Source organism: Chaetodon trifascialis, chromosome 18 (assembly GCF_039877785.1).
Source record: "Chaetodon trifascialis isolate fChaTrf1 chromosome 18, fChaTrf1.hap1, whole genome shotgun sequence".
NCBI classification, from domain to species: domain Eukaryota; kingdom Metazoa; phylum Chordata; class Actinopteri; order Chaetodontiformes; family Chaetodontidae; genus Chaetodon; species Chaetodon trifascialis.
In genome coordinates, this window is record NC_092073.1 from 21,972,068 (window position 1) to 22,044,156 (window position 72,089).

Here is a 72,089-nt window from a genome sequence, read left to right on the forward strand (position 1 = left end):
GCCTTGCTGACCTTCCAAGATTATGTAATTTATTTACAGAAAAAGTATTTCTTCACCTGTAGATGCTTGCACAAAATGATGTTCTTTGGTTTTCTACGCTGACATTTTAAGGAGCAGTTGACAAGATCAATAGGACCATGGAATCTAGACAGTAAATATGAAGCTACTTGCAGGTGGCAGTTAGCTTAGCTCAGCATAAAAACACAGGGAACACAGGAAATAGTGGGAAACAGTCTGTCCCTGTCCAAGGGGGACAGAACAGCTTCTCTAAAGCTTCCTGTTTGTTTAAACCAAACAAAAAAGTGTAAAAACAATAAGTTGTGGTTTTGTGGGAGCTGTTTTCAGCCTTATGCTAAGCAGCTTTCTGGCTGCAGCTTAATATTTAAAGGGCAGATGTGAGAGTGGTATCGATCTTCTAACGCCGCAAGAAAGCAAATGCACAAAATATGTGTACAGCTCTGATGTCCTTGTGTCAACCACTGTTTGGCTTATTCAGACACTTTGATGGTGAGCTGCTTGGCATTCAGTTCAAAGCCATCTGCTGGTGAACACGTCGAAAAATAACTCTCAAATTAGTTTTGAACTCGTGACCTTCCAGATTATTTGACAAGACAGGATTTGCTGCTGTGAGAGAATGTGAGAGAACTAGTCGAAATGGAAAGAAGAAAGTAGATGGCACCCTTGGGCCTCTAGTTGTGTCATTTTGTTCTTCTCTGTGCCAGTCCTCATTCCCTTTGGGCTCTATTACAGCCTACACCGACTCCTGCTGCCCGGCCAGATACAAACATAATCCCTCTGTGGTTTAGTGAAGCCAGCAGCTCGGGGCAGGGAGCATGTTTAACATCTCGATTCTTCTTATTCCACCGTGGGGGAAGCAGTTTTGGCAAGATCGTGCTCCAAGATCAACACGAGGTTGACGGCCATCTGGTCTACAGCTCTGAAAATCCTCAAATGGCAAATACCACCCACAGCCTGGGCTCTGTGTCCCTGCAAACACAGCAGCGGCGGGCTCCAACAATCAGTCAGGCAGGCCGGCCCAACGGCAGACCGGCAGCCCCAGACCAAACTAGGGAGATTAGATCAAACAAACGATCCCGTGTGTGGGAAGGTGGCACGTCTCTTTAAACAGAGAGGTGACTGGCTTTGTACTCTTTTATTTATAGCAGCGTTTATCTGAGGCAGAATAGACTTTGTGAAGGCCAGGAGGCTCAGTCATCCGAGGGAGCAGAGTTTGTGAGGCAGTCAAGGCTGTGTTGCACCACCCTCCACGCTGGATGGAGGAGAGCTGTGCACAGAGGTACCATTATCCTCCTTCGCTAACATGCCCCCTCTGGATTATCATTTCTATGAGAGCTGCTATAAATCATTTTTACTGCAATGGAAACATCTATTGTGATTGCCTGCCCTTCTATTGGCAAATGTCATTGTCATAATAATACCTGGGAGGGTTCGCTTTAGTGTGATTATGAGTGCCACGCTGATGCCACTCGATGGGCAGCACCAAATAATCTGAGTGAGAAGCATCCTCAGGGGGAGGATGACTTTTACACAGCAGTTACCAGCTCATGTGATCTGTGTGAAACTTTCTGAATGGAAAGTTGAGCACAAACAGGGCGAATATCAACAGTTGTGTTCATCAAAGACTGAAAATGTATTTTATCGGCTGGCCATGAAGTCTGTTTTCAGTTTCGATCATTTCGCAGTGGAAATTTCTGACTTTGTGCTTTTCTCACGGGTCTGAAGCAGCCAGGGCTGAGAATAAGTGATGTCATATTGCTTTAGCACAGGTCGTTTGCTTGTCTATTAAATTTGATGCCTCACGATTATGATTAGCACAGTTGTGAGTGTTTAACCAAAAATTTTGCTTGTTGATCGTTGCTTCTTAAGTCCTGAATATCAAAGCTGAGTGAAGGACTTTTACATAAATGCTAAATCAGTTTTGTGCCAACAGGAAATGATAGAAGACCTGAGAGAGATTATCAACCTGCAAACTTGAAATCAAGAGAAAGTAAAAAGGATTTCAAATATGTAATATTTCTGAGATTTTCCTGCATCTACTTCAGCACCATGTTTTGAATTTGTGCAGCTGAGACAAGCTCATCTCCCTCCTCTGTGCACTACAATGTGGAACAACCCTGTTTCCTAAAGATTATGTGTATACTGAGCGGATGATGTTCACTGGCAACCTTTTCTTTTCCACTCGACGAACTGTTGTGTTGTGGTTGGTTCACAATGGACGGTGGCCATAAGGAGGAAAGTGGGTTTAGGTTTAGACAACAAAGAAAAACAAGGGTTAAGGAATAAAGGCGTGCCAAGTCAAACTGGTCAGATATGGTTGTTTGCAGCCAAAGCGAAGCCAAACAGAAGCGTTCACAGCCTTCTCTTGTAGTTTCTCGCCATAGAGCCACTCTGCGGCTCACACTCGCTTTGCATTGAGTTTTCAGGTGACACACTGCATAACGCAACATCTCGTAAGTGCTTGAGGTCTCAATGTTCCACCTGCTCATACTGTCTCTGAAGAGACTCCTTCAGGAGACCAATCCAGTGTGACTGATGGTGGGATTTTTCTCATTATGCAGATAAAAAAAAAATCATAATCCAGGCGGTATTACATTTCTTTCCAACACTTCTACTGTTGCAAATTAGTGGTATGTAGACATGATTTTGCAGAGGTGAATGTGTCAGTGGAGCTGATTTACTTTTACAGTATTCTGCTCAAAAACACACCACGCACTCATAACCTGCTCAGTTTTAGTACGTAGTAGAATTTCATGCTCTTACAGTAGGTGTGTAGGTAATTGCTGAAAAGCGGATATTTGCTTAAGTGCACCGCAACCCAAGAAACAGGCAAATCACACCAGCTCTATGCGAAAGCAGAAATATCCTCAGCTTGAATTCTGCAGAACGCTGAAACCAGCTCCCAGCAGCTTTTTGTAAACAACATTAGTAGAATGTTGCATGCACAGCAACCGAGCAGCGCACAGAGAAATTCTGCTGTTGGGGGCCTGGGATGCGTCATCCTGAGTTAAGGATGTGTCAGCAACGAGGACGGCTTCCTGCTCCCCCATCGCCCTCCGCTGCAGCCGATACATCTCTATAACTCCTTTCCCACTCGCGTTTTTCCCTCTTCTGTCCTCCAATCTACGCAGCCAAGTTTTCTTTCGCGTCTCTGGACAGAGCGTCCACGCCGTCTCTCTGGTTAGCTGCTCATTGATCAGAGCCCTGCCTGTTTAGCTAATTGTCGGCAATTGCGAGCGGTGTGTAATTCATCCCCGGGGCGCGATCCATCAGCCGATCGATCGTATTGACGGGCAGAAGTCTCCACGTCTCGACATGTGTTCATCACAGTGCCGCAGAGAGGGACAGATGGATGTTTGTCACGTTGAATATGGAACAATGCATTGAAGTGGGGCGAAAGTAATATGATTATGAGTTATTCCCTCTGTATAGGAGTATTAGATTATTAACTTTAACATGTTGTTTCTTACCTCTTGCCTTGAGTATCCTTATCTTCTTTTGTTTATGGCTAATATGACTTCACTATTTAAAAGGCAGAAATCTGCTATTTTTTCTACGATTAGAGAGGGAAATTTCACACTAAATGATCACTTTATCTATTTATACTGGTTCTCATTTATAAAGAAAAAATATTTGCTTGTTCTGGCTCCTCAATTTTGATGATTTGCTTTCTCATATCATTATTAATTGAGAGTATTTAGGTATGGTAGTGCTGGTTAGCCAAAACAAGCATTTTTGAGATGAATATTTTAATGATTTATCAATTAATCAAGACAATTATTCGTAGGTTCATCAATGATGAAAATAAGAAGCAGGTGGAGCCCTAGTTGATAGCTGCCCTGTTTTTTTGTTTTTTTTTCAGTTATATGATTAAGTGTAATTCTGTAAACAACACCAGGTGCAGCACACCTTTCTTGATGGACATACGGCGCTTTAGAAAAGCTGAAAGCATTGCCACAAATCATTGTGTGAGTAATGAACAGCAGGGCCCAAGACTCATTTTTTGATGGAGATGAATTACTGAGAAAGAAAGAATGGAAGACCAAAAAAAACCCCAAAAAAAACAACAACAACACAAAAGCAGCCGAGACACCAACTGACAACACAGGCTCAGCGCTCGGATCTGAAAGTCCAAGTCTCTGACAACAGAGATGGCAGCGCCTGCACCGGGTGACAGGCCCGATCCATTTGGCGCCGGCGAAGACACAAACACAAGCTGTCTAAAGGGAGTAAGGTAGACTTCAATCAGCTAAAAGGTGATAAAACATAATTAATTCAATCACCCACTCACTCTGGCTCTCCCTCCTTCTCCCTGTCCTCTGAGAGAAAGAAAAAAAAACAACAGTGAGCCTTTTTTTGTGTGTGTTGTTCATGAAGGGATGCATTCACACGAGCAAGTTAATGAGAAACTGCATTCAGTTTCTTTCAGAGGAGCCACCTCTTTCTGTTTGTCCAGAGCTCAATAACAAGCTTGAGTCTGATTCTGTGCACTTTCACAAGCTAATGCAGCCCATGCTATTAAACACACACTCGCCCATCATTACCTGTGCACGTGGACAAAAACAGACCCTCTTTGCACTTCAGCCTTCACTCATCAAGAGACCTGGAAAATGATAAATGATAGGCCGTGTGAGAGATAAAAGACTGTCGAGGAGAGCAAGCGTATATATGTTTGGACTTGTGTGTCTGTTGAGCGCAATGCAAAGTAAACCAGCGATGCTCAGTGCCCCCACACTGCCTGAGAGAGCATTAACACCCCAGCCAGCCCAGCCTTCGTCCGTCAGGGTCAAGTAGGCCGTGATTACTCCACCGCGCCACGCTCCAAATCCCCTCGCAAGAAAAATAAGAGTGTGAGCTGGAGAAACATGCTGCGAGGGAGGGGGCTGAGCTAGCATCAGATTTCTTGTCAGCCTGGTGTGAAATATGCGCCGGGAAAATTAGTTGTCTGTGAAGATCTCGACGGCCTGGAGGTAGATGTGGAGAGATCAGAGAAGTGTGTGCTTTGTTAGTGAGTGCGTACACCTTTCGGAGCCATAATGAGCGAGCAGGTAAAGTGCATGAGCGAACCTGAGATGTTCATTTTCAGGCCATGCAGGCGGCGCATATCCCTGAGAACTGGTGCACCGGTGAAAGCAGAACCCACTTCCCCCGAGGCACTTGTTTCCCACTAGAGCAAGGTGTGAGGAATGAGAACAATAGCTGTTGAAGGCAGAGTCATGTTTCAGCACAATTGCTGCCCACTGTAATACAAGGCTGCAACATCCTGTCTCCCATGACAACCAAGCCCTACGCTCCAGGGACCGGTCGCTAACACAGGAGAAGGTTTGTCCTCCCCGGTGTTAACCTGACCACTGTGGATACCTGCCTCTACTGATGACGTGGTGAACAGACTCACGGAGGAAAACAACAGCCTCCTGTTAACAAGACGAACGGCTGCAGCAAATCAATACAAGCCAGTGGCTTTTAGAAAAGGCATTATTTTAAGCTATTTTCCCTTAAAGGAGTGTGATCACATGGCTTTCATTAGTCTGACTCACAATTAAATACTGGCAGTGGGTTTTTAAAGGTCTGACGTTTTCACAGGGCTTCAGGAAATCTGTTTTATTTTTTACATATTCTGATTTCTGCGTTTTACAATTTACGTTTCACAGTTGATTCTGTTTTTATCATCAAATTCCCCGATTCTGTCGGTGTGTTCTGCACTGCCTGTTGGATCAGATGACCTATTTTTACAGAGCCACTAATCAATTTTAATGTAATTAATAGTACACTTTATAGGAACCGGGACTCAAATGACTACACATAACGTGGAAGAGGTTGCTTGCAGCTGACAAACCCACTGAGAATAATCACCAACTCTGTAGCTCTGCGTAGCTTTTAGCCTCTTAGAGCAAGTTTTGGGGTTTTAGGAAACCTTAATTCTGTGTTCAGTCTCACAACTATTGGTTTTAGAAATCCCTTTGCCAGCAGCAACTGTTATAATAGATAAAAAACAAAAAAGTTTTGCTAAGTCATTGCCTACCTGCCCAGCAACGAATGACAGACAAAGCTAGCAGCTAGCTAGCTGGTGGATAAAGTGGTAGCAAATGAGTCGGATATTTTTAATGCTTGACAGCTAAAATGTGAGTGATTATTGGACTTCAGTTCATTAAACACAAACGTAAATTGTGCTGTGTTTGTTTACTTTTTGCTAACATGTTAGCTAAAACTTGTTAGCGTCGTTCAGCTCAGAAATAGTTTGAATTTAAGAAAACAACGGTGTAACTCTAAAACTACACCGATTAGTGTCCTTTATGTTAGCAAAGGGCTTGTGAGAGGGGTTGTGTATTGTTAGCATAAGCGGCTGAATAAAGGCGGAACATCTAGCAGCTAACAAACCACGTATTTCTCATGTTTTTCTTAGAAATTGGTGGAGACCAAACCAGAGCAAAAAGGACACTGAATACTGGACTTCTATTCATCACGTGACTCTCAAGGTATGATAATGGTGCTCTGAGTTTGCTGAATTTTTCATTAGACAATGTTTTAGCTAGCTAGCTAGCCAAAACAAGACTTGTCAGGGATGTGAGACAACAGCCGGTTCTTACCTCCAGTGGCTGAGAACCACAAAGGCAGCTTTAAGCAAAAATAACTACATGTAGTTCAATGTTTCCAGCTTCTGAAATATTATCTAAACCATGAAGATACATTAAACCTTTAACGCAGTTAACTTGTACTTATTGTTTGCTGCTCTTTAAAGCTGATGACTCACCCTGTTGGGAACTTATTAGCAAACAAAACATTACTGAGCAATTAGATGAAAAAGAAAACATGTAAAGAAAGTAAAAATCTAATTGCATAAATTCATTTTATGTCACAAATGATTAAAACTTAATAGCAGCAAACTCATATCATTCTAAACTCACTTGATATTGTTTTTGACCTGAAAAGTTTATGGTCTTTAGTTTGTGCGACTAAAATAATATGTAGACCGATTTTTAATGGCCTTACTCTCCACCTGATGACAGATCACATCATCACAGTGCAATGTAGCATAGCCCGCATGCAGGACAGCACATTATAATCCCATTATAAACAAGTCATTTAGTTTGAATTGAGTCTTATAATGTTGTTTTTCTAAAACCGGGTCAAAAATATCTGCCAGTGGTGTGGTATCATAATGAATACAATCATAGTTTTACTTGTTTCTAAAGCTGTTTTGCCTGTTAGGAGAATTTCTAAACTGTAATAAATGGACAAAAATCACCTAGAAAAGTGTTTAAGAAACAATTAAAATTACAAGATGGATGTCTTCCAAAGCCAAAATACAGTTCTTGTTGCTTTTTTTGTGCAGCAGTGGGTGATGCTGCCCATCAACAAAGAGGGAGCAAGAAAGAAAAGGGAGCATAATAGTCAGACACACAATGAGAAGGAGAGCGAAGGGAAACACGGGGAGGTTTCTGTCTCAATGTGGATAATTACATTTCTACCTTTCTCTGGCAGTTACATTGCCTTAATGCTGGTAATTAATTTCATTATTTTTGGCCCTGGCTGTTGAGTGCAGATTAGTTCTCTCTGAGTTGTGGGGATAAACACACAGTAATTGCTTATTACTCTCAGAGCCCACATTAGATTATACTAAAGCCAGCAAATTACAAAATATCCAATCACCTTTAGCTAAAATTCAAAACCTGTTGTTATTGTTGTCACTTGTTTTCATTTGTCCAATATGTCTTTTATTGTGTGTTGGACACTGTGGATACACTCATAGCAACAACGTCAATGTTCAATGTCTCATTCACTCTCAGAACAGAGAGCATCTTCCAGGTCATCAAACTCACCTCCAGTCCTTGAGTCTTTTTTTTCTCCTGCGCTACTTTCGGTTATCAGAGCGTTGTTGCCCTTTTTCAGTTTGCTGAGTTAATTCATACCCGCGAGCTGGCCACTGCAAACACAGTCTGCTCCTGCTGACCGAGCAGCAACAGGCTGGGGATGAAGCACCTCTCTCGTGGGGAGCTCAGTCGTTCTTCTGACTGAGTAGCTGTCAGCTGGACTCGAACCGGCAAACCTCTGGGCACAACGCTCGCTCCTCCACATCTATCCAATAATGAACTGGTGTGTGAAGTCGACTTCTACCACAGTTTTACTCTGAAAATCAACATGTTCTTCATAAATAACTCCATGGGATATTATGAGCTCAGATTGCCGTTTCCCATCATACCTATTAATGCTCTCTAAAACCTTGTCAACATCTTTCTCATTACAGAATGAGCAGAATAATGAGTGAGTCGAAAAAGACTTGCGATGAAGCAGGAATATCATCAATACTATCCACCACTAACCTTGTCTAAACACTTGCACACTTGTTTTTTTAAGGCAACGAGAACGCAACTGTTCTTATTTTCAGGTGATTATATGCAAACAAAAACTGCCAATGGATCCCCCAAAATCCAACATGCTGCACCTTTCAGAGGTGAGGTCATTTAGGATATAAACACAGAGCCTTCACTCTCTGCTAAACAGCCTAGTTCGGCATTAGAAAAGTGCGTAGTAGAACAATGGCTGAGCATAAGTGAGAAGAAAAGACTGAATTCGTCAAAGAAGCCCGTTGAGTACGCATAACCAACTGCGCAGATGATTGGTGCTTCATATAGACAATGAAATTCCAAACACGAGGTGCTCCATCAGTGGGTAATTTACAGCTAAAGCAAGGAATGCCTACATAGATATCTATCCAGATAAATGCAACAAATGAGCTTTTCTTTGGAGAACACCTTGACATGCCATGAAAAGTCATATAATATTCATTTTCTGTGCTATTGTTATCAGTTTCTATTGAACCTGCACAAGGGTAAGGCTTCACGCTGTGGTTCCATAGTGTTACAGCTAATAAAGTCCAGATTTATTCATCTGTAAGCGTCTTTTTGACAAAAAAAAAATTATATTCAGGCAGGAAGAAAAAGCTTCTACTTCAGTGTGTTCAACCTTTTATGACTGAATGCCAGCAGCACACACAGTGATGTGAATGCTGGGGCTAAAAGTTCAGAGTCTTACCTTTTAAAAGAGACCAAAACCATGCATGTACATGGTTCAAGAACAGCTTTCAGGTTACTTAAGGTATGCCTGAGATAAGTGTTTGAGGCCAAAACAGTCTGATTGTGTTTCATGTGAGTTTGCCACATTTTATGGTGATCTACTGATATCTAGAATCTATCAGTGCCATATCGTCATCAGGGCACATCTTAGTGGGTAACATGCACGTATGGTAAAATATGGTCCAGGAAGCATCCTCTGCGCTCAGAGGCCTTCTGACAGCGCTCACAGCTCTTACATACAGTCATGTTGTTACGCACATATGTGCAAGGAAGTGGAGCTGAAGGCTAAAGATACGCCTCAGGTTACGGTTACACACATGAAGCGTGAACAGTCACTGGGTTGGCACAGATAACTGTAGATGTCAGTCAAACCAAAATTAAAGTGGGTTTGACGTAGACCTTGTGTACTGTAAGTAACACACAACATCAGAGTTCAACCGCGGACTACCCAGGAATGTCTTGGGTAGAGTTAGTGCATTAGTAGTTATCCATTACAACCTTCGTCTATCTTAAAAGATGCATCATAACACTTCACACTTCTGTTGCATGGTTTCATTAAAGTATCTCTCTGACTTGGGGCTCAATATCTTGTTACCTCTGCTCAAAGGCAGAAACCCACTTATCTGTCACCACCAGCAGAAAATCTACGTAAGAAGTACATCAGAGTGCAGGCTGTTATGAATAGATCATAACTCCTGTAACAAGATCTCAACACAGACACCTCGTGTTCCATCAGGCTGGATGAGACTTTGACGAGGACCAAGGGCAGGACTTCTGACAATGCCTCTTTGTGAGGAGCCCATTGTCAATGTGGCTCCGTAAAAAGCCAACGTAACGAGATCTAGCAGACGGAAGATGAATAGGGGAGACAAAGACCCACGGAAAAAGAAGGACAGAAAGAAAGAGATCACTGTGGCAACAGACAAACATACCTCCAAGAATACACGAGCGAATGTTTCATGATATCACCTCCGTTTGTATCCCACCGGCATCTCAGCGCATTGTCTGGACATTTGTTTTAATCCCCTGTGAGCTAACGAGGCTAACAAACGCAGCAATCGGCCCCCAGTTAGGCTGCTGACGGATGCTGTCATAACAAAATAATTGTTTTCTCACTTACTTCTAGCGGTATCCAGTCATACAGATAAAGTAGATTTATTTGCTTTTATTTTATTATTTATTTTGCTTTTGTTTGCCAAGGTTTTCAGATACAGTACTCAGCTCTGAGATTTATGTCACCATACCACTACAGCGAAGTTGAATGGAGTTTCATCTGTTGCTCACGGCATTGAAAAATGATCAGGAACTACGCTCTGCTGCAGAGATATGCAGTTCAACTGCTGACAGCTTGTTTTTCTAGAGTTTGTTTCTGGCAAGACTGAATTAGCAACCAGGAAATGTAGGCACCCACTAATTTTATTTAAAGTCAGTTTGGTAATAAACACATTTGAAGCTGCTTATATTAACAGATGAAATGACTGTGCAATGTGAAATTAGTAGTAGTCATTACAAACCCTCATTTTTATTGCAGACTCTGCAGATCTACAAGTGTTTTAGCATCATTTTATTGTTTGGTTTTATGGCCCGCGATGATAATGTCAGTGTTGCTTTTCCAGCCTCTGATGCTGCCCCCAAGTGACGCATTTGTAGTGCTAGCATCGAATTTCCAACCAAAAACAGCAAAAAGGCAGAGAGCAGAGTGAATGAAAACGTTTCCAGGGCAAACTCCCAAAACCACAGAGGAAGCAAAGCCTGCAGAAATGTGACGAGCACAGTTTGTAAAAAAAAAATGTTTGCGATACTTCCAGCAATTATCTCCCACATTTTGCTTTTTAGAAAGGTATCTAACCTTAACGTGAAGCACAGTATACTAACGCACGGTATTTTAAAGTCACGTACTGAGGTATTGCTCTTATTATGGTGGTTTGAATGGGCTTAGCAGTGGCCCAGCAGCAGATTCTTGTCTGCCGAACATTAACCCAGGAATGGTTTCTGGAAAGAGATGTCCACCTACAACCATCTGCATTGTTTATTTTGTAAACTTGGTGAACAAGCCCTGTAAAGAATATGTGTGAGCAACAGATTTTTCTAAATTATGTTACCTCTGGTTGTAGTCCACCTGCACCTCCTCCACCATTCACCCATCCTGCTCTCCATGCTAAGTGGTAGGGACATTTTGCTTTCATCACTTGCAAGCTAATGAACGTAGCAGTCAGACCATTCGACGGCTGAAAAAGCTCACTCTCCTCACTGAAGCCGGGGGGCCTGACACATCATCTTATTAACGCAACCCGACTCAACTCACAGATCAAATTCATACCCTGAATTTCTCGCTGTCAAGCCCACATGTATTGCACAAAAACATGCAGAGTGCAGCATGTGTCTGCAGAGATGCAGAGCACTTTAAAGCCTGACTAAATTTCTTCTGAAGAACTGGAGGAGCTCTCCTGGGATGCAGCAGCCTGGCCCTGCCACTAAAGGTAATAGGGTCAGACAGCTGCATATTAGCTGTGGATCATCTCCTTTGACACAGCCGTTGATCTCACTGGCGGCAGCAGTGCAGAGCCCATACCTGTACCTGCCAGGCATATCTGTGCTCGCTGCAGAGAGAGGGGGAGGTGGGTGGGTATGTTTAAGCAGCAGGCAGCGAACAGAGCGCCGTTTTCCTCCTTGCTTCCCAGGTACGCTTCACGCCTGGTGGACTCTGCCTTCGAAGATATCCTCACTCTCTGCATGTGAGGGATGGCAGTTTGTTTCTTGCAAAACACACGAAAGCAGGTGTACACACTGGCTACACTCACTCTCGTATTCAGCGCTCTCTCTGTAGCCATGCATTTTGTTCGAGGAGGATAAATCCCAGGAAGATGGGAGGTCAGGCCATTCATTTCACAGAAACAAGAGGAGATCAGACTTAGTGAGCTGCCTCTCCCCAAGGCCCCACATTTGAACAAGACAAACACAAGGCATGTAATTAAAGATGTAACAAAAGCTCTGTCAATTGTTTCTCCTCTCATCTCCACCGGCGTGTCGCCTTGCATTATGGTACAAAGCTTAGTCTGGCGTGCTCCGTACACAAGGCCACAAGCTAAGATTCAGCTGTCCTCATATCCACTCAGCTAAAAACTCCTTCGCCCCTCCGAGAGGGAAAACCGCACTACGGCTTCGGTGTGGTTCTTTTGTTTAAAGCTTCATAATATTGCCGATGGAGATAATGAAATCCTTCAAACCTCGGAGCGATTCATAATGCATGACTGAGCAGGTTGGGATTTGGGGTCTCGCTCAAGGACACTTTGACAGTGCACGTGGCTGTTGATGGACGTATGCTGGCTGTAGAGGGAATTGAACCTGTGAGCAGATTTGAGGTTTTGCTACCAACATTTCTCAGAGACAGAGCTGCTCTGGAGGTGGAAATACTCGCATTGATTAAGCTAAACCTCAGAGGGCAGAGCCGAGGAATTTCAGCATTTCAGAACATGTTGAGGTCACTTTTTTGTGGATAAGTTGCATTTTTTGCAGTCTTTCCATCTTCTCTTGTGTCAACATGGGGAACATGAACATTTGGGATTTCTCCTACCGGTTATCTCCTGACATTAGTGCCACAAAGGGGGCGTTTCCAAAAAGAGGTCCAACAGGGCAAGAAACACAATGATTTGAGACAAACATCCAGGTTAGTCAGAATAGTTTGGACAAAACAAGAGGCTAACGGTATAGTTACACCACTTGGAGACGACTTGGCTTCCCTGTGTAGTCATGGATTACTGATCTCACTTTATGTTTACCTCCAGGCAAAGTGGTTCAGATAATCTATCTGATCATTTGCACGTGTTTGTTAGGGCGTTTCGTAGCGATGTGTTTCACACCTGGACACAAAGGGACTTCCAGGTGTGCATAGATTTAAAATAATTCATTTACTTCTGTTGTGGAAATACAGAAACAGATCAGCATAACGAGGCGACATACAGCCAGACAGGTCGACTGTCGACGCTAAGCTGCCCCAAGCGCCTGCGTGAGTTTTATCATTGTCTCCATAAATTAACCCACTAAAATATTACAGCTGCTATTGCAAATGATCATATATCAGATTAGGAATGAACAGCCTATTCAACCACAACAATAAAAATAAAGGATGGGAATGGTGCTCGACGTTACAGTGGTCCCAAAGACGGCACCTCGATTCCAGATCACACGATTTTGTCAGGTGGATAAGATGTTTTCATAATGCAAAATGAGGAAAATAAGACGTAATCTTTGATGAACTGTAATAGTGGTTTAACGGTGATGTCAAAGTGTGCTGGCCAGGCCCTGGAGTGCATGTCTACATCAGTGCAGAGGGGTGAGAAGCCGGTGAAAACAAGTTTTTTTTTTTTCAGGTTGCTTTTTAGGAAAAATACACCATTGCATGAAACTTCAATCTGGTATCTGTCATGTTTCCTCCATCAGTGCACCACAGCTGCTCCATTTGTTTCTTCTGTCATCACATTTTCAACACTGAGGTAGGAGTAAGGGATTGTTTGCTACACTGCGTCTCTACTTCAGCTATAAACTTTAAAATAGTCTGACATTCACTGATATTCTGCTCCTAATACTTCAAGTCACTTTGACTTTCTGGCTACAGCATCTGCACTAAATCTGCACGTGTCAATTTGGTGAATGTGGAGGTGTCACATTATCCAATTTTGTGCATCGGGAAGGAATTTTGACTTAATTTTCCTGCAGATAATGCCCAGATCAGTCCCAAAAGTGTCACATTTTAAAAAAAGTCATTCATGTCAGCAGCAGTAGCGATTGCAATTAATTCCTCCTTTAGAAGCCCTGGCCTGCTTTCTTCTACTCTGGTCAATACCAAATGTTTCCATATTCTTGGGATAGTTTTTGTCAGCTCCATAAACGAGGTATTAAAATTCTCCCTTTCCTTCTGCGGCTGTCTATCCAGCACACAAATGACTCTCTTTTAGAAATAACTGATGGCAACGTTTCTCAGACGCCTCCAGATTCAGCAGCCCAGAATGCTGCTTCACCGTGGGGCTGAGCACAGCAGTGGAGTCATTATTGCAGTCAGAGAGAGATGATTTCAGATCAGCCTGTCAGCGACCCCCGGGTTGCAGCCCCAGCGTAGCGTTAATGGGAACATTATCAAATCGGTTAGAAAAACAGGTGCCAGATTTTACTCTGAATCAAGCAGCCACTTAAAGCACTGTTTCATCCAGCTCTCCTGCTTTTTTTACGCTGTCTCTCCACATCTCTTTTTCTTTTGACATGTCTCTCCACTGGCAGAGTAACTAAATCAGCTCATGATTCGATGAGACGCAGGATAAAAAGTTCATGGTTCAATACCATTGTGATCCGCTGAACAAAGTGGGTATGAAAACAAACCAAGGCTGCATGCAAAACCTTTTAAAATTCCTTCTCAGGTTGGTGCACGCATTCATGACGTAAAATACCTGCTAGCATTCTCAACTGAGACGGCGAGCAAAGCAAACATACCCACCAACCTTCAGAATGTTAGCATTGTCGTTGTATGTTAGCACGCCAAGCCAAAGCACAGCTGTAGACTTGTTTAAAGTCTTGTCTTGTTTAAGAACAAAATGCAAATAACCTCTCCAATGAAAGAATAAAGCAGCTTTGTACTCATAGATCTTTGTCCGCATTGAGCCAAACTGAAGTAAGAAAAATGTCTACATAGGAGTGCAGATGGAAAATGGCAATTTCTGCAAGGACAATTTAAAAACCAAAGACCAAAAGTGAACGCTCTGGAATTTATTGCAGTTTCAGACCTGTTCTAGGTAATGCTGTATTCTAGCGTTCACCTCCATAATGCATTGCAGCGTCTTTTTTCTTTTTTTTTTTTTTAAATGATAGACTACCTTATTATCCCTCCTCCATCATCCTGTGTTCATACAGGATGTTTAGTGCTAATGCTCTAGTCTTTATCCCGGCGTCCGCTCACACCAGGGTGCACGGACTGCTGCCTGCTGCTTACACACACACACACACACACACACACACACAAACACATGCAGCTTTTAGCCAGCGGCATCTTGTGAAGCCACCAACATGGGAGTCTTCAACATAATCGCTGTGAGAGCACAGAGGAGAAAGTCATGTTCTCTGGTAAAAGGGTTCACAGTCTGCAGTCCAAGTTTCTTTGACCCCCAGATAGCGTGATTATAAGAATAAAGCCAGTGGCAAAGCAAAGGTTTTGTGGATCTAAGACCTTCTGAGATGAACGGGTCCTTTGAAGCTTTTAGTTGCCAGGTGACAGAGAAAAAAGTACTTTCCTCCACAGTTCGAGCAAGCGTGCTGTTACAGTCAGCAGACTCCAGGTGGAGGGAGGACTTCATAACTTTCCTAATTGATTTTTTCATGCACCAGTAGTTAGCCAAGATTGAGCAACAGCTTCATCTGCATTGTCGCACAAGTTGGACTTTTCCAGGAGATGAACAAATACACATCCTCCTCTCCTCCTGCTGTAACTCCTGCTCTTTTCCTCTCTTTAGATTTATTGTGTTTACGTGGCTGGAAAAGAAAACGGAAACTTTCCAGGCGCATAGCTTTGACAGGAAGCGCAGTTTTTTCTGCTGTGATAAGCCAGGTTTGTTTCGAGGTGGAGGGAGAGTGGCGGACGGTGTTGTTTAAACCCCCGCTGAACTATTTCTTCCTCTGATCACTGAATCAGTGTGGAACTACAAACACACAGAACCCAACAAAGGAGACATTTATCCTGTGTGTGTTTGTGTCTAGTTAGACGTGGCTGCCTGTGCATACACCCCCCGCATACCAAACATGTAATGGAGCGCGCGCACTCCCCCTAATTGTTATTCTATTGACTCTGGGAAGGGGGGGGTAGAGACTTAAACTCAGCCAAACCTGCTGATATGAGACGCGTGCACTCGCTACCAGCACACGAGCCCTTTTGAAGCCGAGGTATTGTACCCATTAGTTTGTTTTAGGTTAATTAAGTTCTGGAAAAAAAAAACATCCCAAATGCTGCCACCGCTGGAGTTAAAATGCTCTGGAGTGGGATGTTATTTTTCATTTGGAGAAACATGTTTTCCTTTCTTTTCTTTTTTTCTTCTGCGCTCGTTTTCGTTCGCCACGTGTAAATAATTAAGCCGGAATAAGACTGCAGACAGAATACATAGGAACACATCCATAATTCACGCATGTCATGTTCTTTGTGTTTGTTGCTTGCGTCAGTCACAACACATGTGGTCCCTCTTAATTTATACTTCAAAAGCTACTCTAGTCTTTCATTTACGATTCAGCAGACAGGGTCACAGGGACAGAGCGCAGAGCAGGGGTTATGAGCTATGACAGAACAGGGAGGGGTGAATATCAGAGCAAGGCACACAGTTCCTGAGGTTTTGTGGTCCTGCTGCTCCGAGGCCCCACGTCTCCTCAGCTCCTGTCAGCTCATCAAGGCCAAGTCCCTGCCTATCCACACTGGAATACCGCATCAAACAGCCCGGGGAGCCTTTTATCCCAAACAGAACGCCGCCGCTTGTCACAGCGGAGGCTCGGCAACAAGCTGCACGCGGATGGCAAAGTTTAACACGGCGGAGTGAAAGTCAATACCCAGCCGAGGTGGCGCAGCTCCGACGCCAGAGGGGGAAGCGGTGAAAAGGTCACCAGGAAAACGGGATCCTGAAAGACGCAGCTCGTCTCAGACAAGAGCACGCAAAGCAAGAAGCCAGATGATGCCCGGCGGACAGTTAATGTCACGGTTCACTCTTTCGACCCTGTGCCAGTTCTGATGTCTCACAATTAAGGCCAGACGTCTTACTTTTGTCTTTTCCACCAATTACTGTAAAGGTTACTGCTTCAGTTGTTAACTGGGCTTGTGTATACAAATCCTCCCTTCACGTGTGCCTCAACAAAGACACAGCGACTTCCCCGTCTAATTTCCCTTTGTTTCGACCTGTAGCCAGAATCAGACATGAAAAGGCTTGACTGCGCACCCCAAAGACACAGAACAGCTCTTTGTACTCGGGCTTGTTCTGCTCCATGCCATTTTTAATCTCAGGCAGAGGGGAAAAGAGCTACTCCTCTTATCTTAGATGACATGGAGGCTCTGCTCCCCCCTTCCTGGCGCTCTGTCATCGTGTTCTTCTGAAACCTAACCCTCTTTCATGCTTTCCCCTAGTGGTGGTTGTGGTGGCGAAGTGATACACTGAATGACACTGGCTGAGTTCTGTTTAGGTTATTCCGTCTGACGGCTATTTGCAAGCGACGGTGAAGAAGGGCAGGCGGCAAGTGGGGTATTATCTTCCTGAGCTGTGTTTTTCATCGATCCAATGCACCTAACTGTCGTCATCATGTCTAATTTGCTACTGGATATACAGCACTGTTAAGAACTTATTTAGTTATTTAGGAGAGGGGGTCAGGAGAGTGTGTTTCACGACATATATTCTCTGGATACAGATCTCTAGAATGTCGCCCTTGCCCACACGACTGACCAAATCTAAGACTTTGTTGGTGGTCGCTATTAAAATTGGTGCTGTTATCAAATTGTGCAGGTTCAGGCAGAAAGAAGCCATCTGAAAAGCAGTGGTGGTCATCGCTCTGGGAGCATGCTTTCAGTAGGAGGTGATATTCTTGAAAGCATCAGGAAAGTTTTGGGCTGCAAGGGATAATTAAATAGAAAGATACCGTGAAGGAAAGGGACTGGGAGAGGAAGGATGTAACAACAGAAAGACAGGATCTGTCAATGATGAGTAGAAATACAGACCAATTCAGCCAAATGAAGACCGCTATGATCAACTCAATCACTGTCCAAGTCAGTGCTAATAGTACATGTTTGATCCTACAAAGAAAACTGTAGAAACGTATAAAAACTGTTGGTCAGTTACTGTTCGGGGGGGGGTTGAGTGAACGGTCAGCTGTGAGGATTTTGGACTGTTGGTCGAACAAAACAACACAACTGAAGATGTCGCATCGTTCTCTGGGAAGTTTCTACGGGCATTTTTCACTTTTCTGTCATTTTCTGAAATAAAAATGAAAAAAGCCAAAGAAATAATTATCTCCAAAAATGTTTTATACAAGACACAGACCCCAGCGCGTGGGTTTACAACGAAAACAATAAGCGTTGGTGTTTTGAGCTTTGTGGAAAACTTGATTATGCATTATTTATTACTTTCCTATGTTAGGATACCACACAGTATTTTAGTATACCAGATAGTTTTTCATATAAACAGAATCGACATTGTCTGTAGACTTCATATCAGAGCAGACGCATGCTTAAGTCACAAACTGGAAACAATCACTAACAGGATGATAACGTTAGGCTGATTAATGAAGTGTTAAGAAATGCTAATTGAGAGGATACTCGTCCGGAGAGGATATGTAAGTCTAACAAGCATGAAATCTGCTTTCCTGATGAAAGACCTGAACAATCTGTTGTAAGTCTTGGTGAACGGTGCTCTGAGGTGACAGAACAAGTCACGGCTTTTATAAGGCAAACCTTAAGAGAAGGCGTACTCCATCCGATGCGTGAAAGCACCGTGTCCCTAAAACATCCTGCAGACTATCGCAAAACCAAAGTCCAGCAACATGCAGAACATGACTGTATCCAATCTATTTCTACGGCGGATCTGGGCCTTTGTGAAGGGACCCGAAGGGACTTGTTTTCCAGACGTCCACCACCATAACAGACTTTAAAAGCAGACAGAGGCCCTTCCATAAGCCCTATAGCTTCAATTTGTTCTGCCAATTATGAGCCTCTGCTCTGCCACATTGATGGAAGGTGTTGTTCAATGGGCCTGAATGCCACCCTCTCTGTGGCCTGGCCTGACAAAGAGGGAGCCCCCTGCCTTTTTCTGGGGGTCCAGTCAAGCATTCGCTGACAGATTGACTGGGGCACTAACCAGTCAGGTCTTCAAAGAGACAAAGACGACGGGGAGGGCAGTGGGGAAGGGAGGGAGGCCAGTGGTGAAGAAGAATGACCTGCCAAATGAGAAAGAAGACATATTGAAAGGGACAGAGTGGGAGAAAGAAAAAACATATTGAACCGATGGAGAAGTACAACCTTTTGACCATCTGGCTCGGAGGGTGACAACAGCCTTCATCTGTATTTTTAGAGCTGTACAACACACCAAATTACTCTGTCAGGAAGATTAAGGAGAGTCAAAGGGCTGTCGAGTGGAAAAAAATGAATATGAATAGTGGAGAAACTCAGAACTTTGCTGTCTCGTGTGGAGCCGTCACCTTATTTTGACTATAAATACAATATGAAAACAGTTCAGGCTATGTAATGAAAAAACACCAAATAAGAAGCCGAGCAGCAGCCTGGAACACTTCTTGTTTCTGTGTAATATATTCTCATTTCTGTTTAAACATGGTTGAGTACATCTCCAATATGATTTCACTCTCCCAGTCCTTCTCCTCCTGAGGAGATATATGCAACAGACTCGACTCTGAAAACCTCTTTTTGCTGCATTAATTCCATGATTGCTTAAATGAAACACTGCTATTTTCTCGCTCAGTGCTAAACAGGGATCAGATCTCCGTGACCATGACTAATCTTCCGCCGCGCTTTTTGTGCGTATTGGCGTGCACCTAATTTTTCAGGATCTTTTTGCCAATTTGGAAAACTAATTGCTCTGACTCTGACTGGGCAAGCAGAGGAATATAATGCAGTTTAAAGCTTCATCTTTTATGCCCATAAATCCCTCTACAGATCCAGCCGTGTACAACGCTGGCTCATTAAAATGCATTAGGGCAGGTTCGCCGGAGTGCGAGGGGAGCTGATTTTTTTCTTCCCCCTCATCCTTTGCGTTTTTCTACTTGGCTGGTCGGCGATCCAAGGACCCTGCACTCCCGACAGTCTCCACACACACACTCCCAGCCATCACACTCCCGAGTTCTTCCCCACCATGTTGGTCACTTTATTCACTTGCAAATACCCTGAAATGAAATGAGTTGCTTTTGTGGTGCATGCAGGAGCATTTCCCTCCACTGCTCGCTATCTAGGCTACCCCCTCATGCCTCTCTCTTCTCATTCCTGCATCCCTTGCTTGCCACCTCTTTGATTTCACCCCCCCTCCGCTGTAATTTCACCCCTATCCTGGTGTCAATCTACCCCCCTTCGACTCATTCTCTGCCCTCCTCTTCTTATGCTTTCTCCACCTCTTCCCCGTCTACCGCTCCTTCCCATGCCCGAGGTTGTAGATGGCTGGATCACGCTGGAGCCGGAGGAGGCCGTCCCACTGATTGTAAAGAGGGGGACAATTGGTCCTTTAGTCTGATTGGGTGCCCAGATAGTCAACACCGGGGATGAGAGTGTGCAGACAGCTATGAGAGGCAGACGGCAGGGCTGACAGAGTAGAGGCAGCAAGAGAACATATATATATTTATATATCGATGGAGAGAGGGGAAACTTTACAAAGAGGACAGTGAGAGGGAGCGTGGACTCAAGGTGACTTTAGGGAAACTGATGCACTGCAGGCAGTAGTTTCACAACTTTTACAAGGGAAATTTAGCGAGCGTGCAGGGAGAAGAAGAACAAAGCGGTAAGAGAAGAAGAAAAACGAGCATTTTTCAAAGAAGAAGGACTGAGAAAGAGGAATAAAGTTGAAAAGGAAAAAGGTAAGGCGTGGATTTTTTTTGCTAAAAAAAAAAAAAATGATCCTTGACTTTCACCGGTCATGTTTTGAAACACAGCAGTGCCAATGAGAAACGCCAATAATACTTTCAAGCTGTAAACAGGGAATATGGAGGATGATTTAAGGGCGACTGGGGAATTGTCAGCTGTGACTGAGCGTTCCAGCACTGAGTGGAGATGGAGAGCGCCGAGATGAATAAGACACGAGGTGGAAGCACTATTTCATGACTGCACCCAATCAATACTTCCTATTTTTTATCTGTTAATTGATAAGCAATGTTTACAGAAACAAATACATCGCATGTCTGTCAAAAGTAGGTCACGGTGATTACTCGGAGAGCCCTGCCTCAGCTGGTGGGGGGGGGCGGGGGTTTGGTGGCACATTAAAAAAACTTTTGTGAACACGAGCTCGGGCTCAAAACGTGGCTCCAATTCTCAGCACGTCTGCACTGTCGCTACTTCAAACAAGTCATGCTGAAGGAGAGGAATGCCTATCTGCTTTCTACGGACCTCTGTTTGGCATTCAGACCTCATTCCTCAGCCTGAGCCAAGGTTCTAGTTTCTCAAGATGAGGACAGATTCATTTTTTCCTGTAAAACCCATTAAGCTATCGCCGTCTTGTAAGCTCAGGCTGACAAATAGGACACTAGATTGGCATGTGTGCTCTCGTCGGGGCAGAAAGACTTTTCTTGCTATTATCAGTGTCAGCAAGAGGCTGTGAAGGATCCTCTGAGATGAGCATTGTGCGCAGGCTTCCATGTTAGCGACACCTCTCAGGTTTCTGCGATGGTGGCTGAGATGTCTTTCCACATGACAGTCCAGGACGGGAGATGGTCTTAATAGACGAGAGGATCCTCTAGCTGTCACCACGTGGAGGATGGACCTCGTTCACCCAAAAACCCCAAAATTCAAAAGAGATTACCAGTCCGGTATTAATTTGAAAGGATCCGTCCCCAAGACGCCGGCGTTTAATTTGCGGCGGAGTGACACTGATTGCAAACTTCTCCGGATGACGCTCATGCACGGTGACATCACTTCCATGCGCCAGTGCCCGGGATGAATGCCAGTTCGTGTGATTTAATTTCTCCATAAATGACAAGGCTCCTTTCATGGCCTCCACCAAGCGATGAATGAACTAAATATGCATCAGGGAGGGAAGGGAGTCCAAAACGAGAGGAGGGATTAAGGAATCGGAGAGAGAACTAAAAATAAGTGCGGAGTTTGAATGACACAACAACACAGATGCAGGAAACAGAAGAGAGGTTCTTTGTTTTTGCTCCATGTTATTAGAGGGCTGAACTAACTTCTGAGGCTCAGCCAGCACACAAAGGCAGATAGAGAGAGACGAGTAATTAAAAACACCTTACAGTAAACGAGCCGCAGGGAGGGGGACGCTCGTCACGGCACAGCGGTGGCGGCGCACACAGCTGCACAGACCGAGGCCCGGGGAGCTCCCTGCAATTAGAGAGCACGGCAGAGGCAGGTTCAAAGCCTGCCTCATGCCAGCGCCTCTGTCCTGAGGGGGGACGGGGTTAGAGGAATGAGGACGAATAGAGGGTAGCGCACACACATAAGCATGCTGTGCATCCACAGAGAACTCATATTCATACCCACACACAAACAGCTGTGTGATCTTGAGAGAGTTTGGCCAGAATTCACACCTCCCTTAGCCTGGCTCTGCCTTTGAAGGCAGCCATGTCTCCCTGCGAGCCGGCTGAGGAAACTGGGTCCGTGCTGCAGGCGGTGACGATGCAGACCCTTCGCTTCTGAAACCGCAAGACCTGGTCATTTTATTCCGTCTTTGCACACACGAGCAAAACATACCAGAGGCCATACTGCGGGGACGGCCTGCTTATTAAAGATTTGTGCAGCGCCAGAGTCTGAATTTAATTACGTGTAAATAAGTAAATAAATATTAGCATTCAGAAATTAAAAAACTACGCTTCGTTGAGGAACTGGGGCTTGTCACGCTCCGCACTCGGCCCGGAAAGTGAAATTAGATTCAGCAGCTGTATTTAAGAAAACTCTTCTACATTTTGCATCAGCCCCCGCTCGGCTCATTGTGCTCGGCTTATTGAAAGACACTTTTTCATGCCGGAGCTTCTGCATGTGAGAAAAGTGCATCGACTCCCCGCCTGGGTCGCAGATATGCACAGCCATCGCGGTGGCGTCACTTTACACCATGCAAAATCAATTGTGGTTAACAAATTGGCCGTGACGTTTTGCCCTGCCGGGGTGGGTGGAACCCCTTTTCATGGGTCCACCCAGTTTTTAAGGCCCTTTTCCACAGTCTGGGAGGCCTCTTTTTAGAGCTGAGGTGAGAGGAGCGCAGACATGGCTACTGTGAAATTAACACTTAATAATGCTCCAAATAGCACTTAAACAGGGCCAACCCAAACCGATGTACCACACACAGTGTTGTCACTTGGTAACCTCATTGGTGAATGGGAAAAAGGTCCAGCTGAGTTGAGTTTTCCACGACGTGACGACTGATCAGTTAATCATTTGGTCTATAAAATAAAATAAAAGCCAGGAATCCTAATATTTGACAGGCTGAAACTGGGGAATGTTTGACATTTCTGGTTTCAAAAAATCCAAAATAGCTGAATTATTAATTGATCATTTCGGTCAGAGATACCAGTTTATGTGACATTTTTTGCAATATTTTATTTTGTTACTTTCAGCTCGGTGTCCTCAGACTTTTAAAAAACGATTTTTTACCTTGAATGCCTCGTTTCACTGCCAGTATGAAATCAATACTTCATAAATAACTAAGCCAAACTTCTCAAATGCATCAGTGTTCAATTTTCTGTGAACACAATCGGTCTAAAATTAGCAACTGAATGCACAAAATGATGGCACAATTTAACTGTCTGAAGAATCTGACAAAGCATTCGTCAACTTGTAGCCCATTGTTTAACTTTTAACTCCCTTCATCCTGAACCCAATAAGAATTGAGCTTCGTCCAGAAGAATATTAGTTATCATATAGGAATAGAAAATGTTTTTCTTGTTAATTTGGGCATTAGCGACTCATTAATCTGATCAGGCGGCGTTACTGCGGTTCTGTATCCGCCTCAGCCCAGCGGTGGTCGGTCAGTCGTACAGTAGCAGGTGTTTGTTTTCCTCCACTGGAAGGAAACATTCACCTCGCTCGCTCGCTCACTCGTGCAGTTTGATATAGTCAGTTGTCGTCAGATTGCAGTTAATGGAGCAGCAGGTGGACTTGGAGTAAGATGATACAACAATATGGCCCATCATTTTGTCACACCAGCTGCTCCCCCTGACAATCACCGTCTCTCCCACTGTCACTCAATTCCTTCCTCCTTCTCAACAAACACCTTTTCTTCCAGGGGTTTCTTTTCAAAACAGGCTGAAAATCAGATGCTTCTTTACCTGTTTTCTCTTACACAATAACAACTCTAAATTGTGCTGTTTTCTTCTGAATACAAAAGGCAGATTTTCACCCAGGGCAGAATGTTTTAGCCTGGTGGGAAAATACCTCGTCGCCTTAATTCTGGCAAAGCTTTTTCATATGATTGCTCCTCCGCCCTCCACCTCGCTCCTCATCCCTTCATCTTTCCATCCCTTCCATCCGCCGGTCACAGCTTGTGTGGCAAACGCCAGCTGCCTTTCCTTTAAACAAGCGAAATGCCATAAGATTAGCAGAAGAAAGATGTGTGAAATGTTTTGCCAGCACAATTGAGAAGCATGTCACCTCATTAGGGACGACAAAATGGAGCAAAATGCTCGGGTGCAAGCTGTGACCTTTCAGGGGAGGAGCTGAGAGGGGAGGCCGAGGGTCTGTGGGCGATGAACAGGGAGCTAATTTTACTTCATAATGGCAACCAGGCGGCTTGAATGGAGTGAAAGGAGGGGAGCAGCGAGGTCAAGTGTCAGCAATCCTGCCAAGCAGCTCTCGCAGGAGGTTGTCTGTGCAGAGGATGCCCAGAAAAACACAAACACACACACACACACACACACACACACACACACACACACACACACACACACACACACACACACACACACACACTCGGGCCAGCCTCCTGCTGACAATGCAGCCACGCCCCCCACCCTTCCCTGCCTTTTGTGCTTCTTCAACAATGATTAACTGAGTTTGGTGATTCACAGAGTCCACCACAGCACAATGCACTCTCTCTTACAAAACATAATGGAGTCAGCCCATGAGTCAAACAGTCTCTCTTTCTTCCGCTGCTTTTTTTCAGCCCCAAACTTTCCATCTCCCCCTGCTAACAGCCTCGTCGCCTTTCTTTCCCTTCCTCCCCCCCTCCCTCGGCTTTTTCTTTGCCTTTTGACCGTAAATCCGCCTGTTTTCCCTCAAGCTCGTTAATGCGGGAAAAGCGGGCAGATGCTGCTGTCCTCCCAATACATAGAAATAAGATGCAGATGGAAACGGGCAGCGTAGGTGCCATGCGCTGCATGTGAAAAAGTATCGATTAGCTAAAATCGATGGGTAACCTTAAAAAGCATCTCCTGCAAGAAATTCACGGAATTGACCTCGCTGGTCTTAAAGATTGCTATGATGTTGGTAGCAATGCAGAGGGAGACAGTATTTAGAGGCATGAAATCCAACATCTATGCAATACCGTCGGGACCTTCACAACCTGAGATATGGAAAAAAAAAAAAGAAAACAGTGCACTTGTAATGAGCGGCGTGCAGCGCTGACAGACACGTAGAACATGGTGTGAGTAAATCTGAACAGGGGTGTTAACAGAAACACTACAGGCTGAGAACATCACACCCCCGGGCCCGGTACAGGAGGTGTGAAGGAGCTCACCTCTCCTTGTGACAGGAAGAGGAGGGAAGGAGTGGATGCGCTTCATATTTTCCTTCTTTTTTTGTGCTAATGTGAGATGCCTGATTGTCCCACGGTGGAGGGAAAGACGCTGAGGCTGGTGGACACAGTGCGCAATCATCTTTTTTTTTCCTCCAGCTACAGGCAGTAAAAAATAGCCTAGCTTAGCACAAAGGCTGAACGCAGGGCAAAACAGCTAGCCTGACGCCAACACCTCGAAACCAATTAACACAACTGTACCTGGTTTGTTTAATCAATACACAAACATGACAGACTACTTTCTGACTAGTGACAGTAAACATCTTGAACCTAAGCTAATCGCCTTGTTGGGAATGTTAAGGTCACGTACACGCTTGACGTTTGCACTCTTCTGGTCTTTTATGGTATAATAGTGGCAGCATGGCACGAATGTTTTGTTCTGTACCTGCTGTCCCCGTCTTCGTCTCCTCTTATGTTACCTCCTCCCCTCCTCTGCGTAACCTCATCGGCAAGAAGCCGCTCATTCAGCTGTGACGCAGCTCATAACAACACAACAAAAACTCAGCAGTAGAAGGCTAATCTGGAAGCAGGAGAAAAGAATATGTGAATATGTGTCATCTGCAGGTCTCCCACAGCGCATCACAGACAGGGGCACAACAAAGGGATGATGTTGTCTAAAAGGACGAGAATCTCAGACGTGTTTGTCTTCCTTTTTTCTCTTCCAGCAGCCAGAAAAAAAGGGAACCAGGAAACGGCGCACGTGAAGAGAGAGGAAGAGTCCTTTCAGATACTCCTCTGTGTTGAACAATGGGAGACCGGCTGCATCTTCCAGCAGTTGCCTGCACTTTGCTTCCTGTGGCCCTTGGCATGTTGACCCTTCTGCCCCACAGCCTCCTGGGTAAGCCTGCAGAGGAGGACAACGCAGGCAGCTCAGCACTGCTCCAGAGGGTGAAGAGAGGCTGGGTGTGGAACCAGTTCTTTGTCCTGGAGGAGTACACTGGACTGGAACCACTTTATATTGGAAAGGTCAGTGTTGGCTACATGGCGTGTGTACACACATACAGCTATAACCCGAAGAAATGCAAAGCCCACAGATTTCTGGCCTGGCAGGGGGGCAGCTTTCCTGTATGACCTTTCGACAAGGTGTACCTGATGTGTAAGGTGCCTCAGTGTTTGCAACACCTACACAGAAGCAACCCTAACTTTCAAACACTCCAAACGAACCGCAGCCTACAGGTCATCTGCTGCTTGGCCAGAGCTGAGTGCATGCATACAAAACAGGAGATCATTGGTGGGCAGAAGCAAACTTCAACACCTGAAAATAAATAAATAAAGCCCCAATTTAATCCCTGGATGCACCACGTCCATATTAAGGCAGCCACTCGCCTGTCCACTCTGAATCACAGCCAGGAAGCAGTGATTGAGTTAATTGACTCGAACGGAGGCTTCACTCCGTCGGCCCCCCTCCACAGGAGTGGACGGCACGTCTGCAACACAACAGACATGCTCTGAAAAGAGCAGGCCAGGGATGCTCACAAAGGAGCACTTTGATCGCTCAGTCGCTGAAGTGAATTGAACATCTGATCAATAGTTGTAAGGCCAGTCATCATCAGCACAGAGACACAACAATCTTGCAAACTGCAATGAAAATTGCTATTACATCATCAAAAAGCTCTTCTTTGGTGAAGCTTTTTGAGTCATGCGTAGGCCTACAGCCTTTCAGGCAGCCACTGCAAAAATGACCCATTTGAAAAATGAAACATCCCATCAGTTTGACATCCTCGCAGCCAGTTGTCCTCCATAAATGCATGGTATGATAAATGCTATTAACAGGCTTCTCTGTGAGTTAGCTAAACTACAAATTAAACTGTTCTCTGCAAAACATCAGAATTCAGAGTCTGTACACAGACAGTTTTATTATGGAAAGAAACGCTGCTCTGGCTTGTAATGACATTTAAGGATTTCATGTGTTTGCTGTTGGAAAAAAACACAATGTAGAGTTTGTACTGTACATAAACTAGCATCAGCCGCCTGTACGTTTTAGCTGACAGCTAACAGACGATTAATAGTCAGAACTTTATTGATAACCCCATACTTTTATGCATATATACTAATTTACTTTCCAAAAAAAAGGTTCTTACCAGAGTGCTTACTGCCTCCCTTGAATATGCAATGACTCCCTAAAACAGTGCGAATGGTCCATCTGATACCTCTGAGACAGTCGAAGCTGATTCCTGTCAGACTTGGATGTCAGATCTCTCTGCGCTCATGTGTGGTGACGTTAAAAGGCCCGATCTTAAAAGACTGATTTCAAACTTCCGACTGAATTTGCCGCTGCCGACTTTTACAACACAGCAGCAGAAACCGCTCATCATCTGAAATTTCCCTTTGGAAATGATGTAAACCTGTCTAATTAGCACTTAATTTCCACTCCGCTGCTCCGGAAAACCCAGGAAAATACTGAATTCCAAAAAGTCACATGGTCGGACCAGACAGAGGAGTAACAAGTCCTGAGAGAGTGCTACCAGTGCTTTAGAAAAAAGAGCCATATCTACTTATGTGGTATGAAATATTCCTCACAGTTCTGTGGCATATTCACTTCCATCTTACCTCCTCCTCTGCCCCATTTAGCGTTTCCTCGCCGATTCCTTTCAAGCCACCCACCCTAATTTTTCCGAGCTGAATGAAATAAGTGATTCTGACAGGCCAGGCTACTACCCAGAGAGCCACTCAAGAGAGAAAGGCATTGCGAGATATGACAAAGCAGGAGAAACATGTACTGTAGCCTGCCCCAAGAGGGTTTTTCTTTTTCCCTAAGCTTAGTATTCAGAGCAGTGGGGATGTCGGAGGTTCGGGCTTTGGGCCGGGGCTGAGACCGAGCGGGTAATTGATAGCCTGAGTGTCAAACTCCCTCTTTTCATTGGCTTGGGTGGAAAGGAAGGATCAGAGCAGGAAGAGGTGGATAAAGCAGAGGGAAGGCATCGGGCTGAGATATATCACCGCGAGACACGGGGCTGAAGCCCACAATGGGGTGTTGATTAAAAAATATATTCTGGGCCGAGCTGCGCCTTGCAGGAGCGAGTGCAGGTGGGCACGCTGTCCGAAGAGATAGGAAAAGCTGCATTGTCTGCCGCTCGAGGAATGATAGGTATTGTGAAGATTGCTGCTGAACTATCACCAGAATAACAACAATGAGTGCTGTAGCTGCAAACTTTTAGCAGTTCGACAGCCTCGGCGTGGTCATTTCACTCAGTGGCTCCAGACGACCAAAGGCCAAAGCGGCTGTCTTGAAAGGAGAGCGTGTTTAGAGTGAGCGGGGTGATTTTTGCCAGCACTATGTGCTCGCTGTGTGTTGATTATACACAAGACAGACATCAATGGGGGCATTTAATTCCACTCTGCGTATGATGAGTGCTTCCATCACACTGGCAGAGACCCTCTAAGTACAAAGTAAGGAGTGATTGCACATCAACAGGCTGGCATTTGCACTTACAGGCCACAAAAGGCGTCTGATTGCACTGCAGGGCCCGTGGTAACAATCGGGCTCTGAGCTGTGATTAGATGTCTACTTACAGCTACAGTATTAAGGTACGCATACAACCACACGCCACCCATGGACATCTAGAGTTCGTTTAGCACAGGTTCAAAGACAGTCATTTTGTAATAATACAGAGAAATACGTTCACATTATTGACGCTGCAACCAAAGATCTTTTCTTCGTATTTCTGTCAACATGCAACTTAAATCATTAATCGACTGCCAAGATCATGGATTTGTGTCTCTTAACCGACTCCAGAAATCAGGAGACACTTGGCAGCATGCTCTACCAGGCCTGAACCATCCTCCCGACACATTTTCAGTTGGACTCAGATCAAGAACTTTCCACTGTTTGGCCCCAAAAAGTCCTTTAGTCGTCTCGTGTGCGTGTTTAGGACCATCGTGCTGCTGCATTGTTCTAAAAATGGCGGGAGTGGCCTCATTTAATGTCCTCAAAAACATGTCACTGCACCATATGTCTGTTACATTGGTTGAACTTGTGACCGCTGTTACTTTGTTGATGTAGTTTTCTCTGGGATGCGTTGTCATGATGTTTGAGACTTGCAGTTTGAGCACAGATTTGAACGCTTTTAGTCGTCCCATGTTACCTCCAAACCCCCTGAGATGTCTGCAAAGTCATTAAAGAACGTGGAACTTCTCTTTGGAGGAATAAAACTTTTTTTGGCTGACTTATAAACATCTCTGTGAAACTCCACAGCTCCACTCAGACATGGATAAAGGCGACGGCTCCATCAAGTACATCCTGACAGGTGAGGGAGCGGGCACCACCTTCACCATCGACGACAGCACGGGGGACATCCACGCCATCCAGAGGCTGGACCGGGAGGTGAAGGCCCAGTACGTACTCCGTGCTCAGGCCCGTAACCGGCTGACGGACAGGCCTCTGGAGCCGGAGTCCGAGTTCATCGTGAAGATCCAGGACATCAATGACAACGAGCCAAGGTTTCTAGATGGACCCTACCAGGCGTCCGTACCTGAAATGTCCACAATAGGTGAGTGTGGGGAGATGTGTGCAGACAGATGGACGGAGACAGACACCAATCAGACTTGCAGCCGTGGTGAACAAAAGCTAAATACATACTGTAATGGCCGTGCTGAGTCATCGCCATCGTTTGTTCTTACAGACTCGTCACCATCTGCTTCATTCAGTATTCATACTGTAAACCTACTTTGTGGTTACTTTGAAGTAAATAAGCATTCATTCATTCCTGGAGCTGCTCCAACCAAAGATGGAAAAACTCCACCCAGAACTACATCTTTGATTCATACGATCACACGCGTGTAACTGGTCTTTCCTTCTCCTCCTCACCCACCTCTTCCTCTTCATCTCATTTCGCCCACTCACCCTCATCTCTACCTCTATGTTTATGCAGGAACATCTGTGATCCAGCTGACTGCCACAGATGCTGACGACCCCACCTATGGCAACAGCGCCCGTGTGGTCTACAGCATCCTGGAGGGCCAGCCTTACTTCTCAGTGGACGCCAAGTCTGGTACGACTTCACACATGCTGCCAAACTCCCTCCAAAACACAATCTGTAACCAGGGAAACAGCATTTTTAATCCTTACACACTGAGTCTGATGGATTTCAAACTTCACCAGCCACTTTCACTATTTCATGAGCTCCACGTGAATGTTTTATAAGTACGAATGATGTCAGATGACCTGATAAAGTCGACAAACTACCACTGACAGTCTGGATTTACTAACACTTGGCTGACAGCTACTGTTAATTGCCCACCTTGTTTCTAACACTGCACCGCGCTGTAATTGCACCAGTCTGATTTTAGCAGTCCACACTTTAAGCCCTTGTGTATACCAAGCAGCTCTGAATGTGGAAAGCTCAGCAGGGCTCCTGTTGTTGCTATGAGACTACCGAACACTTGTCTGAAACACGGCGCTCTTTTGTTACAACTCAAACTCCTTGCGCTCAACAAAAAGATGTGCTAAGCTCCAAGTGTGACTTCTCTGTTGAAAATGCGGCCCGAATAAAAGAGGCAACCGGCCTCTCGTGGTGAAGCGTTCAAGCGGTGCAAGACTCGCAAGAGAAAGTTCACAGGTTCAAAAAAATACCTAAACACAAAAAATGCTATTGTGATACACGTCATTAAGCTTATTTGCTATTTTGCCGAGAGTTAGATGACAAGACTGATATCACTGTCATGTCTCTGCAGCCTCCTGAGCTGGAACTGCACGGCAGTTAGCTTAGCTTAGCTTAGCTTAGCACAAAGGCTGGAAGCAGGTGGGAACAGCTAGCTTGTTAAAGGTGTGTCAACAAACAGCTCTTAAGATCACTGAGACGGCGCATCTTGTTTAATCCGAGCACAAAAATTTAAAGTTATTTTCTCTCTAGCTAGCCGTTTCCCTCTTCAGTCTTTATGCTAACTTTATCCTGAAGTTTTGCTGTCTCTCAGTGCTGGGCCTCACTGGCGCTCTTGCGGCTGAATGGGAGCAAATCCCTGCAAACTGGTTCCAACATGTGGTGGAAAGACTGAAAGCACAGTGGAGGCTGTCTATTGTTTTCCAGTGAGATGTTTAACAGTCACATATGGGTCTAATGTGGAGATGATACCATACTTTTTTCAGGTGTCCACATACTTTTGGTCTACAGACCACATAATGTAATATATTTTAAATGAATAATAGGGAGCTAAAACTCCTTGAGCTTCATTGTGTAACTGCAGCACATGGTAACAGCTTCCATAACTCAAGCTAGCACTTCCAAAAATCCATCAGTCTCCAAAAAGCAGAGAGTCACTGGGCATTGTTTACCACAGCTGCCTCATTTCCTTGTTTGTCAGCACAGAAATCTGTTGCCAAACCTCTCAGGCTGCGCTGCCCATCAGCAGCCACTCATGCTGCTGCTGTAGGTTCATCCATCACTGCAACACGAGCGGCTTCACAGCTGTCAATCAGCCTCCCTGACTCCGCTACAAGCTCAGCACCGAGGCTTTCATTGGTGGAACACGACGTAAAACTTCAACATGCACAGCTCAAAGCCTTACATATACTGCTTTTCTTACTCTTCAGCACAAAACGCTTGGCCTTGGTTGGATTCTGCTGCATCTGGCCAAACTAAGTATGAATGTTTCTAGTATTAAAATAATGTACTGTGATAAAAGCATACAAATTGCATCCAGACAACAGAGAGTGAACTGAAAGCAGAGATCCTTGAACCACCTTCACCAGGTTGAGGCATGTATGTGCGCTGCAATAGTTCAAATGAGCCTGAGTCGCTCTGTTGTCCAACCATGAAAACCAACGTATCGAGTCTTCAAGAGGCTACCATCCTTCAGTTTATTGTCAGTGTCAATCAAAGTCTGTGTTCATTTATTGGCGCATCGAGTCCTGTTTTTTCCTCTCATCCTGCTGAGCTGCCGTCACAGCAACATTTTCTCTATCTTATGTTTGAACATTTGAACATGGTGGTGAGTGGTTTGATTCCCAGCTCCTCTTGTCTACATGTTGAAGCATCTTTGAGCATGATAACTCCTAATGTGACCGTACGTCGGGCAGAAAATGTACATTTCCTTTGAAGTCTTAGCTTACGAGGTTAGAGATGCCAAACATAAGAGTAGAGTAAAATACAACATTAAGTGTCCCGCTGTCTGAAGAACACTGGGAATCTGTGTCCTAAGCAGGCTGGACGAGACGTTTTCTCTGTTGCAGCCCAATAATGAAGTTGTGTTTAATCCAGAAGCTTCAAATGAATGACAGGTTAAATCAGAAATCGCTCATGCAGCCTCTTGTCCGGTCCACTGGGAGTGTTGACATTCCAGGACACCATCGCTTGGACACATGACCCTAATCTGTGTCACCAGTTCTCTGCTGCTGACCTTTCATTCACCTCGTGTCCCTCTCTTCCCTCTTGCTCTCCCTCCTCAGGCGTCGTCCGTGTGTCTCTGGCAGACATGGACCGGGAGACCAGAGAAAACTACACGGTGGTCATCCAGGCCAAGGACATGGGAGGCCAGCTGGGGGGGCTCGCCGGCACCACCACGGTCAACATCACACTCACTGACATCAACGACAACCCGCCCATGTTTGACCAGAGTAAGGACGGATAACGCTTCCTGCTCGCTGCGCTCAGTCTTACTACGGTTTATTTCCTGATTCACTTTCCTCTCTGCTCTACCTGAACCCACATCTCCTTCCTCTAATCCTTCCTGATGCTCTTACAGCCGAAAAAGAAGGAACATTTTCAAAGTTTTGGGCAGTTTTGCTGAACAGTAGAGCAACAGTGCAGCCAGGGGTGCAAGACTACAGTGAGACATGAGGTACTGCAATACAAACGAATGAGTAAACGCATCATGGAGCTGAAAATGGATCTCAATATGAGCTAAATCTGATCATTTGCATGAGTGCTGCAATTAAAGATTATTTTCACAGTCAATTAGAGTCCAAGCTAACGTCTTGAAACATCTTGTTTTGTGCAACAAATAGTCAAAAATCCAAAGATGTTCAGTTGGCAAAGTTAAAAAACAGAAGAGCAGCGAATCCCCCTTTTAGAGAAGCTGAAACCACTCAAGTTTTGTCATTTTTTGTTTGAAAAAATGACTTCAAGGATCATCTAAACAGATGATTTCCGAATTGTTTCAGTTCCAGTTTGTATAAATTAAAAGCCAGTGGATGCAATTAATTCATGATTTAGATCAGTTTAAAGTCTTAAAAAAGCCACCTGTAGTGTTTGATTGTTCACTTTATCATGATGCAGATGCAGCTCTGCTTGTAAAGCAGCTGCTTTATCTTTATGTAGGAGATTTTTTATTTGCATTTTACACCAAAACCTACAAGAGCAAGTCAGACATTTTGTACAGTCACAGCTTGCTTTCATTTCAACTTTGCAGAAAAACATCTTCCCTTGGAATTATAATGAGAGAACAGTGAAAGCTGCACTGTATGTTGTGCTGAACCGTGAGCTCGCTGCATTGTTAAATCTCCAAACCTACACGCAGACATCTGCTGCTGAAACCACCACAAACATCACGTCAAAGCCCTAAAACGACCCTGAAGTTCAGCCGAGTTTCAAAAACAACTCGCCGTCTTGTTTCAGGGTTGATGCTTGACTTGTGGTTGAGCGCTGCGGCTGCCGGTGCCTGCGTGTGGGACAGTAGTTGTGGCGTGCACGCGATGAAACACGGGGCTGCAGCATCTGTACGCCGCGTGTGAACAATTCAAAGTGACACCACGAGGGTTCTGCTGTTCTGAACGGGTGGCGCCGCGTCCATCCACCTCATTTCTCTCGAGCATGCAAGCTGTTAGCCCCTCTGCCCTTCTCCCTCTGTCCACTTCTGGACACCACTGCCCGGCCATTTACCCCCTGGCCGCCCCCTCCGCCTCCTCCTCCTCCTCCTCCCTCAGCCACCAGTCGCCCCATGCTGTCTCTTTGATTATCCCCATTTCTGCTCCTCTCATTACCGCCTTCCAGAGGTCAGGGGTTGTCTAACTGTCCGCGGTCATCTCCTCCCGGCTGACGGGTAGTTTCACTCCTAGACAAAGAAAAACACCGGCCGCCGCCGCCCACTTGCACTTTTATCACTAGCCCCCCGCCAATTAGCGCCATCACTTCGATAGAACTTTGATTGGTTGTGAAGAGCTTCAGGGATTCCCCTCTGTCAAGCACAATGTGCAGGCATTTCACTTTGGACTGCAGGGAGTGCCACAAATTGGGCAGCTGTCACCTCTTCTTTGAGGTTAAACGGTAGATGAAATTGAAGTCGGCCCGTGAGACAGTATATAACCCAATTGTGAGGCGTTTATGGAGCCATTTATTTTAAGCTGTCTGAGATGTGATTTTGAGAGAACAGCCGCAGAGGTGATGGAAGAGGTCTGGCTCCCTCTAGAGGGTACAGGGAGGTAAAACAGATGGGAAAGGTATGACAGGATGATCACTCTTATTGTTTCCTCAGGGCTGTACCAGATGAGCGTCCCAGAGTCGGCTCCTGTGGGTTCAGTGGTGGGTCGGATCTGGGCGAAGGACAGGGACATCGGGGTCAACGCTGAGATGAAGTACAGCATCATCGATGGAGATGGCAGGGACACGTTCGACATCACCACCGACCCCACCAACCTTTTCGGCATCATCATGGTGAAAAAGGTACAGCAAGCGACAGAGAGGCTAAACCTGTTTTTATCTTTGTTACAAGCTACAAAAAAAATGATCATTTTAACGATTCATCATTCCTCCTACCTGAATCAATACTAATCAGACAGCAAGTCCTATTCTAGCTCACCTTATTTACAGAGTCTGTACTATTCAATCATGAATTAATCTTATTTTGAGGCTGGAGGTGCATGTTTATCTGATGTGACTTATTAGAGATTTCATGAACGAAGGAGAAACAGTTTGAGTTTGTAGGGTTTTGGTTTTTTGTTGTTGTTTACAGCCCTGATACGAAACCCTGAAAGGCTCCAGCTTCATACAGGAAGAAAGTTCACAAAACCCCCTTCAAAAATCTGCCAGTTTAATTTTGACTTGAGAGGGACGAACATTACATAACTGTCGACAACCCAGGCTTGATTCTTGGTGTTTTTTGGTAAATTCAGCACTAAAATCAATACTTTTACGTTACGTTTCACTTTATTGGAGAAACATATTTCCCTTCACCTTTCTGCCGTTTGCTAGCATCCTTCATCGGTTTGTCCAGGCACGTTTGCTCCTCTGGTGATTTCTAAAAGGGTGTTTTTGCCCTCATCCACCCAGAAAGACAAGATATCGACTTCTACTGCACATATAGCTCAGCAGGAGATTCTTTCTTTGACGTCAAACTGGCACAAATTCAAATGTTTCTTGAAGGGATTATGACTGAAACTTCTATTAACGGAGAGTTCTGACAGCAAAGAGCCGTGAAAGGTTTCTCTTTTTGAGACGCCTGTATGTGTGTTCACCACACAGCCACTGGACTTCGAGAAAAAGCCCAGTTACACTCTGAAAGTGGAAGGTGCCAACACCCACCTGGACCCCGCCTTACGCCACCGCGGCCCCTTCAAGGACGTCACCATCGTGCACGTGAGCGTGGAGGACGTGGACGAGCCCCCGCTGTTTGACCTGCCGGCGTACTACATCGAGCTGCCGGAGGACGCTGAGATCGGGACGGTGGTGAAGATGGTCTCGGCGAGGGATCCTGACTCTGCCAACAACACTGTGAGGTGAGGAAAACAACAAAACAACACGGTCATGGAATCATGTGGTTTTTCAAGCTTCAACCTGCTGTCCTGTTGCTTCCTGCAGAAACAATCGATGGTAAATCAGAATAATATTCCATATTTGGCTTCACTAGAAACATTTCAACTGCATGCTATTAAAGAAACTGGCATCGAAAGTCAGCTGTGTGGACAGTCCCAGGCCTTAAAGCATTATTCAGATAATCCTCGAGGGGAAATTAAATCAGCAAAGTATCGTAAATTTTAAAGTGTAAAGTATTACAAGAGTAAAGTCGGCATTATGGAAACCTACTTTATCTAGGTTAAATCTTCACAGTAAATATGTTATTTTGTTGAAATGCAGTGGAAAAAACTAATTATAGTGGATTCAGGTGCAGCTGAGAGGCTCTGAAATGTCACATATACGAGTTGGCTGCCTGGCAGTGTTGCATTCATGAGCTCCTAAAACCAAGGTGACAAAGTAAATATAGACCTCATTAAAAGAATTATATGAATCTGACAAGTCCTGACCAGAAAATAAATTGGTGGTGGTTTAGCTGCAGTCATTGAATTTCATTACAACAACAGCTAACTGCAGAATATGTCTCATCAATATACAAATAAATGAGCAGCGATCATATAATTCATATGTGAAAACACAAAATTCAGGAGGGTGCATGAGAGTGAGGCCTAAACTTTTCCCAGTGCAAGCTGGGAGAGGTCAATTAATGATCATTAGAACCTTTAATTTAGCTGAATTTATTCCCAGAGTTGGCAGACTGTTGGATCAATCTCAAGTGCTGTAGACGTAATGTTACCTGATCACCAGCAGGGGGCAGCTGCACAACATGACTCCCCACAGCAGGCTTCGACGGCAGGCTCCACTTCTTCAGTGTGTGTTTTAGAGCTCCATCGTGGGACAGCTGATACTGAGAGAGATGAGGATGAGGAGGACAAACATAATAATGCTAATAACAAGCCTGACACATTTCAACATCCAGCAATTAGTCAGCACACAGACATGAGAAGCTGAGGACTCTCAATTACTGGAGAGTATGTTTGGTGCTCTAACAGAACAGATGTTGTGTGGTGGCTCACTGTCCAGACTGCACCTCTCATAAACTAATTAGACATAAAGCCTTTAATTAGGCTATTAATCATCTGAAGGAATCAATGACTGCAGCAGAAAATGAGTGTTTCACATGGCACAGGCTGCACCCCGTCCCAGCTGTCCGTTTTACAACCTCGATTAGGGCTAAAAGTAGTGCACAGGAAATGGATGTAGATGACTCGGTGGCTGCTTATATATGTGTGTGTTTGTGTGTGTTTGCGGCTAAACTGGATGGACACTCAGCAGTTTCTCTCATGCACTGCATCTGAAATTTCTTCCTCACTCACCATCCTCGACACAACCGACCATCAGTATGAGCAGACATTTTTCCATTTCCCTTCCCAGACAGGCACTCAGATAACTGTAATTTACCCATCAAAAAAGCATTGCATCATGGGAATTTTGAAGGCAAAACACTCAGAAGTCAGACGCTTAGAAGGTTCCTCGTTTTCTGTGTGGACCTCATTTGTGTATGCATACATATTCACATTTCAGCCAATCATGTCACGCTGGTCCACTGATCACCAGGCTGCAGTAACACGCCATGAAGTGCTGCAGTGTGCACGCTATAGCGAAGAAGGAGAGGATGCAAGAAGCAAACACAGATGTAAACAAAGCCAGATTAAAAATACTGATTTGAAATGCACTTTGCACGTCTGTTAGACCTCAGAAAATTCCAATTTTTCCAGAGGGCACCTTTCAATAAAACGGTGGAAAGTAAATAAAATGTATTGTTTCACCCATTATAGCTGCTAAACATCAGCAGTGCTGGAAGAAGGACTCTGATCTTTTACTTAATGAAAAGAAGAAACACGGAGTACCACAAAGGCTACTTTACACAACTGAACATCAGTGTGTTGTAAGTACGTTAGCATTAGCATTGGTGTTAGCATTTAGCTCAAAGTGCAGCCACGCAAAGCTGCTAGCATGGCCGTGGATTCAGAAATGAAGTTTAGAAAGCCTGGAAAGCAAAAAAAAAACACACATGGAGCCACGTTCAGAGGTGGTTTGAAATGTGATTTTTACAGATTCAAAACGAAACAACAATGATGTCAAAGCAATTGACAAATCAGATTCACCTGCAGTCTGAGTCTCTTTTCAACTGCAGGTTTGATAGAGACTCAAATACACAGTGAGACAAAGGCAAAAAGATTAAAGCCATAGAAACTGTCAAACATTTAGTTTTAGTTTAGCCAAAATCAGACACACCCGTGCAGCTGGTTCATCAGTCTAAACTGAAATGTCACATTGTGATCTAGCTCTTTGATGGTCCCGACCTTCATGTTGGGAATCGCTGCTCTGAACTCTCTGATGCTTGAGGAGCTCTGATGATGACAATTAACCGACAGCTCTCTCGTTCCTGAAGAGTGCGAATCAGATTAGTCAGCCACTGATGCAGCTGAAGCTCCGATCTGAATCCCCGGAGCTGGCGCCAGATTCTGGCGGTGAATCAGCCAGAGATTTTCAAAAAGCTGGTTTGGAGCATGAGCAGAGTTATGGCGCGAGCAGCAGATAGCTGAGGAATCAGCTGAGGGTGACGGCGAAGAGCTGAGGCCGATTCTGCAGCAGCAACAACATCAGATGACAGATAACAAGCAGCCGGTGACCTTCAGTCTATCTGTCGGTCTCATTTCCATTTCACATCTTTCTGTCCTTTACCGACAGCGGCGTGACCGGCAGATAGATCTGAGCCCACACAAGCACGTGGACCACACGCACACACACTCTTTCACCTGCTGTTTGACACGTTTTCACACACACACACACACACACACACACACACACACACACACACACACACACACACACACACACACACACACACACACACACACACACACACACACACACACACACAGCAGCCCCTCCCTCCTCATGACTGTGGAGGAGTGATATTAATAGAGATCCTTCAGGGAGATCCTTGCCAGGCATGGATGTGCCAGTCACGACTGTTCCCTGTCGGCACACGGTCTGAAACACACACTGCAAACAGCCCTACAGACGTGAACACACACACACTGCACACACTACATAACTGCTAAAGTGATAGAGTAATACATCAGTTTTCCAATGCCAATCTTTTATGAAATGATTAATGGTTATTTTGACATTCTAATTAGTCATTTAAAGGCGGTTCAGTTTGTTACAGTCTTTCCCTTTAAGTAAAACCTTGCTAGAAGGATCCTTCTGAGTCTAACACACTGTCGCTGTCGTTTTGCATGGTGAGTTTCATCATTTCATGACACCTTTAGCACAAAACACTGAATTAGCTATTTGCATATAAAAATTTGATATAAAATGATAGGTGCCAGACCAAAACATGTGATGAGAACGAGTGATATGCCCGATGAGAATCACATAAAAGGTCTCCACTTACTGCCTTTAATAAGCTGATGATCTGTTAATATGCCAACTGCAATTTTTTCATCATTTTTATCATTTTGTTGGGAAGTTTCATATTTTCACTCATACACTAATTTGAAATCTGTATATTTTTTAGACAAACAAGAAAAAGGACAAATGTCCATTGCACTGAAGCCCCAGAATACAAAAGTGGTGTCTCTGGTTCCCTAACTTTGTCCAAACAACACTGAAGAAAAGCCAAATTTACAAACACATGCAAATGAAATGCAAAAAAGAGGAAGAATATTCATGTTTTAGAAGCAGGACCCAGATCGTGATTGGCATTTATACTTGAAACACAAACCAGATCTGATTATTCTCTAATCAATGCATCCTGTCCTTCTCTTGGATATGATTTGCTCTGACGCAGACAGACTTATAAACACCGTCACCTCTTCCAGGTGAGAGGAGAGAAGCTGCATTCAGGCCATGTGTGAACACAGGACACCTCACAGTTAAATAAGCAGGTTTCTGCTCCACAGCCTGGAAGAGGATGTGCTCTACATCCTCCTGCTTCTCCTCCTCATCTCTGCGTGTGTGTGTGTCTGGCTGCTGCATGTCACTCTCAGAAGAGTGTTTTGGAAAGCAGCCGGCGGTGGCAGGAGATGAGCCGAGGCGGCACGCTGCAGGTCTGTGTATCCTCCACGTCAGTTTGGCAGAGGAGGCAGATACTCTGATTAAGCCTTATCTGGAGCCTCTTCTTCTTACTGTGCCTTCAGACGCTGCCAGCCTGACACTTCATCACAGACACACACATGCTGCACACGCCGAATTGTATACAGTATGTGCAATTCACCCCCCGAGCCCCGAGAGGATTACAAGCTCCCCAAAAAACACACAGAGGTGCCTGTTATTCAGCACGTCTCATTTCACGTCACCAGGTATTCCATCGAGAGGTCCAGCGACCCCGAGAAGTACTTCTACATCGAAATCACTTCCGGGTCGCTGATGACGGTGCGTTCACTGGACCGAGAGGAGATCAGCTGGCACAACATCACTGTCCTCGCCATGGAGATGAGTATGTCTCTCTCTCACTCACTCACTCACTCACTCACTCACTCACTCTTTCTCATTCTAAGGGTGAATCCCATTTCTCTTTTCTACCCCTACCCCTTAGCCCTACCCCTTGTCCCTTGCCCCTTGAAACGGAGTGCCAAGGGGTAGGGCCCAAAGTTAACCCCTCCGAATTGGGACACCCCTTCGACAATCGCGTACGTCATCAGTAGTCGCCGCTGCCTCTTACGTTGGCAGATGCGATAAGCTAATGCTACCGTCACATTCGATTTGTGTATGACATTCCTGCATGTTGTATCCCACAACGCTGTCTATGTAACTGAATACCAGCAGCGAGGTTGCCAAAGGTATTATTGATAACGTTATCACTGCAGATTATCAGGCTGCCCACAGAGCACCGCTAGTGGCATTCAGCCTGGCAACGGTAACCACGTAACTGAAGCCTTGACTACTATCGATTTTTTTCGGGGGTTTTTTTACGAGGAAAATGCCCACTACACATTGAAACAACGTTAAAATAGACAATAAAGTGGTTTTCGTACATTTTAAAACTTCGTTCATGGAGAAAATACCGGTCTTGCAAGGCATTCTGAGAAATCTGTCGTACCCCTCCGTTTGGAGTGTGCCTCGGAAAAATCTCCGTTTCGAGGGGTACATAGCCCTACCACTTCCCCCTACCCCTCCGTCATAATGGGAATTGGGACACCCCTACCCCTCCACGTGAACGCGCAAAACGGAGGGGTAGGACCAAGGGGGAGGGCCAAGGGGTGAAATGGGATTCAGCCTTAATCTCCACTTTATCAAGTCTTATGATTGAGTCTCAAAAAACATTTTTCCCGCCACTGCAATGAAACTATTTCTGTCTGCTATCATAGTGAGAAATGAGAGTCTGTATCTGTATTGAAATAAGGGATAAAATGACATGAAGCTCCAACAGCATCAAGAAAAATAAGCTTGATTTTAGACATAAGTTTCCACACTGGCAGATTTTTGTTTTTTGTTTTTTTTTTAAATCTTATTTTGAGAAAGAAAAAGGCTTTAAAGTAAAGCTAATTTCTTCCTACTTGTTGTGTAAGAAAATATAGTACAATGCAATAATACTGGAGCTAATTTTCCATTTTAAAAGGATAAAACTTTCTGGACATATTGAAGGAAACAGACATACTTTTTCCTCATTTTCAACAAACTGGTGCAGACCTGCTTATCCGCCGTTCAAATTACATTAATGTCAATTTAGCAACTAGCAAGCTGGCAAACTAGCTAGCTTTCGGTTGTTTAATCCCACCGGGCTGTACTTATGAAACGTAGACGGTCCATAGACTGTTAGGTGGTGCGCTCGTCTGTTAACACAAACGCTGCGTTTAAGTTTCTATTCATGCCGAACATCGCTCGAAAGCTTAGATTCTCCTAAATCGACAGATTTACAGACACAATTTCAGCGGCAGGTACAACCAACGCCCACAACAAACAAACAAACAATTAGAAAATTGAGGCAACTCACCAATAAGTCTCACAGTAATCCAATAAGCGATAATACTCCGACAAAAACGGTCTTGTCACGTTGGCAAAGGTCCAGACGAGTCAAATATTTAGTCCAAACGCTGCAATAATCCATTGAAAGCTGTTTTATCATTTCAAATAAGGCGGCAGACGCCATAATCTTCCGCATTTTCTCTGTTACGACCCTATGATGGCCACTGCAATAGGTCAGGCCCTTTGATTGGCACCTGACTTGACCAATTAATATCTTCCAATAAGAGCGCCAAAACTTAACAGAGGGAGAGCCAATGAGAGTCCACGTTGGACGTGTCTTGTTCGCTTATTTCTGTTAAGACTGAGCTGGTTGCCTCAGATAATGCGGATGATTGATGCTTCCTTTAGCCAATCAAATTCAAAAGACAAGCATAATGCCGTTTCAGTGAATAACTTCACAGTCAAAACAAGGAATTCGGTGCAAAATGGGATATTGCACAAGGTTTGAAATGTTAAATACAGTAAATGGGCTCAGTATAAAGATATATAGCCTAAATATGACTATAGATACCCAAGATATAAATAAAGCTGCCCTCAGATTGCAAACATTATTTCAGTTTGCCTCAACAGACTAAAGTTACAGACAAAAGTGACTTGATAAGGAAAGTCGTGGAGAAAAACAGCCCAGAAAAAACAGATGGTTTTATATATTTTTGAACAAATACAGGAGCAGTGATTTTAGAAAACAACTCCTGCAGAGTTGCGTAATGTAGAGCAGGAGATGCCCCGCAGATGTGCACACAGCTGGTGGCACCGAAAGTCACCTTCATCCCCCTGACTTTGCTTTGTTTGTCTGTTTGTCTCTGTTTGGTAGACACACATAAAAAGAGATGGTAATTGAATTAATGACTAATTAAATAACTTTTTCTCATGGTGGCTAATTAAAGATGAGACAGTGAGAGAGGGCAGAGGGAGGGACGATGGAGAGAGGAGAGACGGAAACAGTGAGGAAGAGGAGGAAATCAGCTGGAACAGAATAAAACTGATTGATCTGCAGAAGAAACTTTGTTTTACTTGTACTGTTCATATCCACTATGAACTACTTTGAACTGCATTTATGCCAAGTGATACTGTGACTGTGCTGTGAGTCAGCGCCGCCGTGGGAGGAAAACGTCAAATCTGAGATTCTGAAAACAAACTGTAGTTTTAACAAAAATCACAGTATTAAGTCTGAAAATGTCCTTTATTCTCACATAAACTTTGACATGTTAACATATTTCATAATATTATGATGATAATTATTTCAATTTATGGGAAATTATACAGTCCTACTTATGAGGTATTATGAGGATTAAGTTCTAATTTTATGATAATATTCTCATAGTCTTGCATTTAAAACAGGCCAATGAGCCTTCACAGCAGACATTTTGACTTGTAACAGCAGGGAAATCACAGGTGTCACTAATAACATTACGGTGGCTCTGTCCCATTAATACGTCCCACTAAACCATGTCAGTGAGCCAGCTTGAACAGGACTCTGAAACCGCAGCAGCTAAATGGAATTCAGCCATCATTAATTTTATGATCTACACCCATCCAGATGTCTTCTGTGAAACTCTCCTCTCTCCTCCTTTACACCCGGAACAAAACCCTCATTTGTTTTCAAGCCATTCAATCAATATTCACATTTTAATTGAGCTGCCTCCTACTGTACTTCAACTCGACTATATTTTCACACCACTGATTTCCCTTCACTTATGTGAAACGTCAGCAAAGTTACAGCTTGAGCTGGATGTTGAAGCACTTTCTGCTGACCCTCGAACACACACATGCAGAGTAACACAAGTCCACATGGAGCTCCGACCTCCAGAGGCAAAGTCACGCCGCTGATTGATCGATCATGTGATGAATCCTGAGAAATTACTTACTACCCATTAATTGTGTTTCTATTGCCTATTACACAGCTGGTTAAGATATGCAAATTGCTGGCTGGTAATGGAGAATAATAGAATTGTAATCTAAGCATGAGGAGCTCTAATGTGCCGCAGGCTTGCTGTAAATGGGGACAAGATTAAGAGAGGCAGAAACTGAGCTCAGCAGGATCCTAAAAGAGTCATTTATCTGAGTCCATCAATGCTTCTTACAGCTTCTGACCAGTTTGTGCATCTCCTGCATGTGTGCATCCCTGCAGATAACCCCACGCAGATCACCAGTGTGTCGGTTGCTGTGAAGATCCTGGACGTGAACGATAATCCTCCCTCGCTGACGCACTACTTGGAGGCTTATGTGTGTGAAAATGCCAAAGCAGGGCAGGTACAGAGACACCAAACATGTGACGTGAGAGTATCAAACATCAGGGCATGAAGAATCGCAAGTGGAAGAAGTACTTGTACTCAAGTACTTACATACAAAGTTTGCGGTGCATTTTATGCTGCTTTACAATTCCACTCCACCAAACTCCAGAGGAAAATATCCAAATTTTACTCTGCTACATTTATTTGTACTTTGGAGATACCAAATATATTACCATCTTAAAAATGCATGTATATGTACAAATGCTGCTCACACATGAATGAATCAGGAAGAACTGTAATAATCCACCCTGAAACACGAAGCCACACATTCTGCAAATACTTCTGTGATTGTGAACTTCATTTTCGCCAAATCATACTGCGACCATTCACATCTAATTCTGTGTCTGCTGATGTCATCCAGCTGATCCAGACGGTGACGGCGATTGATCCAGATGAGCCTCTGGGCGGACAACGCTTCTACTACAGCTTGGCTCCAGAGGCCGCCAACAACCCCAACTTCACCCTGAGAGACAACCAAGGTAGAGTAAACATGTCCTGTCCGTCTGCAAAGACCAGGAGAGGTGTGTTTTACTAGCCTGTACAGCAGTACAAAGACATTTAGTTAGCCTAAAGAAAGTCCATCTGGTGTGATTGTAGTACTGCTTTGTTGCATCATTTCTTTATGGAAGAAAATGGCAAAGGTAAATATAATTCTTAATCTTAACTGATGGGTCACAACCTGAAGTGCAGTGATTTATGTGGACTTGTCCCATATGGTCTAGCGGTTAGGATTCCTGGTTTTCACCCAGGTGGCCCGGGTTCAACTCCCGGTATGGGAACAATAGTTTAATTTCTGCCTATCAAAAGGAGGTTGTATTGTCATCTGTAAAGGCACATTGTGGGTTTCATAAGCTGATGGTCATTTTTGAGGCAAAATACATTTTTACTCAAAATAATATCATAAAAGATTCAACATTTTTCTACTAAAATCTTATCTTGGCTTCAAAAGACCATTTACAGCACATACAGTATGTCCCACATGGTCTAGCGGTTAGGATTCCTGGTTTTCACCCAGGCGGCCCGGGTTCAACTCCCGGTGTGGGAACAATTGTTTAATTTCTCTATATCAGTGATCAAACAAAGGTCAGATCCCTCAGATTTCATTTCAATGTTATTCACACGCTTGCCCAACCCTGCATAGCACAATACAGTCCAGACACAGTCTCCCATGCTGACAGTAATGATCAGTAATAATTACATGCCCTGAACAACTGTTATCTGCTAAAGTCAGCCCTTGCAGAATAAGTGATCCGAGCCCGAGAGACTCCAAGCATCTCATCCATTCCCTGACCTTTTTGTCTCTTTCCAGACAACACGGCGTGGATCCTGACTCGTCGTGGAGGCTGGTCACAGCAGGACCAGACCGTCTTCTACTTGCCCATCTTTGTGTCTGATGGCGAGCAGCCAGTCCAGACCAGCACCAGCACGCTGACCATCCGGGTATGCAGCTGTGACCAGGAGGGCAACGTCATGTCGTGCAACGCCGAGGCCTACAGCCTGCCCGCCAGCCTCAGCAGAGGAGCGCTTATCGCCATCCTGGCCTGCATCTTTGTCCTGCTGGGTGAGTTATGACCAGCTGCTGGGAGGGTGTGCAGAGAGGAGCCAGAGGCCTGTTGTCCTGTAATGATATTTAATCTGAAACAATGTCAGCCAAAACCTCACGTCATGGCCTTGATTTAGACTTGAGCTTTGTTGCTGTCATCCTTTCTCTCACAGCACGTGTTCAGTTATCAGTGATGGCAGATTGACTGCACGAAACTCTTTCTCATTTTGAAACCAGTGGTGGAAAGTATGTGTGGTACTTGTACTTGTTAGTTTCATGAGCTAACGTTAGCTCCCCGGTTAAAAACACCATCTGTGGCTGATGTTTTAATGTTTTCAGCTGTCTTTAGTGATCAATGTTCAAGTTGACTCATTTCAAAACCTCTTTGACAAGACTCCCTGAAGACATACTTTATGGCTACATACCTGATACTGTGCTAAGGCTAAAGCTAACAGGCAAGATGTTGATTCGTGGAGAGCTATCTAGTCCTTTAAAGTATGAAACATGTAAGACCAGGCTGTTATTTCTACTAACATTAGCCTGATTGTCTGCTTAGCTTAAACACTGGTTTGTATTTTTAAATAGTATGCTTTCACTTTTACCACTACAATATAAAAGTCTGTAGGATGAGGACTAATGGATGCCTAATGCTATCTTCGCTAATTCTGGCTGCAATTGCTGGATTGTAAGCTTCCCCGAACTCAACAAAGACAGAGATGCTAACATAAATAGCGTAGGTCTGAGCTAGTTAGCGGGAAATGCTAACGACTGCGGCTCACTTTAGCGCTTTAGCGCACTGTTTAACTATTTGTTACGCTTTTGGTGAAGTAGTTCAATTACTTTTGACAGAGGTAAACGTAACTTACAATTCATTTTCAGTAACTTGTACAACCCTGCAAATGCGAGGTATTAAATGCAAAAACCATTATGTCATCATGCTAATCAATGGGTACCTCACTTATTTTTTATTAATAATAGTAACATCTAATAAAAAGTTTTCTCTTATTGATGGTATCAGCTTATTAAACAGACAAAAAGCATACGTTAATTATCACTTAATTAGTGTGTTTAATTGCATAGTTGGTATATTTAACAAAGGTCAGTGAACAATCCTTCAGCTAAAACAGATAAATGGCATTCTGGAGCAAAATCCCTCCTTTGAAATCAGATTTAGGTCTACTCAAAACAACAAGCTCACACTGGAAGCGAGCAAAGATGTTTTAACAAAATTTATTGCTGCCTCTCGGCGGAGCAGAGTGAGTCAACCAGCTGAGCCCTGCTGCTCACATTTACAGGTCTGCAGGGAGAGATAAAGTGGGTCCATATCAGCCTCCAGGGGAAAAGAAAGTGTGATGCTACAGGGCAGCTGGTGCTAATGAATGCTAGACTTTTTTGGATGCAAAAAGAAACCCATATTTAATCCTGCTCCAATGATATCACGCTGGGAGATGCCTTAGCTGCCTGCCTCTTATGCTCCTGCAGTACCTCCTTTGTCAGACTGAGAATTTCTGCTCTTCAGTGAGAGTTTCAGCACAGGAGTTTAAAACAGATTTCTGCTTCAAGACAAACCTCCACGTGATACTCCCTCTAGTGCTACACACTCCTTTTCCATCCTCTACTAATGTGGTAAACAAGTGCAATGTGCAGAGCAGAAGGTAATCCTACTGCTGAGCTCATAACGTGTTTTAAATAATATCTTGATAACATTCATATTCATTAATTCGGCCCAAGCGCCACATTTTATGTTTATATTCTGCTTGAAGGTTGATTATTTTACACCAGAGGGGAACACACGCACTAGCCGAAAGGTCACGGTGTAAATAAAGTGCTGCAGTGATTTTAATCAAGGGCTGCTGCTGCTGCCCTGAGGCTCGCCCTCGGTCAGGACTTTTACATTCTGCTACAAAGCTTTGAAAAGCAGTCTGACCAGGACAGTGTATGTTCTACCTACAAATTCTCTTTTCTGAATTCATGTGCCTTCACTTTTGGCATGTAACGAGGCATTTGTCAAAGGTGAGAGAAGGGATTAAACGTCATTTGAACCAGCAAGGCTCCCTGATGGGGAAAAAAGCCTTAGAGCTTTGCCATTGCGCTTTTTCAGGGATGTGATGCAAAATCTAAACCAAAAGTTGGAGTCTTTAACATTTTCATGATTTTCATTCAGTTTCTTTGGTTCAGTGTAGAAAACTAGAATCTTGAATTTCTAATTGATTTCTTATAGCTGGTTTTGTTCAAAAATTAACAAAAATGCAACAATATTCAATTAGCAAATGAACAAAAAAAGAGAAAAACAGCTGATTTCACATGAAAGAAGGTCAAATTTTGCTTCATAAATTACTTAATACATTAAACAAACATACGAAACTGTATGAAAGTATTATTTTCATGAATTCAGACTTTATGCATCTGAACAACATAAGACTTCTGCTTCGTCTGTTGTTTCCGGCTTAAAGTACCGACTGACGTCCATAAAGTTCTCCCATCTGACTGTTTCGTATCTCTTCCTCTGCCCAGTGATGATTCTGCTCATGCTGTCCCTGCGCACCCACCGCAAGAAGCCCTACCTGTGTGACGAGGAGGAGAACGTCCACGAGAACATTGTGCGCTATGACGACGAAGGCGGCGGCGAGGAGGACACCGAGGCCTTCGACATCGCCGCCATGTGGAACCCACGTGAGGCGCACCACCACCTGGGCAAGATGAGACAGGACATGCTGCCGGAGATCGAGAGCTTGTCGCGTTACGTCCCCCAGGCGTGTGTCATGGGCGGCGGCGGGGACAGTAACGTTCACGGATACGTGCTGGCGAAGCTCCTGGAAGCTGACATGGACCCGTGCGCCCCACCTTACGACTCCCTGCAGACGTACGCCTACGAGGGGGAGGGTTCAGTCGCTGAGTCGCTCAGCTCGCTCCAGTCGGGGACGTCCAATACGGACCACGAGTACGACTATCTCAACGACTGGGGGCCTCGCTTTAAAAAACTCGCCGAGATGTACGGCGTGCTGGAGACAAACAGTCCCCCGATGTGGTAGAACACCAGAACCTTTGCCTTTTTAGTCCGAGATCAATTCCACCAACAAAAACAAAAAGAGAGACAAAAACATCCGAGAAGTGACACAAAAAGACAAAAAAAGGGTGCAAAGAAAAGCCAGGATGTGCTCACGTTCACATCCATGACCGTTAGCATTTGAATCCCCGCCGAAGCCTCGATTCTCCACAGCCGTGAAGGCCTGAGACGCCCGCAGTAGCAGTGTGAGCTGGTTTTAAATCTCCCCCAGAGACGGGCTTCAGAGACGGGGCGGATTGGCAGCCTCGCAGGGCCCGCAAAGGAACGGCTTCAAAGCACATGTTAACTCCCCTGCCTGACCCAGCCACAGGCAGAGCCCCTTTGGTTCAAAGCACTGAGCGATTTATGCCAGAGATGAAAACGAGCAAGAGGCGCTACCTTACCCACAGCAACACGGGAGACCGACTCTGAAATGCTGATCCACTGCTCCGAGTTTGTGCTTTCATGCGAACCGAGCCTCGAAAACGCGAGTGAAAAGTCACCGCTGCGATGGGAGATGTGTTGTTTTCTGTTCCATCTGTGGCAGGTCTTAATTTATTTCTTTGTTTCATGTGCTGTATTTATATTTTTTGCTAACTTATTTGGGTACGTCAAACCAACACCGTACTTAAACTGCCGCTGTGTGAGGAAATCTTTAAAAGACCACGAATATGTTGTAACATACATGATGTAGTCGCTCTTGTTTTCAGTGTATGTGATGAAAAGTGTTCCACGCATCTCGACGTGTCACGTGACATGAGCAGGAGATGGCGGCGTGTAATCCCATGTGGGTTTTCCAGGTTGATATGTTTGTTGTGTTATTGTTTTTGTACCATTTTTGAGCTGTTTGAACTGTAACTCTGTTTTCCCCCCAAACATGAAGCAGTTATACATTCATGAGGATTTGAGGGAAGCCATTTTTGAAGATGTGCAGCACAGTGAGTCCTGCACATCGTCCTCGTACCTGGACGAGCGCACGACCGAGCCGCCTTTCAGTCTGGGATCCACCGCTGTGCCGACCGGAGTCCGACCACAACGAGGCTCGATCTGTCCCCTTAGAGACGCCATGTTGTTTTTCTGCCGCCACACAAATGTGACTTAATCCTCCAATCCTGTGGACTTTCAGAGACATCGATAATCTGCATTAAGTGCCAAATGTAAAAAGGACAAAAAAGACGTTTTGGATGAAAAAAAAAAATCTGCAAAACACAAACACCAAAAGATTGAAAAGGATTTTACAAAGTGGGAGAGAAGTGAAGGTACATTTTGATAATTTGGGGAAGTTTACTTGAAATCTATGTGGTCACTCATGCTACAGTAAGTGGTATGTGAATGTAGATACTTTTTGTATTCTTGGTAATAAAAAGGAAAAAAATACCGTCGCTCCTCTTCTGTCCTTAAAGCACCTCGAGTTGAGAAAACCGATGCGAGAAAAGAAATTAAACTTGAACATCTTGGAATAATAAACAGCTTTTTTGGCCTGTGAAGAGCGTTATGAAACCCCCCCAAGCATGACAAAAATATAAGTCCTTCAAAAGATTAAGTAGCTCTTTAAATTTGTAATCATATGCTGAATTGTCCTCGAAAGTGTTATTGCAGCTGATTCACTTTTCATTACAGTTTCCCTCAAAGTATTAATTTGCTTGACTTATTTTGTTTTGCAGCGATAATGCTTAGCACTGATTAAAAGCTCATCCCTCCCGCCGCCTGCTGTACCTGAGCCTCGAGCCTCGGCGGCGCCTCGCAAACGCACAGTTACATGGGCGAAGGGAGCGTTGCCAATGGGAATCAATCAATTACAAACAAGAGTCCCTCCTTAACTGCTTACGTCAATCAAAGTGATTCCAATGAAGGACAGGAGAGCCAAAAGAAAAGGAAGTCAAGAAGTGGAGAGCAAACACAAAGAGCATCAAAGTGATGAGTGCGATAGTTTCCACTGCTATGAATTTCCATTCCCATCGTCAAAACAAGTAACAAAGGAAGAACTCTTCTTACCTGCTGGGTGGCATTCAACAGTGAAATTGCACAGAAGATGAGCCTATAAAATTCCCAGGATTTAGATTTTCACATAAATGCATTCTTATCCTCTACATGCTGAGCAGAACACTTCAATTACACAGCGGGATTTTTCTCTAATTTGTCTTCCTTTGTTTTAACGTTCAACGGCCCACAAAGGCTTTTCGGATCTTTATGTTTCTCCATCTTGCGTCATGTCACAGTTTCCTCATCAGTGCTTTAGAGAAACACTTTCTAACCTCCGACCGTCAGTCGACAGCGTCGTTACGCTGCAGCAGGGGTGGGGAACGTCTGGCTGCTGGGCCCTGCGTGGCCCGCGGGACCGTTTGATCCGGCCCACGAGGAAATTCATAAATACAAAACAGCAACAACAATATTCTTTAGACAGCAATTACTTTAAGCTGCTATGAAAGACAGTAACATAGAATAATAGACACGTTCTTCCAAGTGGTCCCTAAATGCAACGCGTAACGCTTACGTGGTTTAAGAACCTCTGTTCTCCGATTAGCTCTTTATGAAGACATTATGAAGACTTTTACATCAGCTGTGCTGGATCACATATGAGTGACATTTGATTTAAATGTTGCTTAACTCTGATTGGTGAATGGAAGCATGTGACATCAGCTCCTTCCAGCAGAGGAGACGTGTGATTCCCCTGCCATTCGCGGACATGCAGAATTGTAAGTACATGCATTTCCTGCAGTTCCTGCACGTAGCTAAATCTGCAAAGCACGATTATTTTGAATATGGACTAATTGAAATTTCTTTCATTGGTTAATTGTTTAATTTATTATATAAACTTTTGGACTCTCCATGCAGGAGACTGCAGATCAGACTACAGCATATGAGGTAGCGTTGAGTGTGTCACATTTTGTTGATCAGGAAAAACATCAGGAACGTCACCATCAAGCCAAAGCATCATCAAAATGAGTGTTTCCACCCGGGTATCCTGCTTCCATCACTGTGTCTGTGACCACTACAGACCACTACCCTCTTTACCCTGAAGATGAAAGCCAGATGTTCGTGGATGTTGGTGGTTTTTGGTCCAGTGTGAAAGAGGTTTAAACATTTACAAAAGTTTACTCAGAGCCCAATGTCTTATTTCTTCTGAACATAAACTCTAGAAGCTTCAGAGGTTTATAAAACACAAGTTATGTACATAGTTAATTATATATGTGGTTAATTTTTAGTTTGTATCCATTTTTATTGTCCATTTGTTCTTTTTGTACATCTCACCTTTTCATTCTTACTATTATTGCCATCAGTAACATCTTAATAACCCCAGTGTGGGATCAGTAAAGTATTATCTTATCTTATCTTATCTTATCTTATCTTATCTTATCTTATCTTATCTTATCTTATCTTGAAAACAGTTCCAAATCGTTGCTGATCCACTAAAGGATTCTTGAACGAAACTTCTCGTCTCAGTTTCTGTTTATTATTCTGTGAATGTTTACCGAACTCTTCAAGCGCTCCTTCGGTCTGCTCCTCCTCACAGACGAGGAGGATCTGCGCTCGCTGTGACCTTATTCCCATCACTCCTCACCATAAAACTCTTGTCAAGAGCATTTGTCAGCATATAGAGCTCATGTCCTCCAGCCTGTTTCCTCCTCGGTGCCCTTCCCTACACTTTGCCCCATCCCGCTGCCTAAATTAAACAACCCCTCCAACCTGTCACACTCACACAGAGGCTCCATCGCAACCTCTTTCTCCTCCTCCCCCCATTTGCCCCCTTGCCAGCCTCCCCCCAGGGCCGTTTCCAGGCCGGAGCAGTGCCATGCGAAAGGCACTGAGGGGGTAATTTGTCTTAAGCTCCACTGCTCTTTCTAACAGACGAGGGAGCTCAAACGGCAGAAGATAATAAGAAGCCTTCCAGCTCTAATCCTGCTGAGGGTAAACCGCGGCAGACCCAGTGAATCATCCCCTAATGCGAAGTGGAAAAACACACTCTGCTCCGCTGGAAATCGAGGGGCGGAAAGAAAGGCAAACTCGAGGCCCTGGGAGAGCAGAGCAGGTCCAACCCATTTGACATGTGGAGTTAGAGAGCGAAACATATACAGACCCAAATCGCTGCCAGGCTTCCTCATTCTGATCCTCCTCTTATCTCTCCACCTCCATCATCCAGTTCAACTCCCATTCTCTCCTCCTCCTCCACGCCTTTCGTTTCCTCTCTCCCTCACTGGCTTCCTTCTCTCCTCCGTCTTCGTCTTCCCCTCGCCGTCCTCCTCTCAGTGAGCGCAGCGATGGGTTATTCCTGCTTTATCTCATTAAGCTGCAGCAGAACACGAGCTTTCGCCGTCAAGGTCTCTGCTGCGAGTCTCTCCAGGGTTTACAGTAACAGCACCAAAAAGTTTAGTTTAGGTTGAGGAAAAGATCATGGTTTGGGTTAAAATAATATGTTCGGTGCATTACTTAAGTTCACTTTTACACACGTTAAAATAAATGACTTTTGCTCTGCTCTTACTTTCCGCTCTGAACTTCTAATGTTGCTGCAGATGGACTTACATCAGCTGAATGTCTGATGCTTCTCATACAGTTGATTCTTTGTCTCTTCATCAAAATGTCCACCATTTGTTGTGCTGTCCCACGACCCCCTGCTCCTTTCCCTGTCCCTCCAGCTAATTTGAAACCTGATTATTCATCGCACATTAATTATGTCTTTCAGGAAAACACAGCAACTTTTGATTCGTACGTTTATTCTCAAGTTTAGTTTGGTAAATGGGACAAAAATGCTATATCTTTAACACATCTGCTTCCATGCTAGGGGGCATCCTGTATTTGGGTGGCAAAGTGGAACAAGTGCTAACACTGTCGCCTCACAGCTAGAAGGTCCCGGTTCGAATCCGCTATCTGTGATAGCTGGTGACGTGTCTTCCACCATACCTTCAGTGCCTGCTCAAGCAAAAAGGGGGTCTTTCTGTGTGGAGTTTGCATGTTCTCCCCGTGTTCACCTGGGGTATCCTCCTTAAATATACGCCCTCTAAAAGCATGCAAGAAGATCACCACCTGACCAATGGTGACGACGAGGAAAACTGGGTCCCCGGGCGCTGGTCGGATGGCAGCCCACCGCTCCTGGTCTGCCGTGGAGGAAGGACCAAGGATGGGTTAAACACGGAGAATAATAATTTCACAGAAGCATGGCGTGTAGTGTGCAACTAAACTTTCTTCTTCTTCTTCTTCTTCTTCTTCTTCTTCTTCTTCTTCTTCTTCTTCTTCTATTTGAAGCCTGTTGCAGAAACCTGGTAAACTGAGGCACTGCAGCTGTGGTTGCATTGGTTTTCTTTAGGTGTTCCACTTCCTCCCACAGTCCATAGCCATGCACGTTGGCTTAATTAGTGAAAGTGTGCTTGTCTCTGTGATGTACTGGCAGCCTCTCCATGGTGCACCCCGCCTCTCGCCCATGCAATGTCGGCTGGGATCGGCTCCAGACCCTCCAAAGTATAGGCAGTTACAGATAATGGATGAAGAGACAATTATGTGTTTCTTGGCACCTGACAGCAGTGCTGCTAATGCCTGCAATTACATCTTTTTTTCCCTTCCAAACAAAAAAGTAAAAGCACATCATTTCCTAAAAAGACCCACCAGACCTGCTTTCATACTTGAGATTGTTGCAATAACAAGCGACGGGTAGAAAACCTGACACTTCACATAATGAAATGTGGATATCTTTCAATTGGTGCCATTTCCGCAGCAGCTATTTCCTGAAGTCACGTAAGAAAAGCTGGAGCCAAAAATTAAAAGCAGCATCAAAGCGTCACTCATGCCTCCTACTTCCAGAGTGAAAGAGGAGCGAGAGACGGCGCTGAAGCATCCTCAAACACAAGAAATATATAGGAGACGCTCCGAGGATGGCAAGTACTCTCCAGGTAAAGATGACAGCGACATGACAGGAACACAAGAACATGCTCTGCTTTCCGTCTTATAGCAAGTTAAAATTATTCAAGGCGGGGAGGACATTTTTATTCTACACTTCAGAGTGTTTTCTGATCCTGTACGATTTGTCTCACTCCTGCCTGCTTTGCACATTTTATTATTAATGGCACTGACAGACACCGTCGTCTTGGAGCCTACACATGTGAATTAAAATGAAGCAGGTGGGGGGCCGACCGAGGCGGGAAGTGATCCAGGAGGTGTTAACTGCTGCTCCAAAGGCAATAGATTAGAAAAAGGAGGGTAAAAAAAAAAAAAACACCCCCGCTGGTCTTCCATTCCTGCTTCTTCCTGTCTCATCCTCTTCCCAGTGACCAATTTGTTCGGTTGTTTCCTGCATCCCGAGAGAGGAACCCCGACGCTTCTTTCCACTTTGACAAAAAAAAAAGAAAGAGTGAAGCATGATAACACAAAGTGGATCTGACAAATTGGACTTGGCACACAGCGTATTAGGTATCCGGGACCCTTATGGCGAATGTCACTTTTCTACAAATAGAAAAACAGCAAGAGGACTGGAAGGAAAGCGACGGAGGAGCTGAGAGCCGCTTGATATGAAGCGTTTGTCAAATCAGAGCTGGATTGGGATACGGCTACAGCGCCGGTTGTTGTCCTTGTGATAGTGTTCTTATTGAGCTGCCAATCCAGTAAATCCCAGCAGGACTGTTTGTTTACCAGCCTGCTTTACTTTGTCAGACCACAGCGATGGAGTAGCTGCGGATGTGACTCCTTCCTGAAGGAAACATCTCATCTGTGGGGGTTAAACAAACCCGTCTGTAGGAGAGTCTTTGTCGGACTTTGACGTCTCAGAAAAATTTTGGTTTCCTCTGCAGTTTTCAGCCTTAAACCATTTTGTGTTTTTCAACCTTTGCCTCATTAAAACGAGGTAATGATTAACGCCTTGTGAAAACACTGTAAACAGACAAATACATGAATTTACTGCTAATCATAGCCTCCAACAATTTATCCTTTATTCACCAAATATGGGATTAATTAAGTTTTAGCGAATTCATTTGCTCCTTCAACCAAATTCTATAATTAAAACATCTAAATTTGCAATCATTTAGTGTTGGTTTCTGTTGAATATTATTAAATCATACCTCCTAACAAGAGACTGCATGGAGTCAGCTTGCATTATTCACCATTATTAGTCCAGAGCCAACATTTATTAATGGTCTGGGTTGAATAATACACAACGTGTTCTTTAAAACGACCTTTCTGGCTCGCGGATGACTCCTTGTCAAAGGTTATATATTGCTGTGCTACTTTTATTCTCCTGAAGGGAAAACATTGATATTTCACCATGAAAATGCAAAAAATAAACAAAGTTTGTGCAGCAGATTTATGTTTTTGTCTTCTGGGCAATCTTCCTAAGTGCTTTAAAGTCTGCTTTAAAGCCTGCGTCGCAACAATTAACACTAATATATATAAAGGTTAAAAGCCCATTTTATCCTTCAAGCTTGTTCTCGGCCTGTCACCTCAGCAGGTGATGTCACTGAAGGCGATTTCCACTTGTAGGTGTGCTGGCGTGCGGCAGACTCTCAGCACGGCACGGCACATGACTGTCCATCCCTGGAGGCTGAAGCCACCTGACACATGGCTGAAGACAGACCGAAGACATGCAGCTTCTGTGCATCCGGTCACGCACGTCTAACGCCAGCTGTGCAGACGCAGGCTGCAGTAAAAGCACATTGTGTGCATTTCGTGACGGGGTGCGACCTGCATGCATGCAGAGCGGCACAGAGGCGAAGTGGACGAAGCAGCAAGTTTCCTTCACTGGTGTTAAAATGAAATGGCATTGAATTATACGTCAGTGCTGATCAATGTAGACACACATGGTGCTGGAAATATTCATGGTGTCAGTTTGGGATGGCAAATGTCTTTAGTACCTGTGTCATGTTATGTTATCAGACACATTTTCAGGATTTTGCAGCCTGTTTCGCGGCACCAACATCGTAACTCTGTGTCCCAGATTTGTCATTTAGACCACAAAATATAACTGTCACGTGGTGCTTCCTCGTGGGGGGTGGCAGTCAGACACTCCTCACATGTTCAACATTCACATGATGATCAGTCCTTACACTTGACATTTCTTTACTGCTGTCTGTCCAATTAGCGCTCAGCAGGATCCTGAGACAGAAAACAACTGTGTGACACTTTTCCAAGATTCCCACGTGCGTTTGGCATTTGTAAAAATCGATATTTGAGTCTCGTCAGGAAGCCGAGCATCTGTCTCGCACGTCTGCAGACTCATTTGGCTTTATCTGTTAATGTATCTCATTTTGTTTGATTAGGTGGCCACTTAACGGCATTATTAACCGACTGTGACCGCCAATCTGAACATGGGAAAGAAGATTTTACAAACTTCCCCAGAGGATGTCTCCAAGAGGCCTTAAGGGCAGGAAGTTGAGAGGCTATTTCCCCTTGACGCAGAGCATCAGAGGTCAGCCCCGACAAGCTCTGACATCCACGTCCTCAGGTGGAGGAGGCGGCGGGGCTTTGAAGGGCGAGCAGCGAAGGGCACGCCTCAGGCTGCGTCGACGGGGATGTCGAGCGAGGGCTGTCATAATCAGTCCAGGATTACTTCTGAGAGAGCTCGACGCTTCGCAGGAGCTGCCAGCATCGACACACTTCACAGAGATCCAGCCATGTGAGTGAAGAGCAGCTGCCTCCGTCTGATTCCACCTGCCGGCGACTGAATCAGCTGGACGGCGCCTGAGAGTTTGTTCAGCTTCACAATGAAACACCAGTTCAGAAAACCATGCAAAGAAACGCGACAGCTCGAGGGATGTGATGTTTTTGAGAGCGTATGACTACCTTTAGCACCAACATCTGTGGTTTCCATTGCTTTTCACTAACGCTAACTATTACACACGCTACACTAAACCTTTGACCTCCTTCTATTTATCTGTCGTTCTTAATGTGTTTCATACCTCATTTAAAGCGCCTTTATAAATGAAAAGCACTATGTAGACTTGCCTGGAAAGTGATCTTGGTTAAGGTTAATATTTTTGCTCCAGGTATTTACATCTCTGATTATGCAGCAGTAAGCTGTACTGGACTGGCTAGCATGCTAGCTAACAGGTTACAACGCGTAAATAAGATGTTTTTATCTCAGAAGGCGTCGTTTCCTCTGTCTTTGCACCAGTTACATCCTAATCAGGATATAAAACTTCTCACCTACGTCCTGCTAAGACAGCAAAAAGGTTTAATTCCCAAAATGTTGAGGTATTGAGTTAAATTCACCTTTAGGACGCTGATACAGTTTGTTCCAGGTGAGGCCTTTGGTTATGAAATTGGCTGTAAGCAACCAGGAAACATACAAATTTCCAGTTGCTCATTAAAAACAAGACATGAGACATTTGCATGACTGACTGCCCAAACTGAGATTTAAGACTTGGAAGCTGTGCATGTTTGAAGCCTCTGTCAACCATCACAGCCTTTTCTGCATACGCACATTTTCTATCTTCACAGAAGAATAAATCTTTCCCATCATTCTTTGTGGCTCCTGTTGGCATCCTTTCAGTTTGCCCACACACTCTCTGCGCCCTCCATCTCGCCCTCACACTCTAACTACAGTCCTGCAGAAAGACTCGTAACCTCACGCTGACCGTCTGAGACTGCTTTCTCCCAGTGAGAGAAGCGAAGCGAAGCATCTCTCTTCACCTCTGACTCCACATCCCGCCAACCTACAGCAGCAGGGAGAGAGCAGCCATGCTGGGTCCTGGCCTCCCTGACCCAGCTCCAGTGACAAATGGGAGGACAAAAGAGCCGGTATACACTCCTCTGCAAGGACTGGACGTGGTTGTGTTGTGATATTTCCAATTTAAAGGAGCACTAAAGAATTTGTGACCTTTATTTCGTGGACAGGAGGAGTTATAGTTACATAAACTGAGCTTATTTCCTTCTATGCAAGTCTGCGCCCATCAGGGATCTTGCTCAAGGGCACGGGAGCAGTTTGTATGGTTGAATAACCTTGAAAGTCCAGCCCCATGCATGTCTCTATCCGGTATGTGTCAGGCTGATGCCAGGATGCGAGTGGATTTGGGCGGACAGACGTCGGTGCATCGTGAGAAAGCTTCTTGTCAGGTCACAGTGTACACAGAGCAGCGTGATGCATATTCCCAGGATTAGACACATTTGTTTTGAGTCGAGTATGACCTCCTTTAATCCGTCACGCCGCCTCTCCAGCCTCCCCGGTGCATTCATTAAGGCGGAGAGGCATAAACAGATCGATGGCATCAGGACAGGTAGAAATGGAGCCTCAAACAGGGTCAAATGCAGTCGCTGCTCATATGTAAAAACACTGAAAATAATCAAAAACTAATGTGCGAACGCGACTGAAACATCATCTCTGGGACTGAAGAGACACATTTTTCAGATGAACAGTAAAACGGCGTCTTCGCCTGAAGGAAAGCACGGTGAAAACGCAGGATGTGTCTCCTTTTCATGCTGAAGTGTTTTTGTTTTGGATTGATTTCTATGATTAACTGGCACCTGTAGCTCCATCTCTTACTCTCCACATTTAGAAAGTCGTCACAGAGTTTTCAAATGAGTTTAAGTAAGAAATCCCTAAAACTGATGAAAGAGAGCACAAAAACTACTGTACTCTGATGACTTTGTTGAAGTAATAAAACTCACGTCAAAGTCATAGATTTTAGCTGTTTAGCTCCATGTTCATACATGAAGGTCTCAACCCTCGGCGAGGCGAAACGTGACGCGCTGCCCTCTGGTGGATCGGCGGGTCTATTGCACACATTGGCGTGAATTGGTTTCTTGAATGTCTTAAAGTTTTTGGAGGCTGGTTGTGTGTTGTGCATTACCGGTCAGCCTGCTGTTACCTTTTCTGACCATTTTGCCTTCTTTAACTGTTTGGCTGCCTGTTGATGAGCTCAACATCACACACAGAGCGACACATTTCTCTCTAAAACTCTGATTTTTAGATCAATCAGAAGGCGTGTTTATGACAGATGTTAGGACCTGGATATTACAGTATTTTATGTTTTTGCATTTGTTGCAGTCAGAGGCATTAATCTAAATACAACAACAGGTAAGATTTAAGCTTGTCTGTGCAGCAGATCGTCTGCTTTTCAGGATGAATCAGATCCCTTCATCAGCGTGTCTTTCTTTCTTTTTTAGAGATCATTCAGGAAATTTGCCAGATTGGTTTTCAGCCTGAAACAGGCAGAGGGCAGCATTCTTCAACAGCAACAGACACCTGGAGCAGTGGAGTCTTTGGTAAATTAGATGATGGGTGACAAAGGCAACAAACACAAAGTGACAGAGCTCTTCCTACATGTTGTGTGATGGGCTGTAGTTCATGTTTTTCTGCTTCTTATCTTGAAAGGCATGCGAGCCGGCTGGTAGCTGTATCTGTGTCCTCTGGTGTCCAGCCATCAGATCAAAGGATAATTACAGGCTCGTCTGGTGGACTTGAAGCCGTGCTCGTGTCTTTTAAAAGGAGGAAACTCGTAAATGCACATTTCCTGCATTCCAGTGGAAAGAGAAACAGAAGCAGAGACTTTGCACACTTAACTCACGGCATTTTACAGCAAACCTAACTTTATGGAGAGCTTTAAAAAACACATTTTAACTATTATTTTTCAGCAGCATGTTGAACATTTTCTTTAAAATGCATGCATGCATTCACACACCACACCGCGTCTAAGCCTGGGGTCATGTATGAATGCACATACATGCATTTTCTCAACCCTGTGGGGACTCGTTTCCCTTCTGGTATTGAAACTCCCGTCCCCACAAGGTTTGCTTCTCAATTTTAGGTTTTGACTTGTTTAGATTTTTTAAAGCACTTTGCCAAACACATAAGGAGAGAGACGGTATGACATGCAACAGTCGACCTACAGATACAATCTCAGCTCAATGTCCACCTACCAGCTTCTTCCAGAGCTTTCAGACACGTCACACAGCCTTCATCAGTGGACGGGGTGGTCTCAGTCTTCATGGAGATGTAGCTGTTGACACGTGTGTTCAGCAGCTGCCATGATGTCATCTGTAGCCCATAAAGAGGGTTTTGGTTTGAAGTGCAAAGAGATATTCTACTCTCAAACTTCCTCCTGCCGTCCAAAGATAGGTGGTGATCAGATGGCTTGAACAGTTTCCTGCGGCAGTGAAGGCGGATGTTTGTCTGTACCTATCAGCCATGTTCAACAGGTAAGCAGCGGAAATCTAAGACGGATCAGAAACCAGCAGATAAAACATATCCACTTTGCTGCCTGAGTGGTTAGACATCGCTGGGAGGAAGTGAGATTTTTAGAGATTTGGACAAACTGACCCTTTAAGGCGAGGAGCAAGTCAAAACAATGTGTGTGCGGTGTTTCCTCTCAGGGGTGTGAGGAGGGGGCGGGCAGGTCGGCGGATGACTTTGACAGTGGAGGATTTAGTGAAAACGGCTGGCCTAGCGCTTTCCCCGCAACTGATGGATTAGACAAGCTGGAGCAGGGCGGCGAAGAAAAGCCGCCTTCACGCTCTGAGCAAGTGCAGGTGTTCGCCTCGGTGTGTGTGTGTTTGCCTTGCTTGTGTGTGTGTGTGTGTGCATAATTTCGCTTGTCTGCCTTTATGATTGTGGGCATAAAAAATGCACAGCTTGCAGAAATTGGCTTGCAGGCCTGCGTGATGATGGCACAATAAAGGTTTCCACAGTCAATACTCCAGTATAGTCCAATAATTTGCACAGGGCCATGCATCGCTGGGAACTATCTGAATCAATAAGTGGGTAAATAAATTAAACTGGCGATGGGACAGTCCAGGAAATATACCGCCAAATGGCAAAAACGTCAGTGAAATGGAGAGAGCAAGCGCTTTGCTCCTCCGCTGGCACAGGCAGAATTAATTTCAGTTTATGCCTCTTTGAACTATCAAAACACACGAGGCTGGTAAGAGCGTGTGGGTGGAGGAGAGAGCAAACTAAATCCAGAACCACATTCCTGATGCAAAAATATGCAAATGTACATTTCTACCACCTACAGCAAAGGTCGTCTCCCAGCAGCATTGATCCTGCCACGTGCTATCGGCTCGTTTTACAGCCCTGTCGCCACTGACAGCAAATAATCTGTGCCACAAATCTAATTAAGAAACAATCTAATTGAGGATGAAGTGTTTTGCTGGGAGAAAAATACATTTAAACGCCCTCTTGGGACCAGTGGGGATCAATGTTGTCTTCCCTGGGTTTGCGAGCTTTTGCTGAATTCAGGAGAAAGGAGGAACAAATCTGACGTGGCACCTTTTTGAGGCTATAAATAATGCAGGAAAACCAGGATGAATTGATGAGATGCATGAGGACAAAAGCTACAGCGCTTGTCAAGAGCCACATTTGCCAGATGACTGTGTCTCTCCATCATCAGACAATCAACACACGCTCAGAAGAGGGTAGGAAAATGGCTGGAATCAGGCGTCCAGTGGGACGTCTGGTTGAAGAGACTAAGAGGACAGCAGGACTCATCTGAAGGCCATTCAGGTCAGTGCGGAGGAGCGGCGATTTGAGCGATTACAGGAGCAGTGGGAAAAGGGTTTGCCATTATGAGTGGACTGCCAGGAATGAAAAAGTGGCTGGGATGTCTTGTGTCAGGGGAGGATACCTGCCAGTCGATGGAGGAGAGACAGCAGGCAGGAAGAAATAAGAGGGCACTCCAGCCTGGACAACTGAGGCAGCTGCATAGTCAAGATCAAGATTCAGCCAAAAAAACAGTGTCAGAGGAGGCTGAAGGAGGTGAAAATGTTTAGTTAAAGGGCTAAATTACATTTTGCTGCTGAGCCTGTGGTGCACGCTCCTCCAAACCAGGGGCGCGCTGATCGCCGATACAGCCCCACCTCAACAGATCTGAACGACCCTTCAAGTGCTGTTATTTAAAGGCCTGTGCTGGTGGCTGTGCAATTTATAGCCCATCATATACAACTCATGTATTTTACATTTACTGCTGACCTTTTTCCAAATTACCAACACTTGTGTGGTACGAGCGACAAGACCAAGCGTCTCCAGCCATGGCGGCAGCTCTGCGAGGTTGTAATTAGGCACAGCAGCGCTTCGAGCTACATGCTAACGATGCTCACAATGACAGTGTGAACGTGCTGGTGTTAACAGGGGCATTGTTTGCCACGTTCACCAGTTAACACAAAGTAAAGCTGAGGCGTGAGTTCAGGACAGCCACCGCTGATGGTGGCGCTAGCTCCATAGCCCTTTTAGACTCAAATATCAGCTTCATGTTGCACCATATGAAAAGTCATTGAGGTTCATCCTCTGGGCACCATGAACGTCGAGATACTTGTTCTCTTGACCCTTCTGTGCCACTTTTTTTTTTTTGCTTTTTGTAATACTTGCTGGCTGTAACGACTTCTTTTCCTCAGTGTGGGATCAATAACATCTTATTTCTTATCTAACACTGCTGTCCCTCGAGTCCTGCTGAAAACAAAGGGAAAGACAGGTCGCACACTCTTAATCCAGATGTGAAAACCACAGTGAAGTCATAACCTGACAAACACTGGGAAATGAAGCAGATGACTGAGAGGTTTTGAGATCCCTTCGAGGGGACCACATGTTGCCCTTCTCTACAGCGCGCTATGAAAATCAGTCAGGGAAAATTATGTCGCCTTTATTTTTTTTGTCACGTACGTCAACGTCTCAAAGCTGCGAGCAACAACTGCATCGCAGACTCTTTGCTGGTGTGTTCAAGGACGCTCTGACATCTGACATTTCGGAGTCAAATGTCAAACAGTAACCTTTTAAACGTAGCAAAAGACTAAATTCACGATATCCTTCAACGTCCGTGTTTATTTGTTGTTTATCCACTGAGTTTCATATTCTAACAGCAAGGCTCAGGAGAAGAACAGCTTCTGGCGACTCAGTTTGGGCGTTTTATAAAATGGTCCTTGCTGATGGTTGAATAACATATTGATATAACAGCTGTGATGGATTATGCATCTGGAGCAAGTTTCGATCTTCTAGGCTTCAGTTTTCTTCTATATCTACTTTCCATCATCCCACTTTTAATCTGTTTTGTCTCCTTTGACGGGATTGTCAAACGCACTCTATAAATAAACATCAGTGGATGAATTTGCCAAACTGCTTCATGAAGAAAGGTGTCAGGGTGGGAATAATGAGGGCCTGGTGCTGGAGTGCCTGAGTCTGCTCTCTACAAACTGCTTACACTTTATTTACTACCCTCGCTGTCATCTGCAGAGACGACGTATTGAAGCCATGAAGGATGAGCGCTCTGTCTCAAAGACTGACGCCAGCTGATGGTTTGCTCTCCGAAACCACAAAGGTCAGACGGAAACAAGCCGCTCAGCTCTTCTGGGGTTTGCAGATCAAAACAGCCTCATGGAAAGACTCCAGGAGGGGAGTGTGTGTGGTTTGTTCACACATTAACACACGATTTGACTTGTTTTAAGACGCTCTGGCGGTGTAGCTCTGCGGATAGAGACGCCATCAGTCAGTCAGTCCATCACTTTGGTCCAGACTCAAATATCTCAACAACTGTTGGATGGATTGCCATTATTTTTGTACTAATATTCAGAGACTCCAGAGGATGAATCCTACTGACTTTGGTGATCCTCTGACTTTTCATCTAATGCAGCAGGTCAGACTTTTACTTTGCTGAATACTTTCTACTTACTTTCTGCAAAACTGACAATCCCATCAGCTTCATTGTGCTTTGAGTTTGGTGCTAATTAGCAAATGCTAGCATGCTAACACACTTAAATAAGATGGTAAACATAATATCTGCTGAACATCAGCATGTTAGCATTGTGATTGCAGGTATGTTAGCATGATCATGTTAGCATTTAGCTAAAAGCAGTGCTGTGCCTAAGAACAGCCTCACCAAGCTGCTAGCATGGCTGCAGACTCTTTGTTTAGCTGTAAAGCTCTTTATTACTTTAGCTTAGAAACGTCTTCAGTGAATACACTTTATAGCTTCTCTAATGTGGGTCGGTCAGTCAGTCCACAAAAAGTTTTCTCCTCTTTGGCGGCCACAGTTTTGACCTGAGGAGGTTAAACTTTGCCATGAAGGTCAAGTGTTTGTTCATCTAAAAATGTGTCGACTGTCCTCAGAGCCCAAGGTATCGTGTTTGTCTGTGCTGCGTTTAGAGATCTTCAAGGATTTCGTCTCTGATGATACGCCGTGGAGGAAAGCTGCAAATCCTCAGAGAAAGTGGAACCTACAAATGTTTTGCATTTTTATTTGATAGAGAACTTCCAGAGGATTAATCAATTATTAAAGTTGTTGAATAATTTTCTGCATCGCTGTACTTTTAAACAGAGAACATCTTGTGGTGAAAAGGGGGTGTTAAATGTTACATAAGAAGGCCCATCAGCGGAAAAGCTGAAGTGACGGGTTAAACAGAAGCCTGGAGAGAAAACACACACTGACACCCGTCTTGTCCTTCTCCTCCACCATCTCCATCCCCATCACACCAACAGTCCCTGCAAAGATTGACAGAGCTCTCCAACAAAAGGGCCACTTCTTACACAAGCAACGCTCTCGGCTGTCTAAACTCCTAATTAAGCCTTCTCTTAACGGGCATCCCTCTGATCCTCGACACCCCTTCTGCAAGATAAGAAGACACTGATGAGCACAGAAAGACAGACGAGGAGGGAAAACGAAAACCGTGTCTATTAAATCAGTAATTAAGTCAGAGCCGCGGAGTCAATCGGAGAGGTAAAAACCAGGAGAATCCTGGGGCAAAAAAAGGCGGCGAGTGTCAACCGGTGTGATTAAGTCCTTGAAGTGTAATTGCACGAGGGAATCGGGGTATTGTCAGCATCAGCGAGGGATTTCCACGAGTGAAGCGGGAGGGAGGGGGAGGGAAATGACTGCATCTACACACTTCAGGTCCTGGAGCTCGGGGAGGAAGGAAGCCGGTTTGGGCTCCACTTAAAGCAAACAATACTGAAGTTCAAAGAATAGCATGAGGGCTGAGCGGAGGAGCCGAGTGCTCGCCGTTGATAAAGCCGACCATCTGTTGTTTATACCCCATCGTTACCTCGTGGGCATCCTCTGTGAAGAATATGAGACAAACACAGGGGAGTCGGAGCATCCATTCAAATTACAGGCCCTGTTTTTCTTCTTTACGCTCCCCCGATGAGCTCTAGGTTACCTTTCGAACTTTCATGCACGCTTGTGAATTCTATTGTGCGCAGACGTCTCAACCTCCCGCGCTTGTTTTTCACGCCAGATGTCGAGAGTAAGCTGTCTCTGGGATAAACCTGGAAGAGGCTCAGGACCCGATTGGCCATCTGCCCGGCTCGCAGCAAAGGCCGCAGTAAGAGCATGTCTGAGCTAAAGGTCTGCAGCTGATTGGACGGCGTCGTGCCTCGAATCAGGCCGCGTGCTTTACGTGACGGACGTGCGTGAGGAGGAAATTCAGAAGCAGGAGCGACGTGATGATTGTCCTTTCCTGAGCGGGAAGACCAAGTAAACCAGATGGATATCAGGGCGCTCTGACGCATGTGTGTCTGAAATGCATGAGAGCACTTTTATCTATTCATGCAGATATAAACTAACTGCACAGAGATTTGGTTTTATAGCCATCACTGAGTAACCCAGTTTCAGTTCAGTGCATCAAAACATCATAAATACTTAAGAGTAACCTGGCTGCTTATAATATTTCTCTGGCATGGAGACATTTTTCTCCTTTCTCTGTTGGTTTTCACCTTCAGCAGAAGCTCATTGTTCTGATCGTGATACAGAAAATCGGTCTGTGGTTCTACAGTTGTGTATCTGGATTTGTCCAGTCGGAGAAAATAACCCTGATCAGGATTATCTCAGCTCAGGTCTGACGTGGGGTTTGAAAGAAGGCACTAAAAGTTAGGATCTCGGCCTCTTTGATTTTGACCCTTTTTAATGTATGTTTTGAGTTTCCCAAAGTCTGTCACAGATAACAGAGCCAGAACTCTTAACTGCAAATAAAAAGTGAGACAAAGGAGCAGTCAGACTGAGCAGACGACTCAACAAAAACTGGACAGAAAAGCTGGAACTAAGCTGACGAGGAGATGAGCTGCAGGTGCAGAGATGGGCGGAGGGGCTCAGGTGAGGCCCATGAGGTGAATGAGATGGGAAGGAAGCTGATTGGCCGGGGAAAACACTGCAAACAGGGAGGGCTAATGAAAAAGACAGCTTGTTTTGAATGTGTTTTCCCATTTATCACACACTGTGTTCACCATCTTTGTAGTCCACATGGGTTAATGGGACTACAAAACCCTTGAGTGGCATCTTGAGTGACAAACACGGATAAATGTGCAGATTGTAGCGTGCAGAAGTTCCTCCCCTTTGATCCATGGATGGGAAAACAAATCACAGTTAACTTTAATGAATCTTCAGCAGAGATTCATCTATTCGAAATTTCAAGAGAAATTTTCCATGAACTGGTTAAGAGCAAAAAAACGACGTCAAGTAAAGCAAAGTTTTCATCAGAGGCTGGTTTTAAAGGTGAAAAATCACTTCAAGTGAGCATAAAAACCTTTTTGTTAACCTGGTGTGACTGCCAATCTCCTCTGACTTCCACCCTTTCTGTCTATTGTAGTTTTGTACCTTATCTTCTCTTTTAATGAAGCAAAATAAACCTATTAATAATCTGTAATCTCCCCTCTTTGTCCAACCTGAGGCCAGGCTGTAACATGAAAGAGCCGGGCGACTCCCTGCATGTAAACACAGGTAATGATAAAACACACGCACACAGTGTATGTGTGATACCTGACTAAGCTTTGATATAAATACAGGTGAGCTTCAACAACAAAGCCAACAGTCAGTGTAGAAGCAGGCTGGTTTATTACAATCAGGCTCACTAACTTCAGCTCTATAAAAGAAGTTATAAGTCGAAGGTGCAGTAGTGTTGGTGCACCAATCGGCAGGAAGTACGCCATCAGTAGATAACCAACAGAAAAACACCAGAGTCACAGCAAACCTTAAATGATATCACCTCAAATCAGCACTTTTAGCTGCAGCACTAAACGGCCAACAAGGCAATATTTACCTGTTGGCTTACCAGGGTATGAGGCTGACACACCTGTGTTTCCTGCGCCCCTTGAACATCTCATCGTGGTTTTAGAATCACAGGTTCAACAAGCACATACAGCAGGGATGTTGTGTGTGTGTGTGTCCACATACTTTTTGCTCTTGAGAGCTTCCTCGTGTTGTCAGGGATCGAGTGTCAAGTAGCTGTTAATGAATAATCGAGTGATTGGTTTCACATCCAGGTCAAAACGTTTTTCCTCTCATTAAGATCATTAGGAAATGATTCAAGCTAAGGTCTTGAGATGACTCATTACTTTAAAAAGCAACCCAAAGTGTTTTTACTTTCATGCCAGCACTCACTTTGTACAAGTGGGGGTCGTTTTTTTTTAAGTCAATTTGGAAGGAAACTCGCTCATTAATTCTGCCATGAACATTTAAATTACCATATCATTAATCTCTGGTGGATGGGCGGGAGTTGAAATCAACAGGCTGCAGTGACCTTGAGGTCTAATTCCCCACAGACTGCTTTAAAACTGCTCCAGGTTGTCTTCGCGTTGCGCCGTCGAGCCACTTTTCCAGTCGCAGGGTTCAGAAATCTGAAGTGTCCCACGAAGCGCTCTCCATCAAGCCTCCAGAATCAGATCAGCGTCTGAATTTCATGAGCGGGGATTGATTGGGAACGTTCTCCCGCACGACAGACGCTGTCAAAATGCAAATGAGGACCTTCGTACCCCGAAAACCGGGAACGAGGGTCGTGCACACGCACACTAATTAACCTGTCATTACCCACACCTGCGCTTCAAACCAACCATCGCCGGAGCAACAGAATTGATTTTGCTCCCCGGCTGTTTGGATGATTTGATGCTAAGTGGAGGTCATTTTCCGCGGCTGTCATTTTTCAGTTGGTTTGATCGTCCTGGTGTCAAACCACCGTCGGCAGCTTCTGTCCTTCCTAACATAGATGAAAACACTGTAACACAGACACCAAATCTATAATTTACATTTGAAGTTTTGGCCCCAAAAGAAGAAGAATTAAATATTTAAAGCTTCCATTTAGTCGATGTTCCCTCAGTGTTGCCTGACAGGGGAGGACACTGCTGAAACAAGCTTTTCTCCAAAATGCTCTTCGGTTTTGGATTTGAGTCCAGAACAGCGAAACTGAACCACATCGGAGCAACTGAGCTCCAAATATTTTGTTTTTCTTTGGAGCCTCTGAGGCGACTCATTGGTTAGATTGAACAGGTGTAAACTGTGATTTGCCAATTCACTGTATGTTCAGACCTTCTATTTCTCTTTTGGAGTTAGCTTTGCTGTCAGCTTTGCTTTAGCTTTGTTTTAGCTTTGCTTCTAGCTTTGCTGTCAGCTTTGCTTTAGCTTTGATGTTAGCTTTGCTTTAGCTTTGCTGTTAGCTTTGCTTTAGCTTTGCTGTTAGCTTTGCTGCTGGCTTTGCTGTTAGCTTTGCTTTAGCTTTGCTGTTAGCTTTGCTGCTGGCTTTGCTGTTAGCTTTGCTTTAGCCTTACTTTAACTTTGCTGTTGACTTTACTTTAGCTTTGCTGTTAGCTTTGCTTTAGCTTTGATGTTAGCTTTGCTTTAGCTTTGATGTTAGCTTAGTTTTAGCTTTGCTGTTAGCTTTGCTTTAGCTTTGCTGTTAGCTTTGCTGCTGGCTTTGCTGTTAGCTTTGCTTTAGCTTTGCTGTTAGCTTTGCTGCTGGCTTTGCTGTTAGCTTTGCTTTAGCCTTACTTTAACTTTGCTGTTGACTTTACTTTAGCTTTGCTGTTAGCTTTGCTTTAGCTTTGCTGTTGGCTTTGCTTTAGCTTTGCTTTATGTGAATGAAACATGACGTCGCTGGGTACAGTTCCCAGCTAGCAAAATCTGCCTGGAAACATCACTTTTTGTTTATTGATCATTCTTACACAACGTTCTCTTTTCTGTTGCAAAAACCAACATTACTGTTCTCAGAAAGTTCTAGGAATGTTTTGGAACGTTTTGTATTAGCTCGGTTAGCGTTGGCAATGACACGCTCCAGCACAGACCCCTGATGGCAGACCCTCATGCTCAGGGAGTGCTCAGGTGTTGCTCACCCCAGCTTTGAGAGCACACTGTGGGTAAAGACTGCAGCATTTCAGCCGCTGTCTCCTCTTACAAGGCGCTCTACACCTTCATCTATGTGAAACTTGCAACGCAGAACTTTGTCCTCTAATCCTTTCAAATATTTAACTTTTCAGCTGTCTGACATACTTTGGGAGTGTTCTCTGAAAAATTGATATTGCTTTTACTCACTCCGTTTCACACTGTCGCCCAACACTGCCTCCGACAAATAGGAGCCATAACTTTTTTCTTTTCCAGCGCGAGGAGAGAAGCCTCGTCTGCTGCCAGGCTTACACAGATGACAGTCTCCAAAGCTTATGCCAACAATCCATGATACATCCTGGAGAGCTCACATAATACTGCAGTGATACAAGGAAATGCAGCAGCAAACCTGGCATTTCATACTGCTTTCCAGAGAGGAAGCTGGAATTTCAGACATGAAGAAAACATGCAAATGAAGTGTGAACAGGTGAGAAGTGATCAGCCAGGTGGATAAATGCTGGTTTTGGAGCTGGTGGTCTTTTATCAAAAAGACTTTTTCCCCACAAACAAGCTGCTGGAGAGATTCTTCAGATCTGTAACTCTTCATTTTCATGGCTGCATGAAGTGCTTATTTGAAGAAAATATGGAAATCTGAGGAGAGTTTCGCCTGTTCTTGTTGTTGCTGCTGTGTGGGAAGAGTTAATGCAGCGCGTCGCTGAGTCACAGGTGCATTATTCTGCCAGCGTGCAGCAGAAAAATCAAGTTATTGATCGTCTCTGGTGATCCATCCAGAGAAGACTGTGGCTAGTTGCAGAAACGTTTGCAAAGGAAATAAAATGTTTGACTGACAGCAGATTTAATAAAGTGTGAAAGTCGTTCAACAGATAATGTTAAATGGTGATTGGAGGGAGCCAAAGGAAGATGGCAGGTGCTGCTGTGAGATAATAACAATAATACCTCGTCAGATTTTTATTCAAATCTTTTTCATTTTATTGTGAAACTTTTTTCAACTTATTACATTTAACAGCAGTTTTCTTACTGAATATTAGATTTAGTTTAGTTTATATTTCAACTTTTTCCCTTTTTTACCAAGTCGTTACCTCAGTCAGGTTTGTTCTTGTACTTCTTTACAGACTTTTCAGATGAAACGTGATGAGAATATTGTTATAGATTCAACTAACCAACATTTTGTCAGTTAAAATTGGAGCTTTAGTTCACAGATCCTGTTAACTCAAACATACAAATTTCCCAGAAATACATATAATTTACTTGAAATTAAGGGGAAATGTTCTGATTCTGTTTAATTAGCCGTGTTGGGGTTATGAAGAGTCTCTGCTAACCAGCAGTTCAGTGGAAATGATGATGATTACTGTGTCCATGTTCCTCATAATAAGCATCAAACTGCACGGTTCTTCACTGGAACCATCAGTTTAATTTACAGTTAAATATCAGCTCCTTTTGAGGAAATACAGGAAGTTATGGGACCTGCAAAATAAAGTGAAGTACATGTCAACCAAAGGACACTACAGTACAATGCTACTGACACATTTATGCATCAGCAGTAACAATCTAATAGTATATACTGATGTTTCACTCATATATATATAATTTAACTGTATTTAAGTATGCTATAAGTATTTAATACTTACAGTAGTGCAGTATTTTTACAGTGTGGCTACTTTAACTTAAGTAATCTTGCACATATTTTTCCACTTTCCTTCTTCAGAGCTGAACCGCTGGAGCAGCTTTCAGTTTCAAATGGAATAAAACTCTCTGTGGTTCCTTCACATTTACATCATGCATTCATGTGAGGGACAGTGGGACCCTCTGCATTCAGCTGAGATCCCACCTGTGATTACACACTGGTCCTTTTATTCCACACTGTCTGTTCACCGGCGAGCCTGAAAAGCTTGTTAGCGACATGACGGACGACACGTTCCTCTTGACTGTGTCTGCGTCTTCTCTTATCAGCC

At 44.4% G+C, this 72,089-nt stretch overlaps 1 protein-coding gene and 2 non-coding genes across 3 annotated transcripts; all 3 read left to right on the forward strand.

Moving 5' to 3' along the window:
- The first annotated feature begins 26,214 nt into the window (after positions 1–26,214).
- Positions 26,215–50,517, forward strand: LOC139346947 (cadherin-20-like). The gene is made up of 11 exons (XM_070986327.1): positions 26,215–26,515; positions 29,745–30,039; positions 30,421–30,540; positions 32,934–33,101; positions 34,958–35,145; positions 35,944–36,197; positions 40,587–40,723; positions 44,384–44,505; positions 44,908–45,025; positions 45,856–46,107; positions 48,604–50,517. The coding sequence occupies exons 1-11, from the start codon at positions 26,297–26,299 to the stop codon at positions 49,119–49,121; spliced, it is 2,391 nt and encodes a 796-aa protein (XP_070842428.1). The 5' UTR covers positions 26,215–26,296; the 3' UTR covers positions 49,122–50,517.
- trnae-uuc (transfer RNA glutamic acid (anticodon UUC)) lies at positions 45,254–45,325 on the forward strand. Its single transcript has one exon. It is a non-coding gene; the product is annotated as a tRNA-Glu (tRNA).
- On the forward strand, positions 45,520–45,591 carry trnae-uuc (transfer RNA glutamic acid (anticodon UUC)). Its single transcript has one exon. It is a non-coding gene; the product is annotated as a tRNA-Glu (tRNA).
- Positions 50,518–72,089: the final 21,572 nt, after the last annotated feature.

What these genes read in the sequence shown, in the direction of transcription:
- LOC139346947 (XM_070986327.1), top strand. Translation starts at nt 26,297, where the DNA reads ATGGGAGACCGGCTGCATCTTCCAGCAGTTGCCTGCACTTTGCTTCCT. An exon ending in TGTCCTCGCCATGGAGATGA is followed by an intron (nt 40,724 to 44,383) that starts GTATGTCTCTCT and finishes GCATCCCTGCAG; the next exon opens with ATAACCCCACGCAGATCACC. An exon ending in AAAATGCCAAAGCAGGGCAG is followed by an intron (nt 44,506 to 44,907) that starts GTACAGAGACAC and finishes GATGTCATCCAG; the next exon opens with CTGATCCAGACGGTGACGGC.